Source organism: Coptis chinensis, chromosome 4 (assembly GCF_015680905.1).
Source record: "Coptis chinensis isolate HL-2020 chromosome 4, ASM1568090v1, whole genome shotgun sequence".
Classification (NCBI taxonomy): Eukaryota; Viridiplantae; Streptophyta; class Magnoliopsida; order Ranunculales; family Ranunculaceae; genus Coptis; species Coptis chinensis.
Window position 1 is genome coordinate 8,668,057 of NC_141459.1, and position 63,510 is coordinate 8,731,566.

The 63,510-nt window shown below is 38.5% G+C and overlaps 5 protein-coding genes, 1 long non-coding RNA gene and 1 pseudogene across 10 annotated transcripts in view; 6 read left to right on the top strand and 1 right to left on the bottom strand.

Annotated features, from left to right (window-relative positions):
- The window catches only part of LOC147501679 (uncharacterized), a 19,534-nt gene extending 19,275 nt beyond the window's left edge, over nt 1-259 (top strand). The window contains exon 2 of the long non-coding RNA XR_015221431.1: nt 84-259. This is a non-coding gene — a long non-coding RNA (uncharacterized LOC147501679). The remainder of the gene's footprint in view (nt 1-83) is intronic.
- Nucleotides 260-3,536: 3,277 nt separating this feature from the next.
- On the bottom strand, nt 3,537-4,363 carry LOC147501681 (5'-adenylylsulfate reductase 3, chloroplastic pseudogene; annotated as a pseudogene).
- Nucleotides 4,364-12,451: 8,088 nt separating this feature from the next.
- LOC147501682 (protein EXECUTER 1, chloroplastic-like) lies at nt 12,452-22,744 on the top strand. Its single transcript, XM_086606706.1, is given in 13 exon segments — nt 12,452-13,032; nt 13,098-13,163; nt 14,099-14,205; nt 14,439-14,520; nt 15,105-15,601; nt 15,603-15,828; nt 16,638-16,761; nt 16,880-17,049; nt 19,555-19,629; nt 19,730-19,822; nt 19,946-20,072; nt 21,313-22,252; nt 22,426-22,744. Coding segments are annotated over 11 exon segments (1,974 nt in total). The 5' UTR covers nt 12,452-12,582; the 3' UTR covers nt 20,030-20,072; nt 21,313-22,252; nt 22,426-22,744.
- Nucleotides 22,745-27,922: 5,178 nt separating this feature from the next.
- LOC147501683 (uncharacterized) lies at nt 27,923-28,351 on the top strand. Its single transcript, XM_086604370.1, has one exon. It carries the CDS (start codon nt 27,923-27,925, stop codon nt 28,349-28,351), a length of 429 nt encoding a protein of 142 aa, XP_086460496.1.
- A 1,449-nt stretch (nt 28,352-29,800) lies between these two features.
- LOC147501684 (uncharacterized) lies at nt 29,801-31,865 on the top strand. The gene is made up of 2 exons (XM_086604371.1): nt 29,801-30,836; nt 31,111-31,865. The coding sequence occupies exons 1-2, from the start codon at nt 29,801-29,803 to the stop codon at nt 31,863-31,865; spliced, it is 1,791 nt and encodes a 596-aa protein (XP_086460497.1).
- Nucleotides 31,866-41,233: 9,368 nt separating this feature from the next.
- On the top strand, nt 41,234-44,194 carry LOC147501685 (uncharacterized). 4 transcript variants are annotated; one of them, XR_015221432.1, is made up of 3 exons: nt 41,399-42,508; nt 43,009-43,121; nt 43,632-44,194. XR_015221432.1 is itself a non-coding variant. In XM_086606707.1 (2 exons), exons 1-2 carry the CDS (start codon nt 42,037-42,039, stop codon nt 43,679-43,681), a joined length of 522 nt encoding a protein of 173 aa, XP_086462833.1. In that variant the 5' UTR covers nt 41,234-42,036; the 3' UTR covers nt 43,682-44,194. The 4 variants fall into 4 exon arrangements, 2 of the variants coding, with proteins under 2 accessions (XP_086462833.1, XP_086462835.1); XR_015221433.1 differs by lacking the exon at nt 43,632-44,194 and adding an exon at nt 43,301-43,481 and having other exon boundaries at nt 41,891-42,508; XM_086606707.1 differs by lacking the exon at nt 43,009-43,121 and having other exon boundaries at nt 41,234-42,508.
- A 1,399-nt stretch (nt 44,195-45,593) lies between these two features.
- On the top strand, nt 45,594-51,683 carry NET2D (Kinase interacting (KIP1-like) family protein). 2 transcript variants are annotated; one of them, XM_086606711.1, is made up of 3 exons: nt 45,594-45,773; nt 47,515-47,639; nt 48,504-51,683. In XM_086606711.1, the coding sequence occupies exons 2-3, from the start codon at nt 47,546-47,548 to the stop codon at nt 51,503-51,505; spliced, it is 3,096 nt and encodes a 1,031-aa protein (XP_086462837.1). In that variant the 5' UTR covers nt 45,594-45,773; nt 47,515-47,545; the 3' UTR covers nt 51,506-51,683. The 2 variants fall into 2 exon arrangements, with proteins under 2 accessions (XP_086462837.1, XP_086462836.1); XM_086606710.1 differs by lacking the exon at nt 45,594-45,773 and having other exon boundaries at nt 46,119-47,639.
- The last annotated feature ends 11,827 nt before the right edge of the window (nt 51,684-63,510 follow it).

The window sequence follows — 63,510 nt, forward strand, 5'->3', positions numbered from 1 at the left end:
TTATTTTCCTTGCATGAGCAACTCTGGATTCCTTGCATGTAACAGGTGTAGAGTTCTATATGATTGCTTTTCGTCATGTGCAGTTCTCACAGACCTAGGAATTCATTTGGGACTGATCGGAAATCAATTTCGCGCTCGAATTGCAATAGGGACATTGTACATCACTTATTTTTTTGCTTTTTACGCTATTTAGTTGGTACTCGATTTCACTGATGATTTCATGATAATAAACAATTCCTTATGCTGTTTAGATTATTAACATTTGCTTTGTCTTTCTCTAAAGTTAACGATTTTAAAAAAATTCAGCAGATGGTTGGAAACACGCATCCAAGACTGATGGAGAAATTATTGCACTGACCTTAATTTAGGGGTGTAATACGGGGCGGGTCGGGTCAACTGCGGGTTAAATAGTGATGGGGCGGGCGGGTCTAGGGGATACAAATCCAGTGGTCTCCGACGGGACGGGGCAGGTTGAAGTGTCATGTCTTAGTACCATCACCCGGCCTGTTGGGTCAGCTTACGGGGCGGGTCATCCGAGTCGGGTGGAAATTATCATTTTATCCCAATTTCACCTAAAAAAAACTTTCAATTCTGCAAGTAATATATTTCCAATTCACAATATAGAGAAAAAAATGGAATCAATCAATAAAAAATAAACAAAAATAAAAAAAACTTGAACTTAAACCCAAAACCATATCTGCAAATTTGAAACTTCTTTCTCCTGATTTATTTGTAAATTGATTATTTTCAAAATGAAGATGAAAGCGAGGATCTATGGTACAAAACAATAAAATATAAACTGAAATAATTCGAAATTAATACAAGGATGAATGATTCATCTTCTCCAAAATTCGAAAGTTGAATTTGAACTTTTGATATTTGCCTAATGTTCAAACTTGAATATTTGAAATTGATGTTGAACTCATAAGTTTGTGTTCATATATCTCAAATTTCTACAAAAGTTAAAAGAAAATATAAACAAAATACAAAAATATTAGAGTTAGAGTTTTGAAATTATGCTGGTCAACGGGGTTGGGTCAAAGGCTTTTGACACGGTGCGGGTCGGGCGGCTTAACGGGTCGGGTTTGAGCATACAACCTACACTCATAGTCCGACCACGTAAAAACGGTGCCGGGGCGGGGCGGGTCTGTTTTTGGGTCGGTGCGGGTTTGGGTGGCAGGTGAAGACCAGGTACCCTACCGGATGATGGGTCAACGATTTTTTTTTACACTCCTACCTTAATTCTTTGCCAAAGCTCCCCATAACTTAAGAGCACTATGAAGGTTTTCTATTGCTGGTAGAACAAATGGAGCATAATTACTAGGAATTGCTTCATTTCCCACAACAATATAACGAAAATGGACATCAGGCCAGTAGCTACGAATGTTCTTTTCAACCCAATCATTTGCTACGGTGTAAGATTGTGCAAGTTGTTCTATATTTGCATCATTGACTCCTAATAATATTTGGATTCCTAACCCACGAAGAGCTTCAAACATGGAAGAGTGGTTCGTATAGTCTCATTCGTCCAATGTGATTAGATTGGTACAAGTACACAACTTCAGTAGGCGAAGGCAAGTTTTTAGGATCCATTTCGTTGTCGTCAAGCATTTCGTAGCATACTCCAATATCGTAAGCACCTATAGGAGAGAACACAATATAAGTGCATCTACTATAGTCCCTAAAAAGAATTAGTAGTCGATGAATAGTACCTAACCAAGCATACAAAATAATTTAATAATGAAATCTCCCCAATTTAAGCAAGTTATACTTTTCTTCATAAACTTACGTAGAAGTATATGAACATGTTAATTAGGGGCAGAGACTGCTCCCAATATGTTGGGATTGGGGGTGTGTATTAGAATGAAAATCAAGTTGGACTTGAGTTCACGCCTTCACGGCGACCTGATGGTTGTGACAAAGTTTCTCAACCATAGTACCATACAAGCCATAGACTTTAGTCCATTTTTTTCACTATAAGTAAATGATCAAAGGCCGTTCTTCTGACTTTCTGCCCATCTCCTCACCTGTTAATTTTATCCTAAGACTGAGAAGAACCATGCCTGAGATCAACATGTATATGCATGGGGATTCAGTCTAAGCCTCAATATCGAGTTGAACAAAGTTGCCGAAAGATGAGGATCTGAAAAGAAAAGACTATTATTCCATTTTTCTTCTCTATGAGCTCTGGGACTGCAGGAACAAACTAGGCTAGAATGGAGAACAAAGATATATCTCCAAAAGCCATTTTGCAGATCACTGATTTTAATAGAGCAAGATGTTACGATGTTTTAGTAAGGATCGAAAAAATGGAAGCTCAGATTTATAAACCTAGCCAGCTATGCATTCTTTTAGATACTTGGTCACCTCTTATCTCACCATGGGCTAAAGTAAATATTGATGCTAGATTTGACAGATTTGGTAGTAAAGCTGCAACAGGAGCAATATGTCGTACAACTGATGGAATTATATTAGGAGCAACCTTTGAAACTTGGTCATTTTGTTGTTTTTGAAGGCTTAAAGTGATACCATATAGATTATCATAAGATCATCCACGATTAATGTAGCAAGCCCGGCAATGCATCTAGTACTTCAAACTTGTATATCTGTTGTAGATAGTGTATGTCATTTCCTGCAGCAATATTTTATGAGTCGACTTTCTTGGTTTGATATGTTCCAAATGATGTTTGTATCATAGGATAATTTGGATCTTTATGGCATTCTCTTAGTATAGGCACATTGATTGCGACATCCGTTGCGTACTGATAGTTCTCAAATATTGAACTGTAAACTGGCCGGTTCTTCATAAATCTTTTCTTTTTTGAGAATTTTTGTAAGTGCACTCTTCAGTGAAACATTGTGTTTTGTTTCGTACTCCACGATCTTCTTGTTGTATATTTGATTCTCCATAACCTGCATTTTTTAATTATAGTAGTTTAATAAAAAACATATATTGGAGTGGACTAAATTGTGTTGAGCACGTATGTGTTTGGTATATATATATTTCATAGGGTGAAGAGTCCATTTTGTTTTGTAATTTGACTGTAATTAGAAGTCTTTTTAATTACATATGGAAAGTAGGACTATCAGATAATGATACTATCCTAAAATATATAGTTATATGAATCTTATACGATTTTATTGCAACTGAGGTTAAGACTCCTTTTTTTACCAGTTATTTGAGTGTAATTAGAAGTCTTTGTATTTTACATTACTTTTTCCACGCTGATTATTTTGGGTCCATATTGTTTGGACTTTCTCAATAACCATTTTAATCCCTTATTTGTTGTTTAAACCCATACATTGATATTGAATCTATTTCAAAAAAAATAGTTGAAGATTTTCAGAGGAACTCTCTCTACTTCACTATTAACACTTGTGACTCATCTACCGAAACTAAAAATGTATAAACGAACTAAGATACATTCTCCTCTTGCCTAGCCGATTCATAATAGCACCCCTTCATTTTCCTTTGCAATTTTTCTGTCCAAGCTGCGTCGCTAATCAGGATTATATGACAATGCTAGCAAATGCCCTCATCTAAGGGCATTCACAAAAGCCAAAAGGGAATCTACATCTCTCTTCTCTGATGGGTACTTGATGGCTTGGGAGGAATGTTTAGGGAAGAAGAGTATTGTTGGGAAGCTCCCTAGCTGCAGCTCCTGTTGAGCATAAACTTTTTGCCCACCGTCAGCCCTGAACTTGCCAACTTTTACACCTGACTCCTTGAGCTTATCTGCAAATTCAACAAATGAACCTTCCATTGCCTAGACAAACCAAACATAAAGTCAGAAAAACATCAAACCTACAATGAACATTTTATGATGAAATCAACAGAAAAGATGTTTACCTAGCAAAATTGGCACCATGGAGCATAAAGTACAACAATCCATGGTTCTTTCCTACTTCCCATCTTGGCCAAATTTTCAATCCCCATCCTGTTCAAAGTCACAATGCTTTTAGTATCAAAGATATCTACCTCAACAACATTCCCATTAGTTAAAGCAGCACCATTTGCTTGCTCAACATACTTCTGTTTAATATTCCCCCTATGAAGCCCACACTCTTTAACCTTTGCATAATATATGATTAAGTACTTGAATAAATAATATATGTATATTGATAGCTAATGATTCATTACTTATAATATATATATATATATATATATATATATATATATATATATTTTTTTTTTTTTTTTTTTTGTTTGAAGGGTTTATATTTTTCTAATTCTTTTTTAAATGGCTTTATTTCTAGTTTTGGGTTAGAGATGAAGGAGTATGGGACCTAACAACACCTTCTGCGAATGCTTGCGTCGTGGGTTTTCTCTAGACCTAAAGATTGGGAGTTGCACTGATCCCATCAATTTATTGTTCAAATGTTGCTGGTTCTAGCAACATGACATTCTGGCCAGAGCCTATTCCAAAAGATTCAGCGATAGATACATTTACCGAGTCCACATATTCACCAAGGTTTAAAGCATTAAGCTCAAAATCAGATGACCATCAAACAATGTGTAACATGGCTAAAAGATTGAGCTTCAACAACCAAGTTAAGCAAGCTACTCAGTAATCAGTAAATCATATTGAAAGAAAACCTATAGCAGAATATGAGACAATGGGTTGAACACAATCAATTTAAAGAATATAGGTAAAACAACACCATTGTAAGAATGTTTTTATAACCACTATGGAAATATAGTCAACATAGAAGATGATGATTCAGCATCCAACTCAGCACTCCAAATCATCTTCAGTCATAGCAAACTCCGACGTGACAACTATAAACAGATCTAACAGAAAGTTAGTCACAGTTTTCCATATAAATAGATGTATGAACATAAGAATGATAAGCAATGATGATGAGATCATAAATCTTATGCTTCCTCTTTTTCTTAAGTTCTCTCATTTCTTGTGTAGTATTCGCTATCCGGCTCACTCATAACTTATTTTTCGGAAGAGAAAAAGTGATATTTTGATTAGAAATAAATAACAAAAGTGTCTATCGATAGATTAGTCTTTTTATCGATCAAGTTTTGTATGGTGTTTTGAACAACCTTCACGGGTTTTCACCGGGGCTTTTCGAGGCTATGTTTTTTTGGCTGACCCGTAATTTTTTTGTTAAGCTGACAGTTATTTTTTCTTGATAATCAACCATCATATTAAAACTTAAACTTGGAACTAAAAAACTGACTGCACAGGAGTGGTGTGGTGTGGTGTGGTGCGGCACAAGGATATGGTTCCTAAACACTCATTTGTAACCAGGATAGCTGCAGGCAAATTAGCTACACAAGATAATATTGAGATTTCTTACAATTGATATTTTTCATAAAAAAGTCAAACGCAATCAATAGCATTGCATCCTCAAGGTTTGCTTATCTTATTGGTACTGATCAGGTTTTGGAATTCCAGTTGATTGGTTGCAGGATTCGGGTGTTGTGGCAAGGTACTATTCTCACTTAAAATTGTGTGATATGGGTTTTTGGTCCATGTGTGAGAAAGCCATTTATCCTTATTGCGCCTAGCAAGCTTTTTGAGAATAAGTTGCAAAGAAAAAATAGTTATTAGGGACTTGGAAGAGAACAATTTGAACCTGCAACGAAAGGTATAAAAAGGAAAGGGACCTTAAATTATATTGCTTAGTATATTGTACTTATCATTTATTTTATATATTTTGCTTTGGAATCTTATATTGTTTCTATGTAGGTTTTCTCATGTGTTTTCTCCATTGGATTGCTTTGCTAAATGGTTTGCAGTTGAAGTTTGAAGTTTGAAGTTTGAACACTTTTGATACTTCAAATGCTTATAGTCTTATACATACATTACCATGTTTCTTGGTTGTTTGCAGATTGAATTGATTAAACATACCTAAACCCAAAATTTAGCTAGCATATTATCAATACTAAGGTTGGTGCTCTTTAGATTTGGAAAAGCATCTCTACTCATTGTATGAAACTCGCATTTCTAGATTTAATCAATGTGAGTTCACAGTCATCACATTTTTTGTCCAATATCTTAATGCTTAAGAGCATTTGATTTTCTACAATGTGGAGCCAATTAATTATGGAATCAATGATCCCCGCCTTGCTATTGCTTCTGTAGAACAATTTCAAATCATAAGTAACTCCAAAGGTTTTTTTTTTTTTTTTTTTTTTTTTTTTTTTTTTTTTTTTTTTTTTGATTATTTGAGCTAGATGCTTAGTGAAGTGTATGACCAATCACGTCAAAGATGCATTTTTGGTGAATATATTTTCTTAGTTTTGGTGAATATACCCCCTGAAATAAAATTTTCAGACACAGAGATGGAGCATAAAGTCTCAGTGCAGAACGCCATAACTCTTCCTCTGACGAACAGCTTCCTGTGAGTAGTTGATTATGAACACCTTCAAATAATAGGCACAGTCTTGGCTTTCCTGATGTTTTGGTATTTATGATTCTTATAGCTCTTAGTCGAATTCTTAGGAAAAGGCAATAAGGATACATCGATTGTATTGTTGCGGCAACACAGTAGTCTCAAATATTTTTATACAAAGTCATCTTGGTTATTATTAAACCTCTGAAGAAATGTTTGATATAGATTGACACTTATGAAGGACCCTGATTATGTGGTGTGTTGTGTAGATGGTGAGGTTCTGCAAGATGTTTGGTTGAGGCTTTGTGGTGTTGAGTCTGGAGAGATTGAGTTGAAGCTAAAGTGGATCGACAATGCTTCTCCTTTCTATGCAGACCCTAAAATGTAGATGCTATCGAAGAATAGGATTTAGAAGTAGTGTAGATGGTGGGATACCGAGTTGCATGCACAATACATTGTCTATTTATGTAGTAAGTACAATACAAATTGGATATTCCTTAACTGTGCCACGACAGATAAACTTATCACATTCATTCCTAAATTATATTAGTGGAGCTAACGATGTAGTTATAAGAAGCAAATACAAGGATTACATTGATTCGGTTCACCATTTGTTGGACCTATCATGATTACTTTGAAGAATTTGGAGGAAAGCAACTAATCAATACCATGTTCTAGCCATAATGCAGAGCTGACACACCCTGCCGGTGGAAGTTGCAGTAGGTTGGTAATGTGAAATGATTGACCTTTTGATTGTTGTTTATGCCATTTGCAAGATCAACAGGTATATGCATGGGGATTCAGTCCAGGCCTTAACATCGAGTTGAACAAAGTTGCATAAAGATAAAAATCTGAAAAGAAGAGCCTATTTCTCCATTTCTCTTCTCTATGAGCTATGGGATTGCAGGAACAAGCTAGCCTAGAATGGAGAACAATGATATATCTCCAAAAGCCATTTTGTAGATCACTGGTTTTAATAGTGCAAGATGTTCGGATGCTTTTAATAAGGATCGTTGGAAGCTCAGATTTATAAACCTAGCCAGCTATGCATTCTTTTAGATGCTTGGTCACCTCCTATCTCACCATGGGCTAAAGTAAATATTGATCTTTGGAATTGAATTGACAGTTTGGTAGTAAAGCCGCAACAGCAATAATCGTCGTCTTAAACGATGGAATTATATTAGAAGCAGCATTTATGAGATTTCAAGAAGAAGCAACCTGAAGCTTTAAGTGTTGAAGTAGCTGCTTTGTTAGCTTTGAAATTTGGTCCTTTTGTTGTTTTTGAAGGCTTAAAGTGATACCATATATTATGCAATGTACTTAATCATAAGATCATCCACTATTAATGTAGCAAGCCCGGCAATGGCCGAGCCAATTAGCTAGTAAAAAAAAAAGACCAAGCTGCTTTATTATATAGATATATAGATAGAACTAGCTTTCGAACCCGTCCTACGAACGGGTGTCGTTATATTAAATTATTCTAAAAAATATTAGCAACTATTCATAGCTATAAGATATGGAAATTATATTAATCACTTGTTTAAATTTCTTGCACCACTCTCTATCGAACGAAAACACCAAATCTTGGTAAAACCCATCGATTTATTTTGGTTGTTATGTTTAATAATAGAAGTTTGATTGAAATTTTGTGAGAATGCTCAATGTGGCAAAGGTGATATTGAAGCTACTTAAATAGCAAGACATTTCCAATCATAATAAAATAATTATAATAAGCACTACTTAAAATGCAAAATTATACTTGTCGAGATATTATATTCTCCCTATATATAATACAACTATGTTTCGAGGTTAGTTCAATACATTTGCATCAAGTTTCCAATTTTACGTTAATTATTATTTGAGGCTAGTTCAATGTATGTAGTTGGATCTAGTTTCCGATTTCCCATTAATAATTTTTTGAGGTTAATTCAATGTAGTTGTATCAAGTTTTTGATTTCCCGTTAATTATTATTTGAAGTTAGTTTAGTGCAGTTGCACCAAGTTTACGATTTCCCGTTAGTTATTCATTAAAATTATTTCAGTGCAGTTCCATCTAGTTTTCAATGTTTCGTTAATTACTATTTGAGATTAGTTAATTGTATTTGCATTAAGGTTCCAATTTTCCGTTAATTACTCTTTGAGGTTAGTTTAATACATCTGCATCCAGTTTCTGATGTCCCATTAATTATTTTTCGAAGTTAGTTCGCATCTAGCTTCCAATCAATTTCCAGTTATTTATGCCGTTCGATGTAGTTACATCCGGTTTCCGATTTCTAGTTAACTATTCTTTAAGGTTATTTTAATGCATTTGCATCCAGTTTCTGATTTTCTGTTAAATATTCATCAAGGATATTGCATCCAATTCTGATTTCCCAGCCTGTTAGTTAATATATGATTTTAGTTTAATGCAGTTACATCCAGTTTTCGATTTTCCGTTAATTATTATTTGAGGTTAATTCAATGCAGTTGCATCCAATTTTTGATTTTCCATTAATTATTTTTCGAGATTAGTTTAATGCATTTGCAGCAAGTTTTCGATTTCCCGTTAATTATTTTTAGAGGTTTGTTCAATGCAGTTGCATCAAATTTATGATTTATTGTTAATTATTCATTGAGGTTAGTTCAGTGCATTTGCATCCATTTTTTTTATGTTTCTATATTCGTTAAGTAGTCTTTAGATTAGTTCATTACATTTGCATACAGTTTTCGATTTTTCATTAATAACTATTTGAGGTTAGTTCAATACATCTGCATCTAGTTTATGATTTATAATTATTTATGCTTTGAGGTTTTAATTAGTTCGACGCAATTTCATCCGGTTTCTGATTTCCCGTTAACTATTCTTTGAGGTTATTTTAATGCATTTGCATGTAGTTTCTGATTTCCCGTCAATTATTCTATGAGGTTAGTTCAATGCAGTTGCATTTGATTTTTGATTTACTGTTAATTATATTTTGAGGTTAGTTCAATACATTTGTATCCAGTTTCTGATTCATCGTTAATTATTATTTGAGGTTTGTTTGATGCATTTTTGCATACCGTTTTCGATTTACTGTTAAATATTTTTCAAGTATTTGCATCCAATTTCTAATTTCCCATTAGTTATTCTCTGACGTTAGTTTAATACAGTTGCATCTAGTTTTCGATTTCTAATTAATTACTTTTTGAGTTTAGTTTATTGCATTTGTATAAAGTTTTCGATTTCCCGTTAATTACTCTTTGAGCTCAGTTCAATGTATTTGAATCCAGTTATCGATTTTCTTTTAATTATCCAATGTGATGTGTAATACCAACTTTCTACTTATCCATCTGTAGTGTCCTTGCAAACATAACATAAAAATAAATTATGCTTGATTTACTATATTGGATCATCAAAGATTATCCAGTTCCCAATTTTTCGTTAATTATTATTTAAATTATATACTTGACTCACTATGTGGGATCTTCAAAGATTATCTACGAACGGGTCCTGTCATATTAATTATTCTAAAAAATATATTCAACTATATATGCATAACTATTATATACAGATATTATATTGCTCACTCATCCAAAATTCTTATAACATGAAAACCTCACGTACTCTCAATTAAAAAAAAAAAAACTCACCATTGATAAAACCCTTCAACTTCATTTGTTGTTTAATAATAGAAGTTTGATTTAAGTTTTGTGAAATCGTCTAATAAGATGAAGTCCATATTGAAGCTACGTGAATAGCAAGGTGTTCCCAATTATACGAAAAAAAGATATGATAAACACCGTTTTAAATGCAAAACTATACTTATCGAGACATTCTCACAACATATAACACAACTATATTTTGAGGTTAGTTCAATGCATTTGCATCCAGTTTCTGATTTTACATTATTTATTTTTTGAGGTTAGTTCAATGCAGTTACATCCAGTTCCTGATTTCTTGTTAATTATTCTTTGCTGTAGTTTAATGCATTTGTATCCAATTTCCAATTTCCTGCTAATTATTCTTCGAGCTCAGTTCAATGCATTTGCATCCAGTTTCCGATTTCCCGTTAATTATTTTTTTAGATTAGTTTAATACATTTGCATCCGGCCAGTTTCCGATTTCTCATTTATTATTCTATGAGGTTGTATTTGCATATAGTTTCTGATTTCCCGTTAATTATTGTTTGAGGTTAGTTCAATGAATTTGCATCCAATTTTCGATTTTCCGTTAATTATTTATTGAGGTTAGTTCAATGCATTTGCATTATTATTATTATTTTTTTAAATTAGTTCAGTGTAGTTGCATCCGATTTATGATTTCCCGTTAATTATTTGTAAAGATTAGTTTCACGCATTTGCATCCTGTTTCCAATTTATAGTTATTTTTTTAGGTTAGTTCAATATAGTTGCATCCAGTTTCCGATTTCCCGGTAATTTAATCTCAGAGGGTTAGTTTAATGCATTTGCATCCAGTTTCCGATTTCCCGACAATTATTTGTTGGTGTTAGTTTGATGTATTTGTATTCAAGTTTTGATTTCCCGATAACTATTCTTTGAGGTTAGTTTAATGCAATTGTATCAATATTCTGATTGTCCATTAATTAATTTTTAAGATTAGTTTAATGCTTGCATGTGCATCCAACCATATGTTATATATTTGATTTCCCATTAAATATTATTTTTGATTTAATAGGAAATTTTCGATTTTTCATTAAATATTATTTGAGGTTAGTTCGATGCATTTGTATATAATTTTCTGTTTATCGTTAATTGTTCTTTGACATTAGTTTCATGCAGTATTATATATATTTGAAAATATTTATTATTATTGTGGGGGTTCAGTTTCTTATTATATATTTTGTGATGTTATTTTTTGTATAATTTAATTTTCTATATGTAATTTGTTTTGGTTTGGTTTGGTATATAATTTATTTACGCCCAACATCTATTTTAACTAAATCAATAGTTATACAATTTATTTAAGTCAACGTCCATTTTAACTGAATCTCGTTATTCCGCTAAAATTGGAAATTATAAAATTTATAAATTTAATTAGAATATGTCATAATTATTGTGGCTTGTGGTTTTTGAAATCCTTAACTATGACTAAATTTTACACCTCTCAAATTGATTCAACTTTATTTGTTAGACCCATATATATACTACATACAATATAATTTTATTTGTTTTTGGTGTACACTATTACTTATTTTATGATTAATTTACTTTTTTTTTTTTCCTTTTTTTCCAGTCACATGTGTGGTTAACAAATGCATAAAGTAAATGTTCAAGCAACTCAATTCATCTTTTCCTTTGTTCTTTCATAGTTTCATTATCATTTTCTAGAAAGAAACTTTGTTATGTGAAACTTTGTCTGAGATTAGTGTGGAAACTATTCTTTGTAGCGTAATGGTTTTAGGAAAATCGTTTTTGGTTGAAAATATTGTTTTTTGCAAATTAATTTTTTTTCCCCGTAATTAGCTATATTATTTATGAAAAGTTGGACACTCTGTGAAACTCTAGATAATATTGTTTATTTATTTATATCATACTTTTTCATAATTAGTAATAGAGTTTAGAAAAAACTGGAGTCTCTCGAGTGCTCCAAAAAATAGATTGGTGAGGGTATAACTATAATATATATCTAAAAATTTGATTTTTTTTTCCCATAATTAGTATTAGAGTTTAGAAAAAGTTTAAGACTTTGTGAAGCTTTAAAAAATAGAGCCAAGAAGGTATATCTATAATATATATTTAAGGATGGGCAAAGTGTATTACAGAGTATGATGAAGGGGCACTAACAGACTTAGATCTATGATAACACATTGTGTAACCTATTCACACATTAACAATTTCTTGATCATAACACATATATGTCAAGTTGTTTTGGGTTCTAAGTAGCTGCCGCAAAACATGAACCCGAATTATCCGAATCCGACTTGAATTTAAATACGGAGAAATTGAACCGACATATTCGGGTTGGGTCGGGTTCAATTCCCACACAGTTTTTGTAGAGTTAAAACCATTCGTTTGTTTGATCTATCAAACCTTCCAAAACACTCGTCATGTACCTTTTGTTCTCTTCCTTTTCAACTCACTATCTCCGTATCGTAACAGTATCTGGGTCCACAAAGCTGACGTGTCTGTCTATAACAATCTTATCCTACACTCATTCGCATATAATCTCTTCTCCATCTCACACAACGACACACCTATCCATATTTTATCTGACTCACCATCATCACCTTCACCAAAAAAACTCATTCCCTTATGGCTTCAATTTCATCACCCCCTTCATTCCCCTCACTCCGCAAATTCTCATCAATTTCTCCTCCACTCATCTCTTTCTCTTCATCTCACCATCCTCTTTCTAATTCCATCATTCCATGTCGTTGTTTACCCCAAGATTCATTATTTCACCAAGCTATCAAAAATGTTACTGAAACTTTCCAAGATTTCGTCAAATTTTATCGAAAAGATAATAATAATAATAATAATAATAATGTCAAAGAGAGAAAAGACGTGGAGGAATGGGATTGGGACAAGTGGATGGAGTATATTACAAAACTTGAAGAGCAAGAAGAAATTGTAACCATTTTAAAAGTGAAGTTAGGGGAAGCGGTGTGTAGAGAGGATTTTGAGGAAGCTGCAAGGTTCAAAGTCGGGATTGCGGCGGCGGGTGCCAATGATATTGTGGGGAGAGTTATTTCTCAGCTCAATGTAAGTGTTTTTGTTGTTCAACTGTTTTTCGTTTTGTTGGGGTTTATTTTTTTTATATAATGTAGAGAGCTGTGGAGGAAGAGCGGTATGAGGATGCAGCGTTTTTTCGAGACAATGCTAGTGCTGGATTGGTGAGTGATCTTAATTTTTAAAGGTCTCGTCCAGAGCGTTTGAAAGTTTAAAACCAACTTGACGATAAGAAGTTTGAAATTTACTTTTTTTGTATCTGTAATTTTTCCATTCCAAGGCTATACATTTACACACCATTGCATCTTAATCCAGCATCAATCACTAATGCTCGGTTGAGAAAGCGTCCACCTCCTTTGAATCACCGGATAAGCTATTATAACAATTCAGGTTTTTTCACTCCTAAAAGTTTCTACGGTTTACATTGTATAAAATGGGCGAGTGCCTCAATAATAAAAAAGAAGAGAGAATGAGGAAAAATTGGATTTGATGATGGAAATTTGTAATTTCTAATAGAATGAGGTGTTTTGATGCTCCAAACACAACCTGATAGGGAGTTTTTAATCCTGAAAAGAAGTTATGAGACGCTAAGTAGTCAAAAAATTGAACAAAAAAGGGAAACAAACTCGGTATATAAACATGTGAGGATAAGCCTCAAGGCGCTAACTCATGTCAGTCTAATCACCTTAACAAGGGTTACTAGGTTATGTTCTTGGTGGTGTTAACTACTACCATTGGGTTAATCTACCGGATCCCACTGAAGATAAAACTCTGAGCATGATGGTTATAATAATCTAAGGCTTCTAGCATAATGGCTTTACCTTTACTAGAAATATTCCAAGGTGCTGAGGCGGAGCCGGTTGGCTATATGCCATTTGTATTGACTATCATATAATATCATATCTATCCACGTTTCTCGTACGAATAACAGAAAAAAAAAACCCTACACTGTTTTCCCATTTTACTGGATAAAGATATGGATTTTTTCTCTTTCAACATTTTTTCCTCTAGTTTCATGTCGTACATTGGAATGTTTTGATCATATGTGTGACAGAAGGCACTTGCTTCTTCTACCATGGTTAATTTAAGATGCTCGCAGGTAGGATGGTGGGCTGGAATTTCTGAAGGATCAGATGATCCATATGGTCGAATTATCCACATAAATGCAGAACACGGAAGATATGTGGCAAGAAGTTATAGTCCACGGTGGGATCATAAACATGTTTAAAATTTTATTTCCGACATGAGAAGCGAGAGCCTTTTTAAAGTGTAAAGTCACTTGTGCAACAAGTGGTGTACCTCCGGGTCCTTAATTTTTGCTGTTAACTTCTTTACCTTATTATGGGGTCACTTTTAGAATCTTTGTTTAACTGGTCATATTTCCTGTATATGATTCTGTGTTTATTATGTGAAGCAATTCTATCTATTGATATTCTCAGGCAGCTTGCTACAGCTAAACCTGGTGCTCCCCTGTTTGAAGTTTTTCTTACCACGGACGACAAAGGGGATTACAAACAGCTGGTATATTCAGACAATCCTTTCAGAAATACTTATTCTCTTTGGTTTATCCTTAAACTGCTCTACTAAACAATTCTGTACGTCATCTGCATGAGTACGAACCCCTGCATGTGAAATATAGAGTTCCATTGAACATAGTGTCTCTTTCTGTTCTGCTTGCCATTAATAATTTCTCGTGACTGGAGTCAAAAGGTTTTACTTTGAAACTGCCAGGAATTGATTTTTGGAAGGTATTGGATTTCGTAGGTACCTAGTGGGTAAGATGCCGGTACATGCAAAACATTATGAAGTCATGTATGCTGTATAGTGATAATTAGACTACTCTTAGGAAGATGGATGAAAACACCCTTCAGCTTGGCATCCTGTGGACCAGTCGGTCATCTCATGTCACAGTTGACCCGTTTACTTTCCAGAACATTAGATGATCCATTGTCTCATAATTTTATTTTGTCTGACATGAATATAAAAAAAGGTCTATAGACTAACATTTGTTTCATAGGCTCTCCTGTAGCTTTTAATTTCTCCATGTGGTCCAATATGGATTTTATTCCCTTAGTATCATCCTTCATCCCTTCTTTTGTTTTCAGGTGGTTTACTTGAAGGGAAGCAGGGGAAAATCTGAAGACAGTTTTACCAAATCCTCCTTGTTATCTGATCAGAGCAGCGATCTGAACCCCTTAATTGGTTTAGCTGAAGGCCAAAGTGGTTTATCTGCTCCTAACACCGAAGATATAGAGAATAGTGAAGAAGAGGATGATGATTCAGATTTGGCAGAGGGAATGACTGGTCTCCCAAATATGATGCCAGATGTGATTCCTGATGTCAAAGTCAAACTCTGGAGAGTGACTGGCACAGGGAAGGTGGATAAGGGCCCAATCTCGAAGGTCGATGAACAAGTTAGCGAAGAAGACGAAGAAGAAGATGTCTTTGGGGATTCAGATATGGTTAATGTTGAAGCTGAGAGTAACAATGATACAGATGAGATTCTAATTGATTCTGCCGGCGGAATTAGTGATAACTACGGAAATCGAAATGAAATAGTAGTGAAAATTGTATTTGGTGGTCTTCTACAGAAACTTACAAACCAAACCCCGTCAAGGACTTAATTCGAAAGTGCCAGCAAGGATAGAGAAGAAGGGGCGACTGTCCTTCTCATTCTCTATAGATACAATACCCAATCAAGTGGATAGTGGTGGGAAAGGACAGGCTTTACCTGATAAGAGTGCTAATATTTTAGGTCATCGCAGAATGGACCATATTATGTCTGATATGGCAAAGTTCATCAATAAGCAGGAGAAGATACCAACAAAGGTCTGTTTTATCTTCTCGATTGTCTTTTTACTTGTGTTCCTTTTGGATTGAAATAGGATCTACCAACTTGCTTTAAGTGTTTAAATAAAGTCTCATTTGTTTGTCGCTCTGATCTCCCTTTAAGCTTCTTGCTCTATATGTGTAGTACCCGGTCAGTCTCTGATAGTAATAAATAGCTCACGGCTTGAGTGACAAAACATTTTTGTCCTATTTGTGCCGAAAGCAAAGCAGGCCAAGAGAACTAGTGGGTGGAAGCAGTCCCATGTTTCACCACCAAACACTAGATCTAAGAGTTAGAGAAGCTACAGATGGAGCCAGTGCTACAGAGTTGATAGCTGAATTTGAGGAGGGAAGTCCGCATTGGCCTGAACGATATATTTTTTCCGACAATGCATTTTATAGGTTCACTAACTTAAGCCACTTCACAGTGGATAGGTAGCTAGTTTTGTTTGGTTTTTGGATGTTCAAGTGCTTTTTATAAAGCATTTCTTTTGGCTTCACAGCCACATTGTACATTACTCCCCCCTCCTCTTTATTCCTAGTCCTATTTGTGCCCAGAAAAACTGTGGCCTGTTTTCAACTTTTTATTAGTGGAAATGCTGTTGAAATAATTTTTCGCAAATATTTTTTTAGGATGGAAATAGCATTTGATTTTAAATTATCAAAGGCACCCTTACCATACACCTCCCACTTTTATTTGAATTCGATGGCAATATTAGTGAAAATCTCCGAAAGTCACGTTTGAAAGTCTGTTGCTGTAATGTGGACTTCGAAATATTTATTAACTATGTGTAATTTTCGTGATACAGGTACTTAAAGATGTGGGAGAGTTAATTAAGCTCTCCCTTAGCCAGGCTCGAAACCGCCAAACACTTTCTGGATCAACACTTTTTAATCGAATTGAGATACCCAAATCTTCAGATCCTCTTAGTGGTAACCTAACCTTACTTATCTAATTGCTCTTCATGATTTTTAATGCCATTTGTATTTTCCAGTACTGTTTCACTGTTCTCTTTTGTCCTTTTACTGATAAGTTCTTATTAAATTCTAGGCTTGTACATTGGCGCACATGGGATTCATCCCTCTGAAGTCATTCATTTGAGGCGCAACTTTGGTCAGTGGCAGGAGGATGGTGCAAGTCAGAAGCCTCCAAACCTTGAATTTTATGAATATGTGGAAGCTATAAAATTAACTGGAGATCCTTCTGTTCCAGCAGGCCAGGTATATTGTTTGTTTAGATGGATATGAAGCATCAGCAAATTGTTTAAACGTAGATGAATCTGATTAAGTGCTTATTAGTTGTCTTGTTTTATATAAGTTGCAATTCCTTCTACAGTTTTCCATTATACCCAATGAGCTCTCCACTAAAGCGGTAATCTTGGTTAGTTTGGGGATTCAGTAGAGGCTTTCTGTCGATGCACTTACGCATTCTTTCTGTCTATTGTAATTTAGATTAGCAGAATTTAGACAAAAAAACAACAACTATATATGCACTTACATTTTTTTTTCTACTACAAGTCTTTTAACTTGGAAGAAACTACAGATGTTGACGATATTAAATTGATAACAGTGTGCTGTGTCAGTGTGTTCTATCCTAAAAATTCAGCTAGTAGCAGTGTGCTGGCATTTTTTTGTTTAATTTCTTGCTCACAATTGTTTATTGATTGCGAAATGGAAGAATATACTGCACAAAAATGAGATAGCAGTCAAGATAACCAACAAGGGGACGTTATATAAACTCCACCTATATAAAATCCAAAGAAACTACACCATGAACAACAATGAATTAGAGGCTGATTTTTTTTTTTTTTTTGGATGGGTAAGCGGGGTTTTTTAATTAAGAGGTCCCCTACCCCTTCCTCAAAGAGGATTAAAAAGATTAAATTATTACAATTTTAAATACTCTTTCCCACTAGCATTTTCATACACAATTTTCTTTATATCTTCAGAAAATGAGCTAGGGGTGAGTTCAATGAAAGAAACAACTGGAATATTAGCTGCTAAACTATCAGTTAACTTATTACACTCTCTAAACACATGTATTATAGAAAAAAAATCTAAAATACTAGTTCTTTTCCTAATGTCTTCAAGTAGCTTCTTCACCCTCCATGGCTGGTTCTTTTCCTTTTTTTAGAAGCTAATCACGTTCATTGAGTCTGTTTGTGCTCTAATTTTCTTGATATTATACCTCTGCGCAAGTTCCAATCCTTTTTACATCCCTTCAAGTTCAATGAATGCTATAGAAGTAAATTGTGATTTACCTTTTGCTGCCGCAATAACCACTCCTTGTTCATCTCTAAGTGCTGCTGCCCATCCTCCTTCCAGTCCTTGTAATGTACCATCAATGTTTAAGTTTACAATATCTGGACCAGCTCGTTCCCATTTACACTTTCAAATCGTTGCTTGTACCAGTTCTACAAACAGATTCCACCTCTGCTGATTTTTGAATTAGAGGCTGATTTTCGGTGGAGATGTTCTCCACACAATAAAGATCTCCTTACAAAAAAATCAGCTCATTTGAAGATGTCTAACCTTATCCAAAGTTGTTTAGAATGTTATAAATTTATCCAACGACACAATTTTATTCAATCTTGAAACAACTTTTGGATAAGTTTAAGCATATTCAATTGAGCTGATTTTTTTGTGGGTAGGTTCTCCATCACGGGAAGACTATCATCACCAAAAATCAGCCCTCAATTCATTTTGCAAGTCCACTTTTGGTGGAGTTCATTTGGAGTCTATCTAAGGTGGAGTTCATATAACCATTCCCAACCAACAAATACAACAAAAGGCAGAACACAAGCCCTCAATAATAGATACCTTTCTCCTCATGACTTCAACAAACCTCACTTTCGCTTTCCAATCTCGCCCAAAGTCAAAGTGCTCAAACAAAGTCACACTTAATTCTTCAAACACCGTAGCACATAAAACAACAGGGATTTCATGGTAATGATGACCGCTCTAGTTTGATCATTGCCCTCGTTGCTATTGGTTGTCGAACCTAATCCATACGAAGTTTATTGTTATATCAACTTACAACCCCTGACATTCTAAAATGAATCCTGATGATTTTATGGAACAGCTAGTTGGAAAGGAACTGGCACATCTTCAAGACAAATCAGTTGTAATTTACAATGTAGGATTAGTTGTAACAATATTGTTTGTAGTATTAAGTTTTCAGTTGGGTAATGAGCATCTGTGGGCCCGTTGGTTAGAGGTCTAAGTTTTGACTTTTGACGAAATAATGTTTGGGCCTGGGAATGTTTAGGACACGTGACTTGGTACATGTTTGGGCCTGTTGGTTAGAGGTCTACGATTGCTGGATTTTCTTTTATATGAACTAATTGAAGTGTTCTAGTTAGCAGAAAAGAAAAAAATTAAGTGAAAACCAAGTGCCAAGAAGGAGTACCATCTGTTTTGTAGTTGTGGTCTATAATTTGTGTGTATTTTAAATGTTTGTTCTAATATACTTGAAGGCTTTGAAGCATGATTTGTTTGTCCTCTCTACTGTTCTATGCGTATATGCACATATTTCATTTGAAGCTCTTATTTTTCAGCTTATATAAAGTGAGCCTGTGACTGTAGTCCTGACAGTTCAGATTTTAGGGTACTTTGATCTTCAACTTTTTGTTGTTGATTCCAAAACTTTATATTTCATTGTGTGAAATAAACTCTCTTCTTTTTTAGCACTCTACAATTTAACCCAACTGATGTGGCTGTCCACAGGTAGCATTCAGAGCGAAGATTGGCAAACAATATCAAATGTCTCATAAAGGGATATTTCCAGAAGAACTTGGAGTGGTATTGTTCGCTTGTTTTTGATGAGGGAATTTTTATCATTCCAAATTTTCCTATTCTCTTTTGCTCCATTAGTGCTGATAATTTTCTTGCTGCAAATCAGGTTGCTCGATATAGAGGACAAGGCAGGCTTGCCGGATCTGGTTTCCATAATCCTCGATGGGTTGATGGTGAACTTGTAATAATTGATAGCAAGGTTATTAGTTTACTCTATTAACTAGTCCATTGATTTTACTGTATTCGTGTGTTTATGATAAAACGTAGTCTGTGCTTCCTTATACCTTAGTCTCATTCTGCTATAATAAACCGATTTTTGCAGTACATCAAAGGTGGGCCAGTAGTTGGATTTGTCTATTTTGCTCATTTCATGGTGTTCTACAATCGACTGAGGCTTCAGGGTTAGCTTATTGTACGCAACAAGTAGTTTTTCATTCAGCATCTGAAAGGTTAGACATTCTTTAACAGTCGCAGACATAATAGATAGCTGAAAAAAAAACAAAAGTCAAAACATGATTACAATTATTACAGTAACATTATGTTTTGGTTATTGAATGAGAGAAGAAGCATAAAGGATGGAGAAGAAGAGAGAAAATACTATACGACCTTAATTAGTTTTGGCCTCCCCTCACACATCTACATATAAGAAAAATACTAGTATAGTGTTTACATAATGGAAACATCCTAAATATCTGGGTTGGTGCTGCCCCAAAACCCCCAATGGACAATCTCCTCGGGTCCCTCAGAACTCCAACAGTTATAATTTTTTTTAAAAATATGCAATAATAATGTTATGGTTTTTTTGTGTGGTTGGTGATGGTTTTGGTTTTGGTTTTGGTTTTGTTTTTACCGAATTTAGTTGTTGCAGTCTTGCTTAGACTTGAACAGAAACTTAGTTGTCATACTGTTTTTAGGCTTTGTATTAAATCACAAAGGACTTCCAAGGAGATATCTAATTGGTGAATGTTGTTTGCTGGAAAATATAATACTACTGGATACATCTAAGGAAAGCTTAGAACTAACCTTAGGAATGTGGAGATTAAATCAAACTAATTGAATATTAGTAGGACTAAAAGATAAATATGGCATGTTAATTTAGGGTGTGTTTCATTTGACTTGAGGGAAGAACTCCCATGGGAAACTTCCTTATTAATAGGAATAATTGGATCAAACACTTGATCTTGTGGGAATTTTTCACAACTTAATAGTTCTAGTTGTGGGAAAGTTTTTATAAGTAGAGGGTAGTGGAAGTGGTTGAGATTAGAGCTCTTGAGTGGGAAGAGTTCCTACAGAAGTGAACTACTTAATAGGATTTTAGTCTATAAATGAGTGTGGGAAGTATTCTTACAAACCAAAAACACCCTTAGTAAAGAACTAGAAGTGGATGATGACCGCATTTTAAAATCAAAGGATTATTAAAATGGCCATTTTGATACTTGGGGTCGATAATGCAACAGGCCTGTGAGATAGATAGGGAAATTCCAAGTAGAATTGGAGGTGTGTGCAGCACTGGCAACAGACTGAGTAGACTGTTGGCAGCTAAAGAAGACACAAAATAATGCATGCATAATAACACATGAAAACATAGAAAAGCACAACCATAATTAAAACAAGAATTTGGATGGATTGGTTCAGGGCACTCTTAAAAGTCAATGTCTAATAGTGGTCTTGTTGTTGAATGGTTTGCAGAAGTGTAGTGACTCTTTGGAATGCTTCAACAAGCTCTTTAAAGGTTTCAGACACAGACTGGAGCTAGAGGATCCATTTGGAAATATTTATCAAGAATTTCAAACCTTGTTGTGAAAGATGTATGTCACCTTGCAGTACACAGTTCTTCTCCATCACTCTAGTTAGCCTTCCATAGCATATCATTGATAATGCCAATATAATGCATATACTTCACAACTTACTGGCTGTACCAAGTTTTGTTTAGATTTTAATTGTTTAGGTTTATTTTGTTTTTGTTTTTTTGATAAATATTTTAAGATATAACACTATAGTGCTACTGCTTATGTAAATATTATGCGTCAATTTGTCTCTCTGCTGACGCAACATGCAGATTAGAGAATCATCATAGCGTTCTGATTTCATCAATCCTAGATGTGAACATTTTTTGTACTTCCTCCTGTTGCCTCTGAGTGTTGGTATTCCTTACATTTCATCCCGTTTCTGTTATTCTGGATTGTAACTCGTTAAAAAATTTGTGGATACGGATAAGAAGAATATTGAGATTTTTACTCCTTTCAAAATGATGTGGGTTCTAGTTGGTTTCTGATATGTTGCCTCTCACTGTGATGGGACTCCGTTCATTTCATCCTTTCCTGTTATTCTTGGTTACACATCGGAAACTTCGGGTTTGGATATTGAGAATCTCCCCCTCTTTATATGATGTGGGTTCTTGGTTTCTCATTTGTGATTTGGGTAGCTCTTTTCTATTTGGTTTTTGCTTTTCCTGTTTTTCTGTGCTCTTGCAGATGGAGAAAAGGTTGAACCTGTCCAAGGCAATCCATGAAGCGTACTTGCAATGATGCCCTTGCCAGCGCAGTGGAGATCCGTAGTATTTCACATATGGTTGAAGTTCCATTTGGTTGAGGAAATGCTTGCGTCACTGGATGGTGAATAGCTTCAGGTAAGCGCCATCAGGCAGTGAATCTCCAGAATGAAGAGTTAAAAACAAAAATTCCATTATTTGAAGTTCATCTTCAGTATGATTCCATTGCCATCTTCACCACCATTCTCCTAGATAAGATGCTTAATTTAACTTCATGTTATGTCAATTATGCCGGATTTATGATTTGACAGGAATGGCCGGTTCAATGTACAATAAGGGACGAATCACTAATACGATGGTCATGAACCACATGTTCTTAGAGATAGATCTGTTTGGTAGAAAGGCAGGGTTAGGCAGGCTTGTTAATTCTGTTCGATAAAGCTGATACAACAGTCGAATTGCATTGTGTATGTTCATGTTCTCTTATTTTTCATTCTCGAAGGTTTTGTTCACTTTCTGTGTCTTATACACATATTATGAAAACAATATGTAATAGCCGGGTTTTTAGGAGGCACACTTCTCAACCGAACAATGTATTTCTAGTTTCTTTATTTTAAGATTTTAGAACCACCTCTTTTAATTATTCTAATCAGCTCTCTTTTTTTAAACAATTTACAAAAATCTCTTTCATTTTATTGAAATTAGAATTAGTTTAATATTATTTAAAATAATTTAGAAAATCTCTTTTACGATATTGAAATTATATTCAACTCTTAATGTTTTTATATTGTTTTTTAGATTAGAACTAGAATTCAAGGCGAGCCATATGTTTAAAGACTTAAAACAACACCGATGCATAGCACGGTTCACATACTTGTTAAAATGTTATAGTTTTTGAACAATTTACAAAAAAAAATTTCATTTTATTGAAATTAGAATTAGTTTTATATTATTTAAAATAATTTAGAAAATCTCTTTTACAATACTGAAATTATATTCAACTCTTAATATTTTTATATTGTTTTTTAGATTATAACTAGAATTTATAAATTCAGATCCTAGAGGAGAGCCACAGGTTTAAAGACTTAAAACAACACCGATGCGTATCACTTAAAATGTTATAGTAGAAAACCAAACATCAACAAACACACCTGTCATACATGTTTATGAGTAACAGATCTGTATTAAGTGTGAATCAACATGGAATCGTTGATTTATTAGTTGTCAACTTTGAAGTATATTAGATGATAAGTCGCCAGTGCAAGTTGCAAATTGATGTGGAAAGGTTTTCTTCCACGTTTCTTTGTTATCATTTTAAAAATTATGTTGGCTGAGTTTGGAATGCCAGGGGTTCCCAGGAGTATGGGTCACGATTCGCGAATTTGAACTTTGTTGAACACCCATGTTGTGTGGAAAATAAGAGAGACCGGCCATCAAATTACCACATGATATATATTTGCCTTGTCTTGAAGTTCATTAAAACCCATTACTTTAACCTCCTTAATCTTGCTGACCACTCAACAGCTTTGAATATGGCGTGTATTTTGGAATTTAGACTCTAAAAATTGATTCCCAAAATAAGCTTTCTCATCTGACATGTCATATCAGGTGGTCGATAGCTCATTGCTATTCTGTTAAAACCAATCCTATATATGAGAGTGAATATGTAGGACAATTTCACTTAAATGAGGTTGACATTATAACAGTTTGGTGATGGGTTGGAGGTTGATTTCTGTATATATAGCAGTTTGGCGGTGGATTGGAGTTAGTCTTATAGAAATAACAACAACAATTTAATGTGAATTTTGCCTCTCAAACTCGAAGTGAAGTTTAAGCACCATATAAGTTGCATATATATTGGAATTATAGGTTCTACTGTGAACGTCTCCTATTATTGTCCAATCATCATACAGTTATTTTACTTTTTTTGGTAATCATACAGTTATTTTACTTTACGGAAAGAGTTCAAGTGGCATGCAGCAATCACATGCCTCCAACTAACATGTTGCGTCAATCATTCTTATATTGTTTTCTTGCAATACACGCGTGCAGATCAACCCAATCACGTCCGCATAGAGCACATTCCCTGTCTTCTTGATTCAACTGTTTCTTTGTTATTAATAGACGTTTTTTAAAATGCTTGGTATCTACTTCGTATCAAATGTTATCTGAATTTTGTCTAAAGCCTGTAATGGTTTAAGGTTTCTATAATTCGATTACTATATGTATATATTATTGACAAGTCTGTTTTAAATGAGATCAATAACTTTTTGATGCTGGCAGAATTCGAGTCCCAGACTTCTCGTATCATCACCCAAAAATTTTACCGACTTTGCTAGTCGACACCTACTATAAGAGGATATCACTGTGTGTGATGTAAATAGATGAGATACTGAGATGAGACTCTTTATGATTCTTCGTTGGTAAAGAAGAAGGGGCGCCCGCTCGCCCGCGCCCAACTCACACCTGCCTATTGCCTTTTTTTCTCCAACTCTCGAAACAAAGTTATTGGAAGTTGAGAAAAAAGTAGGGGCGCCTGCCCGCGCACCTCCACACACAATATTCTGATTTTTTCAGTAAATTGAGATTTTGGTTTTTTACACTGAAATTTCGACCCACTATTAAAAGACAAGTTTGAGTTTTAACCCAACTAATTTTTTCTTTGTGAGAAACTAAGAGAACCTAACCTAGAACAAAAATAGAGATTTGAGAGAAAACATTCTTTGTGAGTGTGAGAGTTGATTCTTAGTGAAGAAGTGAGAGCTCCTCTTTGTAATCCTCTATCTTGTTTCATCTAGTAAATCATTGAACTTGCCGTGTGGATGTAAGCACATTGTCGAATCATGATATATCATCGTCTTGTGTGTGAGTGTTATTTACATATTCTCTACACTAGTTTATACTTGTTTATGCTTGTGTGGTGATTGAGTTGTTGCCTGAGTATTTGTTGGAACATTGTCTTGTATGAAAGATCACTCATTTGGTAGTTGATCTAGTTGTTGTTGTAGTTAGTTTTCGCATTTGTGCACAACATCTTTCTTTTAGTTTCTTTCAATATAGGGAGATCAAATAAAGTGTAGTGTATGAACTTGTAATTAGGGTTTTGGAGGGTACCTTGATAAACATGTAAGATATGTAAGATGTTTGTGTGGTTAAGGGTTAAGGGGGAAAAGTTGGAAAAAGAAAAGGTTTAAGAAGGTGTGGTGTTAGGAATCTACAATTTAATTGTACTTACTCTTTACCAATTACGTACTGTTTCAAGATAAATCTATTTTATCTCAATGTGGGATAACTTGGGAGACAAATTATTCATTCATATAAAATTCACAATATTTTATGTATACATATCCATATCCGATATCCGAGCATTTTGGAACTTTCTGATAGGATAGGTTGATAGGATTGTGTACAACTACTAGTATTATGCATGTGCAAACGCACGTGTGTGATATCGAGCCCACAATTTTGTTTGCAAGAAGCATGTAGTAGCCCTCTGTCTTTTTTCGATATAATTTTATACCTTTGCAACACAACACTTATTACCATATTTTGACAAAACAATTATTGAAATTTAATAATTTAAATAGAGATAAAACCGTTAAAAAAATATGGACCAAGAGTTACACATAAAATATTATAAACTACTGTTGTGGGATTGTAGGTCAAGATCAAGATTTTTAAAAGGGCTAACTAGTATTACCCCCACTAGATGGGCCAATTAGGATTTCCCTCTCCCCACTAGATGGCCAATTAGGGTCTCTCCTCTAAACATACGGTCAACTTGGATTGACCGTTAAATTTCAAGTCAAGCAACTGAAAATTATACAAATGCTCTCATTATTTTTCAAAAAACAAATGTTCAATTTTAATTTGGGGGGACAATTATGTCATTTTAAAAAAAATAATGTATCAGCCTAATATATGACTACTAAGACGACTGGTGTGTCCCGGTCTGGTCAAAACATAACGTATAGTCATGAATAATTATAAGGCATGCGGACTCGGAAGTTGAGAAGATCAGTGGAGGTATTATGAGTTGAGGGAGATGTTGGATAAGGAAAGAAAGAGCTGGAGTACATAAGCCAAGACACGATCTCTGAGGAGACAGGTGGACAGTTCCAGGACGTGGGGGCATGTAAGGAGATCATGGAAACAGAAGAGCGGTTAGAGAAGATGGGAGCGGTTAAAGAAAGAGGCAGTTAGGAAGTATATAAAGGAGGAGGAAGAGAAGAAAAAAGGAGGAAAAAGAAAAAAGAGAGAGAAGAGAGGGAGGAGTTTATAGGTTGTAATTTGGGACAACACATTTGGCGCCGTCTGTGGGGACCGAGAGGAAAGCATACGATCAAGTGAGTGCTAAGAAGAAGGTGTGAAGATGACAACCATAGCGAAGAAAACAAGAGGGAGACCAAAAAAAGTGAGGACTGAGGGGGCTGATGATGAAACCAGGAGTGTGGAAATGGAGGAGATGGAGGAGTTGGAAGAGGAAGTTCCCGAGAGTGCGGGGGAAGCAACCAGGTTGTTACAGGAAGAGATAGGAAGGTTGAGAAATGAGAATGAGAGTCTGAGGAAAGAAAGGGAATCCACACAGGAGGAAGAGACAAGGGAGCCAGAAAATAGTGAAGTAGAAGGCCAGCATGAGGAAGTGCGTCATAAACCACCAGGCGATACGGGGGAAGGCATTACCATGGAGATGGTCCAAGCGATGATCGAGAAAGACAGAGAAATGAATCGGGAGGCGGAGAGGGAAAGTCAAGTGGTGGTGAAGAAGGTGGTGGCTGGACTCAATCAGAATCCGCTGGCCGATGCAGTCTGGAACGCCGAGGTGCCCAAGCGATTCGCGTAACCAAGATTCGAGAGATATGACGGGAAGGGGGATCCTGCGGACCACTTGCACCATTTCAGCAAATGATGCCGCCAGGGCAAGAGGTTAAATATGATGGGCTCCGTTGATGATGTTTCCGCCAGCCAGAAGGGTGGAGCATCGACCGGTATTATAGGTTGGCATCGCGAGTATAACCAAGTTCAAAGAGTTGGAGCAAGCATTTATAGACCATTTTATCCATCGAAAACGAAGGGTAGTGGATATTATGGATCTATTTAACGTTAAAACGTAAGTCCGGAGACACTTTCGGGGAATTCTTGTGTAGATTCAAGGAGGAGACCTTAAGGGTAGAAAGTCTGGACGAGCACACCGCAGTCATTGCTTTCCAGCATGGACTGAAGCCGGGAACCAGAGTCCACGAATCTGTATCCAAAATTGAGGTTACAACGTTGCATGCGTTGTATCCGAAAGTGGAGAAATACATCCGCTATGAGGACATGCTGCAGAGAAATGCTAAGGAGCCGAGGAAGTCAGAGAAGTCAGTACAGAGTGTAGAACAGGAAGACCGAAAAGACAAAGGAAAGGCTGCGACGAGAGAAGGGGGAGCCTATAGAGAGGCGGCCCGCAAATCGGAGAGAGGCAGAGATCAAGTTAGGAGGGAGATTCGCGAACGAAAACCATATCGCGACGTAGAGTCTACACCGTTGAACAAACCACTGGACGAAATCTTGCCACTGATTAAAGGGATGCAGCATTATGAAGGTCCGCGAAGCATACCCAGGGAGATAGAAGATAAACCATTTTGTGCTTACCACCAGATCAGAAATCATACTACAAATGAGTGTTTCGCGCTGCGATGGTTGATAGAAAGAATGTTAGAGAAATGATTGTTAAGGGAATTTATCAAGGAGATACACCCAGTGGACAGAGCACCAGCCGTGGCCAGAATATTAGGAACAATCAATGTCATATATAGTGGGGAGACAATGGGGAGGAATGCACACAGAGATAAGGTGCGGAGGACTGCCAGCTTACAGCAGATAAATGAGGTTTCATGTGCTCCGCGACCAGTGCCAGGGAACGCCTTAGGCGATGGAAGGATAGAATTCACCCCGAAGGATCTGGAAGCAGTAACCGCGCCTCACACGGATGCTTTGGTGATTACGGTTGCAGTGGGTAATTATATGGTGAAGAGGGTTTTGATAGATTGTGGGAGTTCAGTAGATTTGCTATTTAAAGGCGCGATGGAGGAGATGTGCATCGAACAGAGGCAGATGAAGCCGCCAAGAACCAATTTGTTTGGATTCAATGGAAGCAGAACCGAGCCCATGGGGGAATTATTATTACCAGTAACGGCGGGACCGGTGACGGTATTCACTCGTTTCATGATAGTGGGCCGCCGCCTTCAAAGATAATGCAATTTTGGGGAGAAGATGGATCCACGAAATGAAAGCGATTCCATCCACATACTACCAGGTGATCCGCTTTCCGACTAATGGGGGAACGTATGAAATCAGAGGGGACCAGGTCGCCGCTCAAAATATTCACCAGGTGGTGGTTAAAGAATTGACCAGCCCCGGAAGGAAGGGAGTGGAAAAGCGAGTCCCCAAAGATAGCAATTCTGATCATCGCGATGGCTAAGGGGAGATGGGTCGGTGGGACAAAAGACCTTGACGAAAGATGCGACCGAATCTAATCTAGGGGGGGAAGAGGAGAAACTGGTGTCTGTTGGGGCCGAGTGGCCAGAGAGTTGGAAGGCAAAGTTAGTTGAGATGTTAGCAGAGAACAGCGATGTTTTCGCGTGGTCGATTGAGGACTTGATTGGCTTGGACCCCGAGTTTGCGTGTCACAAGTCAGCATTACGAGAGAGAAGGGCCAAACCCGTCCGACAAAAATGAGAGGAATAAGACCGCGAAGATGCGAAGGGATAAGAGAGGAAGTGCGAAGATTGAAAGTGCCGCAGAATCATCCGAGAGTGTCGGGCCACCGAATGGCTCTCAAACATCGCCGCGGTACCCAAGAAAATGGGAAAGTAAGAATGTGTGTTGATTTCACCGATGTCAACCAAAGAATGCCCGAAAAGATCAAGTATCCTATGCCACGGATAGACGAAACGGGTGGGACGAACGGCCGAAGTTCAAATTTTTCTCATTCATGGACGATCCATGGGTACAACCAAGTGGTAATGTATGGCCCACTGACGGTGAAGACCGCGTTCATTGTCGAGGGAGGAATGTATTGTTACACCGCAATGCCTTCGACTAAAGAATCACGGGGCAACATTTCAAAGGATAGGGGAGAAGATGTTTGAATGCAAAATCCGGAGGAGTATGGAAATATACATAGATGATATGGTAGAGAAGAGCATGACTGAGGAGGAACATCTGGGGGGTTTGAAAGAAACCTTCGCGATATTGCGAAAATATAAATTTGGTTGAACCCCGAGAAGTGCACATTTGGGGTGACTTCGAAAGTTTCGATATATATTGTCACATACCGCGGAATAGAAGCTAACCCGACCAGATCAGAGCGTTGGTGGAAATGCAATCGCCCCAAAATGTGAAGGAGGTTCAAATGCTTGCGGGAAGAATTGCGGCCCTCAACCGGTTCATTTCCAAGTCGTCAGACAAGTGTAGACCGTTGTACCGGCTCTTGCGAAAAACATCTGACTTTCAGTGGTCCGAGGCATGTGAACAAGCTTTCCAAGAGTTAAAGATTTATTTGGGAAAGGCTCCTATTTTGTCGCGGCGGGGCAAGGGGAAAAGCTGTATTTGTACTTGGGGGTGTCAGAATATGCTATTAGTTCTGTGTTAATAAGGGTGGTGAACAAGGCAGAGAGGCCGGTGTATTTCCAGAGCAAAACAATGTTAGATGCAGAGACCAGATACAGCAAAGTTGAGAAATTTGCATTGGCCTTGGTGTTTTCTGCGTTAAAATTGAAGCCTTACTTCGATGCTCATTCTGTGGTTGTGGTGACTAACTTACCTCTCAAACAAGCGTTAAAGGCGGACAAGTCAGGGAGAATGCTGAAATGGGCCGTGTTGTTGAGTGCATATGACATTGAATTCCAAATCCGGACAGCGGAAAAAGCACAAGCTATGGCAGAGTTTTTGGCAGAGTTCCCCGCCGAAGACCCAACTTGGGGGGACAATATGATCATGGAGCAGGAGGGAGAGACGAAGCAGGATGTGTTAGACCCATGGGACATGAGAAATGGATGGAGGGTATTCACAGATGGGTCCGCAACGGACACAGGAAACGGGATTGGAGTGGTGATAGTCACCCCGGAGAATAATCGACTTGAATTATCGATGAAGTTGGGCTTCGCGGCTTCAAACAATGAATCTGAGTATGAAGCGGTGATAGCTGGGCTAGATTTGGCCACGGATCTGGGAGTGAAGGAGCTGACAGTATATTCCGATTCCAACTTGGTAATTTGTCAGATGAATGGAGAATTTGCTGCCCGATGCCCCAGGATGGCAAAGTACCTGGAGGTATTACAGAGGAAAGCGAGTGAGTTTGGCAAAATCCGGTTCGCGCATTTAGGACGCGGTGAAAATAGACATGCTGACGCATTGGCATATGTAGCCGCGGTGCTTCCTGGGTCTGAGGGCAGATCAATTGAAGTCAGGGTGCTAAGCAAGCCGAGTACCTCCGTGATTGCCGAGGTAGGAATGACCATGAAGGAAGAGCCAGGGTGGATAGAACCCATAAAAAATTTCTTATTGGGGAGAGAAATTGATGATAGACAAGAGCGAAGGAGAATGGAGCAGGTATCACAAAGATACGTTTTAATGGAAGGAGACCTATACAGACGGAATGTCAGCGGACCGTTGTTGAGATGTTTAGCTTCGCGTCAGGCGAAAGAGATCTTAGCAGAAGTTCATGAGGGGGACTGCGGTAGCCATTCGGCAGGAAGAACGACGGCGCATCGGGTGTTGTCCTGGGGGTATTTTTGGCCACACCTGAGAGAAGCGACCGAATATGCTAAGAGGTCGCGAAAATGCCAGAGATTTGCACCACTGATACATGCACCCGCTGAACCTTTGCACAAGGTATATAGTCCTTGGCCGTTCGCGATGTGGGGACTGGATATTGTAGGACCGCTACCGATGGCCAGTGGTAAACGAAGGTATATGCTAGCAAATGATCGATTATTTTACCAAGTGGGTAGAGGGTGTGGCACTCCAACAGATCAAGGAGGAACAAGTGAAGAAATTCCTATGGGAAAATATAATATGCCGGTTCGGGTTGCCACACACCATAATTGCCGATAATGGAACACAATTTACAGGGGGGAAGGTGCGAGAATTCCTCCAGGCGTTCAAGGTAAAACAAGGATTCGCGGCTCCTTATAACCCAGAAGGGAATGGGCAAGCAGAATCCTCCAACAAGACAATCATGGATAATCTGAAGAAAAAACTGGAGGATAAAAAGGGTTCATGGGCGGACGAGTTAAATCATGTGCTGTGGGCATATCGAACTACACCACGAACGTCCACTCAGGAGTCGCCATTTGCCATGGCATATGGGGTAGAAGCAGTGATTCCAGTAGAGATGGTGGCGACAACCACCCGGACAAGAGCGGTGGAGGAGGGGATCAATGATATGGTACTGACCGCGGATTTGAATCTCAGGGAGGAGAGGAGAGACACAGCCCGCATCCGATTGGAGGAATATCATAGAAGATTACAAAGACAATATGCCAAGAGAGTGCGGCCTCGACAGTTTCAGGTAGGGGATCGCGTTTTGAGGAGAGTGACACCGTCGACTAGAAAGGAGGTGGACGGAAAGTTAGGGCCTAACTGGGAGGGACCCTATACCGTGGCAGAAAAGGGGAGCGCAGGAACATATCGGCTGCAGACACTTCAGGGAAAGGATATCGCGAGGCCTTGGAACATCAGAATGTTAAAGAGTTTCCTTGAGTGACAACATGTAATGGGTGGGAATCAATGGCCGAGGTAGCGGCCTCTAGTAATGTAGCGACATTTTATTATAATGTTTAGAGTATAAAAGTTATCAATGAATAGAGTATCATTTTGCCTATTTATTTGCTGCGTTGTTCATTGCAAGGGTGTAGAAAAATTGCCCATGAATGAGGAGGTCCCACTTTAACTGGGGGTGGAGCCCTTCGCGGACAAAGAGGTCCGAATCTAACTTGAGGGCAGATTGAGCTGCCCTCAATCAGGAGCCCATCTGAGATAGTGGAGGGGTGGAGCCCTTCACGGACAATGAGGTCCAAATCCGACTTGGGGGCAAATTGAGTTGCCCTCAGTCAGGAGCCCATCTGAGATAGTAGGGGGGGAGCCCTTCGCGGACAATGAGGTCCAATTCTGACTTGGGGGCAAATTGAGCTGCCCTCAGTCAGGAGCCCATCTGAGATAGTAGGGGGGGAGCCCTTCGCGGACAACGAGATTCGTGTCCAACATGGGGGCAAACTGAGCTGCCCCCAAGGATCTCCATGTAACAAGAGGTTAAGTTCGGGCAATTGAAGCAAGTGGTGAACACAGTGATATAGTATGGAGCAAACACAGGGCCAGGAAATAAAAAGAAGAAACTACCGCGAACGGGATGGTTAAAAGGAAAACATAAGTGTGAGCCCGCTGGGATCACCCAGAAATACGGGACATAACGTACATACAAAATGAGCAAGAACAAAATATGGATAGAGTAAGCAAACACAAAGAAACAGTTTCTAGTTCAATGTTCAGCAGCAGTGTCTGGTAAAGTGGGATTCCCAGCTATGTCTTTATGAGGAGAACCTTCAGAGATCACCACCACAGCGTCCTCAGCCGCGGATCCAGTGTTGATATCACCCCCAGGGGGCGGCGAAGAGGCCATTGAAGGACCAACCTCTGGAACTGGGGCCGAAGAGGGCGAGGGGAGGAGTTTCCCAGCAGCAGTGAGATCGTCGAGCTGGCGCTGCAATTCTCGGGCTATCTTCTTTTCAGCCAAAACCCGGAAACGATCTGACGCAACCTTCAGCGATTGCTCCAGTTTCTCTTGGGCCGCCGCCTCTTGGGCTGTCTTCTCGCCCTCCATTTTGGCACGCAGCTCAGACAGTTGCTGATTGAAGGCCTCCTCCGCGTTCTGCTGAAGCTTATGGGATTTAAGAGCGGCGAGGCGAGCATTATCGCGATCTTTCTCCAGACGCTCATATCGTATTTTCCAGCCTTCGGGCCCATGTATTTCCTGCTTCACAGCCTCCAGAGTTTCCAGGGTACTGGTGAGACCGCGGATGACGTAGCCTACATCCAGGCTCAGCTGTACACAAAGGAGACGTTAAGTGTCTTATCCACAAAAAATATCAAGATAATAGCGGACTAAGACATACCTTCTCCCAGCCTGTAGATGGCAGCGCGGTGGGCAGCGAAGGTCCCAGAGTCGCCATAGGCTTGGTCACGAGGTAGATGGGGGCTGAAGAACAGAGTGGCAGCGACTGCAGCGTTATCCAGAGCTGAGTCGCGCGTGGTGACTGCCCGATCCCTAGCTTTGAAGTCCGGGCGCCAAACCTCGTGGGGAATGCGGCGGGGCGCTTTCCTTGCACGACGACGAGTGGAAGATGAGTGCCGCGGCAATGCCGGGTACAGAGCAGCAAAGCGAAAGAGTTTCCGCCGCTCGCCCGGCAGGCTGGCGGCGCTCTTGGTCGCGAATCGACTTCGCCATCTTCTTCGTCACTGTCCCACAATTTCAACTTGGTGGCGTCCATAGCTGGGGCGGTGGGGGAAGTAGGATCAGCAGCTTGGAAATCGTCCTCCCAATCAGCGATGGAGGAGTAAAAAAAACGGGGGTTACTCCGTTGGAAAGGTTCCGCAGGGCGTTGAGGTTGTTGGCGGCCGCGGCCCCGTTTTGGCGGCGGTTCCTTTGAATGGGAAATCTTCTTGGTATATCCCCTCTTCTTGAATTTGGGGGGGGAAGCTTTGGGCAACCTTTCTTTGGGAGGAGGTAGACGGTAGAATGGGCCTTGGTACTTGCCGAAGTCTTTGAGAGACGGGTCCAGAAGAAGAGGAGTGCCTTTCTCCGGATCGATGCCTAGAACTTCACACTGATCACTTCCCAGGTCGCGAAGACTCTGGAAGATGGCGGAATTGACACCGAAATATAGCTGGGAGTGTGAGTCTGGTCTCCAACCTGTGCCCATGCAAAGAACATTGGGGTGAGCGATGGGAATACATAAAAAGAAAACATAGGCGGGCGGTCTATACTTACCGCTCGAGAGAAAATGTAAATGTCTCAGAGATACTTCAGGGAAGCGTCGGACGACGTGAAGCTCCCGACATATCTGGCGGATAGTGGTGCCACACTTTGTCGGAAGAGGTGATGTTGAGAACAAAGGACTTCTTTTCGATCTATCGACGCATCAGGGATTTGTAGCCTATACTTCCGAATTTGGTACTCTTCTTTAGGTAATAGTGGGAGATCATGTCGCGGAGTTGGATGGGTGGGGAGTTGGTTTTGTTATAGAAATTGGCGGCGTACATAACACGCCAGAAGTTTCCAATACCCTGACACGGGGGGATATTGAAATGGTTGCAAACTTCTACATCTAATAGGGACAGAGGAAACCGAAGACCGGCCATGATTTGTCCCACAGTAGCGACAAGAGCGCCTGGCCGAGGTGTGACCAAATGTGGGAAGTGGGTAACCCCGGGCACATGCTCCAAAATCACATCGTCTGGGATACCATAAGCCGCTTTGACCGCAGCCAAGTTAGGTCGGCGGTAGTGTGAAGGGGGCGGAGGGAGCTTGAACGATCTCCCAGACGTGGAAGGGATAGCGATTGGGGAGTCTGAATCTGAGGCCGCGGACTCTGATCTCACAACAACAGGGCTACTGGATCTGGAGGAAGGAGAACTAGATCTAACGGATTTGGCGGCGGAGGTGCTTGTCGACTCAGAAGCCGACATGATGCAAATTACACTAGACGTAGAATGGAAAAGATGAAAGGACTAAGCTACGCCCGTGGAAGAATCCACGAAACACTAGAGAACAACCAAACCAATGGTATAATAAAAGTTCGAGAGATAAAGGAAAGAAGAAACGAACCTGATTTGCGAGGCAGCAGCGAGCAAAGAGAGTAGTACAAATCGAATCGGGAGCAAGAACAGTGGAGATTCACCGGGAGGAAGAGGGAAGACAAGAAAGTCAGGCGATCCCAAAAGGAAAAACAGAGAGAGATGAAGTTGAAAGGTTTAAGTGAGAAGAAATAAAAGGGAGTGAGAGAAAAGAGGAAGGGTTTGAGAGAGAAAAGGAAGTGTTTGAACGAATTTCGAAGCGGCAGGGGTAGAGCAGTAATTTCCAGAATACAAAGACCGAAGAATCAGAAGAAAGGCCCGGTGGGGTGACACGTGGAGGGGGCTAAGAACGAGGGCTTAATGTTTCCGCGACGCTATCATAATTGCTAAAAAGGCGTGCAAGGCACGCCGGGGGTATGAGCTCTCAAATCAAAGTCGAGAACACGCGGGCCCTAGAGAAAGGACCCAACACCGGCCAGCCGGACCCTTTCATCCGGGCGAGGTGATGGGCTCTAGGGCCAGTACTAGAGATCCGCGGCTTGGGCGAGAAAGTATCTCGACCCAACCTTAGATCCGAGGACCGGAGAGGGGCATCCAGACGACCTAATATATGACTACTAAGACGATCGGGTGTGTCCCGGGTCAAGCAACATAACGTATAGTCCGCCGCTAATTATAAGGCCGCTGGACTCGAAGCGCGAAAGATCGGTGGAGGTATTATGAGTTGAGGAGATGTTGGATAAGGAAAGAAAGAGCTCGAGAAGAAGCCAAGACACGATCTCTCGAGGAGACAGTGGACGCCCCAGGGCGTGGGGGCATGTAAGGAGATCATGGAAACGTAAGAGCGGGTTAGAGAAGATGGGAGCGTTAAAGAAAAGAGGCGGTTAGGAAGTATATAAAGGAGGAGGAAGAGAAGAAAAAAGGAGGAGAAAAAGAAAAAGAGAGAGAAGAGAGGGGAGGAGTTTATAGGTTGTAATTTGGGACAACACAAATAACAATCAAACCAAATTGGTGTTTGTTGGGTTTGGGGGTGGGGGAGGGGAAAGACTCTAATTTCCCATCTAATAGGGGAAATCTTAATTGGCTCATCTAGTAGGGATAATACTACTTAACCCTTTTTAAAATAGTAAAAGATCCATACGGCTGAGAAATTGTTGGTATTTTTTTTTTAATACAGTACTCTTTCTTTATCATTCTTATCATTCTTGTTGATGAATTTTCAGAAATTCTGACAAAGCTAATGTCTATCGTTGTGAGACGTAGCTATAAATGCGGCTCTTCTAATCTCATCCAAATGTGACCATGGGAACCCCATCCACCGGATTTTGCAGACATGATATCTTCCTATATCAGAAGAATCCAACTATTAATCCAGGTTTAGAGGACTAAAACCAAATATTTTGGCATACGATGGCAATAAAATAGGATTAAGCAAAAGCACCATAACCAAGAAAGAACATCTACTGAGGACCCTCTTAAATCATGATTGTCACTATATTTGTTAGCTAGTGTTTAGTGTTTACGTTCATCAGGATCTCATGAAAGATTAGTATATATAATACTGAAGTTTATAGGTGAAAATGAAAGGCAACTTACATAGATGGTATGTATAATACTGAAGTTTATAGGTGAAAATGAAAGGCAACTTACATAGATGGTAGCATGTCACGATGGACCAGTTCAAGACATTGTCCAAGAAGCCAAATTCTTGGACGAATAATTGAGAAACAATATAGGACGCTTGTACCTATATATGGCCAAGTAGGCAACCGTTGCTCCTGTGTCCTGTTAAAATTTTCTATTTTTGACCCATTATAAGGGCCCAGTCCTCCTAACTTCTGCACCAGATCGAGAACCCCAATTTCTTGGAAAACAAGGAATGTGTAAGAGAAATTAAAAATTGATCAAATACAACTTGCCCGTTTGTCATTTGGTGTAGTCCACATACATGGTCACTGCACTAAGAGGATAGAGAAGCTCAAAGTTGTGAGACAACCACTGCCACACGCTGTAATGCAAGTTGGGGAGAAGTATTCCTTTCGGTAGAGTCTGGCTGCTCCTGAGAGTGAACAATAGTTTTTATTAATACAAGTGGGATCTTTGATTTTGACGTATATATTCTTTTGCTACTTATTAGCTTGTGCTTAACATACTAATGCCCAACTTCCAGTATGCTCCATACGTAAGTGATCTTATTTAATTTTCGTTAGTGTCATGACCGTAATTGTTAATAAAAAACCAGTCTTTCAAAATGTTAAACGTTAAGCCCTAAGACTGCGGTCAAGTCGATATTGCTAGAACATAACTTAGGGTGAGGTTTGTTCTTTCAGCTCTGACTAGCATCGAATTTTCAGCACTTAAATAATTAGCCGGTGCTGAATGATAAGTGCTTATTGTGACTCAAAACTAGTAGTGTTAATTTGTTAAACACTGAAAGTATGAAATGCTGTGAAGAAACAAACAAGAACAAAATTGCTGAACGGTAATCACTTATACTTAGCTGCTGAGTGCTGGAGAAAAAAAACGTACCTATATCTTTTCCTCTACCAGGGAACATTAAAAAAAAAAAAAAATATATATATATATATATATATATAAAGAGAGAAAAAACGATATATGTAATTGTCTCTCTTCTAATTTGTGCCCAAGAGCTCAAGAGACATCATCTACAAAGAGCTCTCGATCAACTGATCTTGATTCTCAATCTGGTATATGCACTAAAAACCTATCGTTGTGGAAGAACTCCATCAGCTTTTTCGTATTTTCTTGTCTAATGAAGTTCACTATCCACAAGATCGAGGACCTTTATTCCCATCAGATTATTTTCCTAGATGCCTTAATGTACGTACACAAAAGTCTATAGCTAGCTCAGAAATGGTTTTGGTATAGATGGTGTCATTGATAACAAAAGTTAGATTTGATTCCACATGGGTCCAAGGTCTACACCATTTCATGTTCTATGTAAAGGAGGACTAGGTTGGCAGCTTTCACAAGTTGAAACTAGAAACTTGAAACCAAAACAACGACATGGAAGTACGTATGCAACATAAACACAGTCTTTATTTTTAATAACAAAGGGAATAAAATAAAATAATTGGTCACCATCACATACTCTTGTTCTCTAACGTGTGTCCCTCATTCGAGCACTTTATTTCGTATTCTAATTTAATCATAAGAGCAATATAAACTTTAGTTCTTTTCATAAATGACGTGGTCCTCTTGAAAATATACATCCATACCTACAAACTCAATAAAATCCTAATGTGATAAACTCGAACAATACCCACATCATTATATGGCCGGCCTGGTATTCTCGATCTAACTATATCCACAAATCCCACAATTCCACATGCCTCGGGCCACATAGCTTGAGTAACAACTAACAACTGTGCAATTTCTAACAACAAACAACATTTCCCATCACTAAGGTACGTATTTAGACGACGATCGAAATTCATTATTATGCTCAGCTGGTGATCTCTAAGTTGGTTATTAGTTGGAGATACCTACTCGCGCGAACCAATTTTGTTCTTATGATATGATCATCCTAAACATTTAGGTGATTATGCTCAGATTTATTGGGCAATTCGCTTGACTTATTTCGTGCTAATTGATATGCATTATATATGCTAAAAATGGCCAATCAGCTTCTGATCGATCTGAAAAAAATGAGTCACTGCATGACTCTCTTCAACCATAAACAAGCAAATTAAAAGAAGTTAAAGAACCTACCATGTCCAGAAACTAAACTCAAAACAAGTTTTCTTTATAACATAATAATATCGCTATATTATTTTTTAATTATAGGGATTAAGAGCAATCTGATGTTTTGTTCGCTGATCAATGCGTCAGAATATACAGCACGAACATTGACCATGCGTTGCATGCATGTGGTGATGAGGATCATGCACTTAATCTCCAGATTATTTATTGCGAATTTGGGAAATATAGACATTAATTCCGTGGAAATGATGAAATGTTAAAGAAACTTTGTTTTTTTTTTGAAAAAAAATATATGCATCATTTTAGACAAATTCTTACCAAAAACGCAAAAAGTGTCAAAAGTTACAAAATTTCAGTAAACTTTCGGATCTTTGATTTGTCGATATTTCAAAATTCTTGACTATGATTGGAGAGGAAAATGACGTATTAAACACTAACAACCACTAATCAAAGACTAATTAAAGATGAGTAAAGTAAGCATCAAACGAAGAAAGAAAGATAAATTAAGCTTTTGTCTCATATATGACACCTGTTAACACTATACCTAAACAATACATTTTTTTTTTGATAACTCTGAAGTCTAAACAATACATTAAACTGAGGCGTTTATCAAATCAAAGCTTTCTAAATCATTCATTATGATTAAACTAATGGGCATCAATTAATTACATCATCGACCATATTATTTTGCCTCCTAAGATTGACACGTCGTGATAAGCTTGTCGTATTAATAAGTTATTTATATCCAATCATTTTGCACATGGCATGGATGTTCACGTTCCCATAGGATTGCCTTCTATGCAGGAGAAAATAATATCAAGTGAAGAATCCAAAGATTCAAAACAAAGCGTTTCGTGTGTGTTTTGGGTTGCACTATAAGCGTTTTCATGTTTATAGAAAAAAATATATATAAGAGTTTTCATTCTTTACCAGGAAAAAAAAACGAGTTTTCATTCAATGAAAGATTCGTTATTTCTAATCTTACCACCTTTAATAATAGTAGAAACTTTTGTTGGACTTGTGATTGAATATGATATATTTAGTGATCATGTTAAATAATTTTATTAAATTGAGTCATTGATGGTGTATTTGATAGTTTGACACCACGATTTATTTTTCCAACACGATTTATATATGGGTTAATTAGACTAAACCTATCAAAGTATGTACCTGTTTATATTAAAAATTTTATTGTTTAAATCATTAGACTTTTAGAAATATCCATTATGATTTATGTTTCACTTAATGTCAGAATTGTCTGTATTATTTTTTTTCTCGATCACTCTCCTACTCTATTTTTGCTAACATTACCACCATATCTATACAAAATTACAAAATAAGATAATATATATATGTATATTGATATAAACCTTTAAAACTATTAAGAAGACCAATTTTGCTATAAATGAGGGTTAAGAGTGAGAAATAATAATTGGTAGGGTGGGGTGGAATTCAAAATGTGTGATTATTGAGTTTAAGTATTTTGAATGGAGAATATTCAAAAAGTTGGTAGGAATGTTTTAATGAACAAATATAGAAATAAACTCTCTTGGAACGGAAAATTGTAATTTTTAATCAAAACTTACTCAATCCAATTTGTTTTGGACTGATGATAAGAGGAATTGAATATTTGGAGGTTGAAATTGAGTATCATTGGATTTACTTAAGGTTGGATATGTTATTGGCATTGGGGTTATGGGATTTGGGTTGTGATTGATTGTATTGTGGAATTAAGTTGGGGTTGGGCTGTTGGGGAGGATGAGTGATCGGGGAAGAAAATAAAAAGGTCAAATATAACATGGGTAGTTATGAAATTAAGTGAAATAACAACCAGAATAGATATTCAAGTCTAATAATTTAAACAATAGGTGGTTTAATCTAAATGGATACATATTTTGGAGGATTTAATCTAATTAATCCTTTATTTATTTAGATTTTGAATTCATTATTCAGGTAGACCCTATAAATTTTGTACTAACATTGTAACAGTAATCAATTCTGAAGATATACATTATCATTTTACTAATAAGTTGGCATGTTCTAGCCGGTGCTAAAATTCAATCTTGTGTGGGTACTATGTATTTGGATTTTGGAATATACAATCCATAATGCCTCTTTTCCATCTAAAAACGTTGGAATTCAATTTAGTGAGATATTAATACATACACGTAGAATTAAATGGGCATCCTATGGCCTGGCAACATGGAAACCCAATTTTCACCTAAACACTACTCGTTTTTCTTCTCGACAACAGCTGTTTTTAGGTAGGATCTATCCTTTAAGTTGTTGTCCTGTTGATTAGGGATAGATTTTCTTCAACTTTTGGACACACTTAAATTTAGCTATTACGACCAACAAATCACGGCAGTTTTCGGTAAACTTTTTTCTGATTTTAGACTTGGGCTATATATTATATATGCACTTGGAGACTTGGACTATTTTTTTTTTTTATAAAATTTGTATTTTCCCAAATTGAAATTGTACTTGGTTTCTATTGAGTGCTGCGCAAGATTAGTTTTATTTTTTTTATAAATTGTGAAATTTGAAAGGAAAGTATTTGACCAAGTACAGACGTACAGAAACTTGATACAATATTTGTCTTGATTCATTAGTTAATCTAGTCATGATCAAATAATAAAAACATCTCAACCGTTAGATTTTATTTCCTTCCCCTCAAAATACAAAAATCTATAAATTTACACAAAATTCCAACACACCTTCTCTGTTCAACTTCTGCTCTTAGCCAGAGCAGACAATTTTTTTGCCCCACTCTTTCGACTTGTCCATCTCTTTCCTTCAATCCCAACCTCTCTTTTAAACATCAAATTCTGTTGAAAACTTGGTTTAAATCATTAAATTTGGTTCAGAAATAGAGAATTGAACTTGTTAAAGACTTAATTTTGAAGTATGAAAGCTTGGGTAATTAGTTAAAAGTGAAAAAAGATTGGATTTTTATCATCTGAGTTGCTTTTTTTAAGGTAATTGAGAAAGTTAAGCAAATTTTTTGATTAATTTGTTTAGTTTAAGTGATGTATTATTAGGTGTTAACGTGTTTAATTAAAAAGTTTCCAATTGTGTTTGCTTTTAAGTAGCTTTATTTATTGTGTAAAAGTTATCATTTACTTGGTTTCTTTCTTTAACAACTTGTTGTCTGTGGTTTCATTTACATGTTTTGGTGTTTGGGGGTATCATCATCTATTTGTGGAAATTTCTTTATATCTTCATTTTTTTGTTGGTTGTTTCTTTATATCTGATTGATCATTTTTTGACCTTTCAACTTTTAAAGTATAAGTATACCCTTTTCATTCATTTCACCTCATTGTTGAGAATTTGAGGCATACTAGTACCTGCTATAAATCACAATGGCTGTTGCTTTTACCCGTTTGTCGTGGTGGTTGTGGGGTGGAAAGGATCATGAGTCTAGTGTTTCTAATGGCTCTTCACTGAATAACTCTACATCAGACTTTGGTTTGGGTTTGAGGGAACCTGAAACTGTGAAGTTTGCATCAGTGAAGAGGGGGAAGGTGCACTCTACATCGAAGAGGACTAAACGAAAATGGAATAGTCGAGAAGAGCGAAGAGTTGATAGGGAATATGATTTGGTATTGGTCCCGTCGGATGGGGGATGTATGTCGGGTTCGGAATCAGATGATTCTGATTGGTCTATTGGTTGGATGGAACCACATGCTCCTGATTTCCAAAGTGATGATGAAACTGAGAGCAGTTTTGCTGTGCTTGTTCCATGCTATGGCCGTGGTCGGAAGGAGATTGTGGAGAATTCAAACGACCACATATTGGGTGTGATTGGAGACATCACAAATGGATATTCTGCTGGTAAGAACCACCTTCTTTTGCAATAGTTTTTTTCCCCCTATGGTCATAATTTTATTTTGTGTTTTAATGTGGGGTTTTTTTTTTAATGATATACGTGAAGCAATTAGTTGTTTAGAAACATATTTTAAAGCTAAATCTGGAACTATTGGAAATGGCTATCCTTTGAACACCATAGCTTTGTGGCTTTTGGTGAATTGAATATCTGAACATGACTACCATATGGGAAGATTGAATTCTATGAGAATCTAGAGGTTCTTGTTTTATGGTTTAGGTTTTCTTGGTTCATCATTCTATCATAGAAAAGTTCAGGTACCAATTATGCAGACGATGTATTCTTTAGCCTTGCGTGTGCTGTGCATTTGTTTGTGTCTTATTAGATTGCACCTGTACAAAACATAGGCCATTGACCACCCTATTAAATGAGTTTTACATTTTCAAGTCGTGTTCTTTCCAAATGAAAACCATGCTTGTCTCTAATCTAAAAGGAGCAATAATTGTAGGAGAAACTGGAAAGCAACTGTTGCAATCCGAGGGCATTGGTTAAAAAAATTGGGTGATTTGTCTGTATTCGTTTCCTTTCACTAGTTTCCGTCAAACAGCTGACTCCTTTATTGTACGTTCTCTCCCTCTCCTCTACTACCTCCAATGCTGTGAATGCATGGTTTATGAGATTGAGCACGATATAATTGGTGCCTCTATAAGCGACCTTCTTTTGTTTGATATACATTTTATGATTGACATTCAGTTGTATATACTTCTCGTTTCTTTATTTTTTGCTAATGTTTTTTGTAGGTAATATTTTTACTGAGCACCATTTTCTATTTTGCTCATAAAGAATGAAAGAATATTGCATTAGATGTGAAATCAAGAAGCAAAAGAATGACTGTTAGCTAGAAATAGAAATTCCACTCTTGCCAATTTGTTGAATCGCTTGAAACATTGTACGCTTATTTCATACTTGGAAGAAAGAAAAGGTTGATGTATATTTTGTATACTTATTGACTGCGCTTGCGAGTTTCTGTTTTCACTGCACGGTGAAGGGAAAATTTGATGCTTCTTCATATTTGATTCTAATTTCTTGATCCACGCTTAGTCGTTTTCTTCTTCTTGGTTTGATGTGCAGAGGGCAAGAAGTATATGGAACAGTGGCTTTCTTCTCTCCAGAACAACTGATGGGCTGGATGACCTGATTGTTTCCGGTATCCTGCTGATGCTTCATTTTGGTTATGTTCGTAGAACACCTGTGAATGGCAAAAATAATAATAAAAAAAAAAAAGAAAAATGAAAAAGAAAAAAATATTCTTGCAGTTCTCAGTCATTGAAGATCAATATGAGGTTGACTATAGTCACTTCCCAGAGTAAAGAATGGGAGATGTGCAAGAGAAGCAGAAGAGGTGATTGTTTTGATCGTTCTAGTTTGAAGACCTGTTCACTTTACATAGTACTGTTACGGAGAAGCTGTGTGTTTATTGTTTATGTATTGTGCAGTTGCATCATTTTCTTGTTTTCCCTCCTGTGAGAATTAGAAACACGATGAGAGGTGAAGAAAGTGTTCTTAGGAAGCGTGGGGGTGTTACTATTATATGCAAATTCTTTAGTGTAAATAACGAGTTCTGTACATATTGGACGCATAACTATACCCCAACTTACAACTGATGTAAATAAATGGCTATATTTTGTCTATAATTTCAATGGCCTACTTGTTTTCTTTTTACTTCTCCTGTGCAAAGTATTACCTTCACTTGATATTTTGATTCTTCACGTCCCCTTTTGTTGATGTTAGTTATTGGTGAGTTTGTGCTCACTACTTCACTGATAGCTAGAGGTAAAGGATAAGAGATGAATGGCTGGTGTATGTGGTCGTGCCGTTTGGATATTACAATGAAGTTGCACACTTAGCAAAAAAAAATTATGCAATTATGTAGGACCATTTTTGAGTACGATAAGAACTATTGTTAAAAGGACTTGGGACCGTGGTCCACCTGTCAGTATTTTTTGATCTGGTTCTCACATGTTAAGCTGTTGGGCGTTTGTTGAACAGCATTGGTCCCTTGTTTTGGTAATTAACTAAACTGCTAGCTGTGGTGCCCAATTGAACTGCATAAAGGGTTGCTGCTCTTTCTAATTCTCGTTGTCTTAGCTTAGAAGGTTAGAAGTGATTCTCGAAGCGCATTCAATTATGTTTGAGTAGTTCCTTTGGATTTGAGATGGTCCTTTCTAGGCTTGAGTCAAATAAATCCGCCCTTTCACATTTGGTTGAAACTATATATTCCTTAGTAGTGAGCTCTCCTGAGGTGTAGTTGAGATAGTTTCTGTGTTACAATGATCAAGCTGAGCGAATCCCATCTCTCCCGTAGCGGTATCATGCCAATTGCGCCTTCTGCGGTCCATACTTAAGTAATGATGGATACTCTGCGGTCAGAACGAATTGACATTATCTCTGACCAAAACCTATCCTTATAGAATACATCTCTACCAAATGTCCATGTCTCTGATGAGTACATAGGCAAACCTGGGAATGACCAACCCATAGGCCATATAGCTAACCAATTCAGTCCACACTCCACAGCCGGCTGCTTCAAACATTCAAACCTATGTTCTTTGTTCATGGTGTTTTATATTCTTTGGATGTTACTTCTGAAGTGGAGTACGAATCACGTAACCCTAATATATGTACAAATAGTGTACGAAGTAGGTGATGGTACGCATTGTTTGGCTCCGCACCGTGAGGCAAACTTTTACCTAACTAAAAATCCAAATGAACGATCATACTTCTTCTCACTATGACCCAATGCACCCAGTGTAAATGTGCAATTTCCACGAACTTATTGTTATACTGAATCCCAAGACCCGCAACTGATACTCACGTTGAAGTTCAACGTTTAACTAATGAATTATGGGGGACTTCGAGGATTATGTTGTGACTTGTGAGCCTCTGGAATGATAAAAATCCATCGTGCCAAAGGGGCCAGACGTGGTCGTCAAGCAGTTGGGACCAAAAAAGAAGTTTGTCAGACCAGGCATGACTTTTAAGTAGAATCTGGTTGAAATATTTATAAAAGTGAGGCATCATTAACCCAAAAAAACAAATAGCCCCTAAGCATTGAAATCCGCTTTGCATCGTTTGCAACTTTCCAGTTTCCACAAATAAAACTGTTTTATACTCCTAAAAAACAAAGAGCTTATTTTCTTGTTTATAATTTATAGTTGATCAATTCAGCAGAAACCTTGAGCTTCAGTACCTTTAGGGGGACGCAATAATTGGGTAAGGCAATAAGATGGTACAATTTTTTCTTTCATTTTATTTATAGTTCAGTATAGTTCTCAAATTTTATTGGAAAAAAAGAACATGTACTTGGCAATTTGGCATTTCCATAGTATGGTTTAAAATTCAAAAAATAATAAAGAGAAAATATAAATTTAATAAGATTGAAATTTAAGCCAATGCCTCGTATGCTTGAACTTACACATTGTGGTTACTTAGAGGACCATCAAGTCATCAATAGTAGAGAAGGGTATTTTGAGGTGTCTCAATTATCTTTCCTAACTTCTTGTGGTTCTTAAAGTAGAGAAGGACCACAAGCAATGCAAATATATCATTGAGATTTTTTATTCTTTCGTTTTGGTAGACTAATAATTCAATGAAAATACTCTCAAAGCAATAAACAAAAGTGCCCAGTTTGGAACCGCGTTGTTCTTCCTCACAAGCATCTGTACCAGTGAACTCCTAAACATGGAGCATATCCCACGCTTTACACCTGTGCCGTTTTGCTTATTGATGAGATAATTTACATTTATTTACTAAATTGCGTAAACTTATCAATTTATCATCTGTTACGTGCGTATAAATCTGTTATTTCTCAGCTAGGGATCATTTTTATTCATACATGCATGCGTAAGTTTTTAGTTATTCAGTTCTAACTGATTTATCGTTTGCAGTTAGTATCTCTTAAATTATACCAAAACTAGGGGGAAAAGATAATAAATATCCGTACTAAGGAACCATTATAATTTGAGCATGTCTTCAGTTCAAAAAAACTCACGCCGAGATGTAAAAAAAAATACTTGTGCGTACATTAATGTGGGCCTTTGGATCAAAGTCAAAAAAAAACTTTTGCACATTACTATTGTCGCCGCACGATCCGCATCCAAACCTCCGTTTTGCGAACAAGAATGAGTGGCGGGTTATAATGATTTGATAGCAAATACCTTCAAATTTGAAGAATGCGACCCACGGATACGTCCACCTAGATTTAGGAACCATTATAATTTATATACATTTCCCACATAAACATTATATTTGACATGTTCATTTTCAAAATTTTGAAAAATGTAGTACCCTGCTAGAAACTAACTGTAATTGTGTAAGAGTAATACAAAATACCAAAATTACTAAAATGAACTTGTCAAATGTTTGTGTGCGAAATTAATTAATAACTTAAAAGCACAGCTTCCAGTTATGTATGGTTGGAAAATCATGGGTGAGAGTTTTGAGCAACAAATTAACAATGGCCATTTGAATGGATATCTTAATTAAAATGTTAATATTTTAATAAAGCAATGTTAGGGGTCTGTTTGACAATTTCATAAATGGATCAGTTATTTGAAGTTGGTCGTTATCATGATCAAAACACGTAAAGTACCAAAAAAAAAGATCTTGGGGTTGGTCTCTTTTTTATAAAAAACAGAAAAGGAAAAGCATGGTTGGATTCTGTATATTAAACTCGGAAGACATGGTACCCTTTATCTCAAAAATCCAAACTGGCAAAGCTATAGCATGCCACTTGGATACACTTCATTAATAGTTGCCTTGTGCTTTTCATATAAGGCTGTCCACTAATTCCGAACTATTTCTTCTCTTCTCCATTCAACTTGAAACCTTCCATTCTTAGAATTTTAGCTCAAACAAGCTAAGTCAATTGGTTGTGTTTCATGTTTTGTTTCAGACCCTTTTCTTCTTTCTACATTGTGGTTTCTCTAATGGACTACTTCTTTTGATCTGGTAGAGATAGAGTTTAGAAGTCAAGAAATAGAAAGATGTTGCATAGAGCTGCAAGCAATGCTTATTCATGGTGGTGGGCAAGTCACATTAGGACAAAACAATCTAAATGGCTCGATAATAATCTTCAAGGTGAGTTTTGGGATTTTTTTTTTGACAATTTGCATTGGTTGGAGGAGTTTAAATTATTCAGATTTGGTTAATAATGCAATGTACTTCTCTAAGTAATTTCGATTTACCTATATCAATAAGGCGATGTGATCGCATCAATACAGATAAAATGCATATGTTGTATTGTTGAACTGCACATTGCATTTCACCTCTGATTTCAAATGCAAGTTGGTTTAATGCAACCATTTAATCTTTTCGTAGTTCCTTTAATCTCGTTACTTCTATAAGCTTGTAATTTTATTTTCTCAAATTATCTATGTTGTTGGTTAACTCTCAATTAGTATTTACCTACGATGAGGGTATAGGAAGTGTAAAACTATGTGCCATGACTAGAGCCTAACAGAGAAACCAGAGGATTTTTTTTTTTACTGTTATAGATCATGCCTGTTTCCTTTTCATATTATTCTTTACAATTTGATTGTTTTTTTTTTGGGTGAAGTTAACAATCTGATTGTCAATTACAAATATAGAGTCTTCATTTGACCAGCTAATCATTTCTTCCTCTGTAATTAGAATACTTGTACCCGTAGTTGCAACTTTACAAGAACAAATCTGATTTAAAAATATCTGGAGTCTACGAAAATGCAGAAGTATTCGTTTTAATTTTCTAGGATATAAGACATGATGGTCTTTGTTCAAAACAACAAGCTTAATCACAAAGCTCAGTTTCTACTTGATATTTCTTAGGTTTTAAGTGCATATAGTTTCATCAAGATTTAGAGAAGAATAGTACTCAGGATGATCTTTGTTTCAATTTATTAACAAATATGAGTTGTGAATGTACAAGAAAATGTTATGTAATCGGATTAAATTGTGGCATTGCAGAAATGGATGAGAAGGTGAAATATATGCTTAAGCTCATTGATGAAGATGGAGACTCGTTTGCCAAGAGGGCTGAGATGTACTACAGAAAGAGACCTGAATTGATAAGCTTTGTTGAAGAATTTTATCGGGCCTACAGAAGCCTGGCTGAGCGGTATGACCACATCTCAGGGGAGCTCCAAAATGCCAACCACACCATTGCTACTGTTTTCCCTGAACAAGTCCAATTTGCCATGGATGAAGAAGACGATACTGGTTCTCCAAGAGCATCAACACGTCCGTCTGATCCTAGCAAGATCCCTAAAGAGTTGCCTCAAGTCCCAAAAGCAATCAACCCAAACTATCTGAAGAATTTACAGAAAGGGAAAGGTGGGTTTCCCAAAAAATCAACAAAGGAAGTACAGACAAAGACTAACACCACTACTGGTTCTAGTTCTAAAATGAGCAAAAAAGAAGCTGTTGAAGAGATCGATAAGCTTCAGAAAGGGATACTGGCCCTACAGACTGAGAAGGAGTTTGTGAAGAGCTCATACGAGAGTAGGCTTTCAAAGTACTGGGAAATTGAGAAGGTGATCACGGAGATGCAAGCAACAGTTAGCGGTTTGCAAGATGAATACAGTGCTGGTACTGTCATTGAAGATAACGAGGCTCGAACCTTGATGGCATCTACGGCACTGAAATCATGTCAAGAGACCTTGGTTGAGTTGCAGGAGAAACAAGAGAGATCTACCGAAGAGGCAAGGGTGGAATTTGCAAGGATGAAGACTGCCCAGGAGAAGTTGAAGGCCCTCAAGGATGAGTTCCAAAGTCCGATGGATAACTATCCATCTGAGAGAGAAGTCATCTTCGATGGTCCAACATCCATAGATTCTGAGAAAGAAGTTCCCAATGTGCAACAAGAAATACTTGATCCTCAGGTGATACGTGAGAAGATCAAAGACCATTTTAAGATGAACTCTGGGCCATCTGTCACTGTGTCCGAACTGGCAGAGAAAATTGATGAACTTGTAACAAAAGTCATCAGCTTAGAAACGGCGGTCTCGACTCAGACCGCTTTACTTAAGAGATTAAGAACTGAAAATGACGATTTTCAGGAGGACTTACAGAGTTTGGAAGAGGATAAGGCGACATTGCTCCAAGACTCCAATAAGTTGAACGAAAAGCTAAAACTACTGGAGGGGGAGTTGCATGCAGTGCAAGATCTTAACAGGAATGTTGAAAGTCAAAATAGTAACCTCGAAACACATTTCACAGAAGCACATTGCAACCTTGATCATCTTTCGGCAAAACTGAAGCACGTGATGCCTCTGGAAGAAGAGATTGAGATCACAGTTCCCCCACAAGCAGAAGCTGAAGTACTTCTCAATGTCAAACAACACAAAGAGCATGAAGAACCAGAAAACATAGCAGTTATTTCTGAAGATTCCGTTAATGAGAAAGAAGAAACAGCACGAGTAGAGGAGGAGAGAGAGGAGGTTCCCAAGGTTGAGGAACCCGGCTTGTGTGTCAACAATCAGGGAGAAGGTCTTTCAGAGCCCATTGGCAGAGATGACCTTGAAGAAGTTACTGAAGAAATTCAGGAATCAAAGCAGCCGGATGATGTTGCCAAACAGTGTCCTTCACAGCCTGTTAGCAGTGATAACCCAGAAGAAGTTGCTGAAGAAATTCGGGAACCAAAGCAGCCGGATGATATTGAAAGCCAAGATTCATCTCAAACAGATGATCGTGCACTCAACTCCGAACTACAGGAACAGACTGCAGACCAAGAAGAAGATTTACCAAACTGGCAGAAATTATTTTTAAGCGGGATAGATGACCGAGAACGTGTTCTCTTGACGGAGTACACTGCAATTCTCAGGAAGTACAAGGATGCAAGAAAGCAGCTCTCTGAAGTGCAGATGAAAAGCCAAGATAGTATCTATAGAGCAATGAGGCAGATAGCGGAGCTGAAGAGCGCCATGGCCATTAAGGATGAGGAGACACAATCATTGCACCAAAAACTGAAATTCTTCCAACTAACTTCTGATGGGAATTACCACCCGACAGAATCTGAAAACCCACAGCAAGCAAAGGTTCACAGTATGTTCGAGCTAGGATCAAATCTGCAATCTTCCAGTGAACCGACTCTGAGTTTTGATCACCAACAGGTCCCCAATATATTGCAAGATCGAAATGCTGAAGGAACAGAAAGACCAGATGCATCAGCCCCAGAGGTTTCTCCCACAGAAGAAGAGGATGCGGTCAAGGTGATATTCATTGATGAACATCTCACCGTTTCAACCATTGAAGAAAAATTCAGAAGAGACATTGACGAACTTCTAGAGGAAAATCTGGAGTTCTGGTTGAGGTTCAGTGGCTTGTTTCATCAGATACAGAAATTCCAAACTGCAATCGAGGATCTACAGGCCGAATACTTCAAACTGAAGGATAGCAAAAAGCAAGAAGACAGCACATCTTCTAAACACAACCAGTCAATAAAATCTGATGCTCGTCCACTATATAAACACCTGAGAGAGATACAGACTGAATTAACAGTTTGGTTGGAGCAGAACTTGTTACTGGAGGACGAACTGAAGTACAGGAAAGCATCACTCACCAATATACAAGATGAGATAGTAAATGTCTTAAATAGTAGTTCTGGTGTAGATGCAGAGTTCACCAGTTATCAGGCTGCAAAGTTCCAGGGGGAAGTCCTGAACATGCAACAGGAGAATAACAAGGTTGCAGAAGAATTGCAAGCGGGTCTAGAACATGTTAAGGGGCTCCAGGTTGAAATTGAGAAGACGCTTACGCAGATGAACGAGGAATTAAAGCTTTCAGGGTCAAGGAATAACAGTCCTCACCATGTGATCCACTCATTGAGTCGGACTCGGATCCCATTGCGATCATTCATCTTTGGTGCCAAATCCAAAAGGCAGCAGAAGCAATCACTCTTTTCATGCATGAGCCCAGCTTTGCAGAAACAATACAGTGATCTGCACGGCGGCCATAATGTTCATACTTAGATATATTGTTTTAATTTCATGGTTTTCTTTGTTTATATTTGACTACATGGATTGAGCTACTTTAGAAGCAGATAGAGTTTAGTGAGTTTGGGGGTTCTCCTTTTCTTTTGCATGTTTGAAATGATGTGTAGGTTCTTCCATAGGTTGAATTTAATGGTGACAACAATTTTCTTTTAAATTTCTGTCTTAAGTTTTCCAATCACAGCAGGTTATTTTAGTGGTTTTTTTTCCTAGTTTCGTCTCATTAATGTAAGCAAATATAACAGAAACAGGTTGTGAAGCTCAAAGATAACACTAAGTGGGTGTTTGGTTCTCATTTTTTCAAAAAATCATTTTTTTAAAAATATTTTTTTTGAAAAAATATTTATCTAAAAACAGTTTTTTCAATAAAATGTTTGGTTGTGATTTTTCTTAAAATCCAGACATATTTTTATTATGAAAACAGATTTTCACACTATGTTTTCATTATATATTTTTTGCATATCGCTCATTTGCTAATCACTAAAGTCTAAAACATCCATGAGTTCAATTTTATGTCTTTCCCAACTTATTCCTTGAAAAATAAAATAGTTTTTTATTGAAAAACAAGTTTTACCTAATTATCATAAAACAATTTTTTGGGATCAAAAAGTGTTTTTTGGATGAAAAACTATTTTTTTTTTTTTTAAATAGAAACCAAACACATTTATTTTTTCAAAAAATGTTTTTTCACTAATAAACACTTTTTGGCAATAAATAAATAGGATCTACACACCCCCTAAGCTTTCTTTCCCATTCTTCTTACTCCTTTCGTGTGAAATGTGAACTCCAATTAATTTAATTTTAAAAGTAATAGTCAGGAACAGCTTCCAAGCAAATGACAATATTTCAAAGTAACAGGAAATGATACTGGAAGGAGATGGATGGTATCTTATATATCTTTAAGAGAATGTGTCTGTAGTTATTATAGCATCTCCAATGGGGGTGTAAACTGTATAGAGTAGAAAATTTACACCCCAAGTGTCAAAAAAATTTATCCAATGGGGTGCTAAACAGTAAGTAATAGATTATTAGTTGATACTTGATAGAGGGGGTGTAGAATTCCCCATCTCGCTATTAGTTGATAAATAGCCCAGGCAACACTCAGACATCACTCCAAATGACTTCCCTACCTATTTGTAAAGTCTCAATTTGAAAATTTTAAATTCGGACGACACTTGAAGTCACAATTAAATAAAGAGGGACGTCACTTCAAGTGTCATCCGAGTTTAAAATCAAACTTTTTTACACTTCTCCATCTATATAATAAGCTAAGGTTTTTTTAGCACTACAGGACCAAAGGACGGTCCAGATCTATTTTAAGAAAATCTAACGGCTGTTGAGTTTGAACCCTTCATCATTTCTACTGACTTCTTCCCTCACTGCATTCTTTTCAACAACACCCAGTTGAAACACTACTCTTCCCCGCTGCAACAACTTTAACCATAATGACACCATTTCAAGAAACCCACCTTGAGTTAAGACACCAAGTTCAGCTCATTACCACTCATTTGATTCCAAAGAGACTCATGTTATAAAACTCCTTAACCGATCTTGCAAAGAAGGTAACTACACTGAAGCACTTTATTTATATTCTTGAGTCTAATGTGAGTAATGGCTACAAACCACATGTTATTTTTTGTACAAAACTCATGAAAGGCTTCTTTAATTCAAGAAATGTCTCAAAAGCTGTTCGGGTCATGGAGATTTTGGAGTTATACGGAGAGCCTGATGTGTTTGCGTTAATTAGCGGGCTATGTAAGGCGAATAGGATTGAGTTTGCAACCAAAGTTTTAGACCGAGGATGTTTGCCTGATGTGGTTACTTATAATATACTCATAGGTAGTCTTTGTAGTAGGGGGAAAAAGTAGTGGTTATGATAATGATAAGTACTGTGTCTCTTCGTTCTACATATTCTTCTGCAAGTGCTCACTAATGAAAACTGTAATGTGAGTGCTCACTAATGAAAACTGTAATGTGAGTACAAATCGGAAGTAGGTTTTATATCCTTCTCTTAGTTGGAATTGGTTAATATGAATTTTCCAAAGCAGAATGCCTTATTTTTCACATGATGTAGTTCATTGTATATCTTGGAATTTAGTGTGCAGATTGATCAAATAGTTTGATTGCTTTTAGGCTTTCTCTTTGCTCTTTCCATTTCTCACTCACATTTCAAGTAGGCCACTAGCATTGTTTTTCTCTTCTCTTTTCAACATGGCAAGCTTGGGCCTCTGCTTCACTTTGCTTCCTATCACCATTTTGCTTGGTCGGTTGCACTTTTTATTGCTATATAGAAATGCTATTACCTTCTAAGGATAGTAAGAAACAAGGATGTTGTAAATATCTATCCTTCGAAAACCGAAAAGTGAAATTTCTTATCTTGAAATCACAATAACCTCTGGTAGACTTAAATCTATTAATTCCCCGCTAACCGATAGGGGAACCATTTCTTGGTGAACATCGATAACTTCGCTCCCATGGTTTACAATTCGAATTAGGAGAAGGTTTTATACTTTTTGTCTAGGTTCGGTTTTGATGTCTTTAGGCTTAGAATTTAAAGTGGTATTGGAAATCGATGTTATTGATTATTGGTATAAATTATTTGGATTTGTCACTATGCTTATAACCACCATTAAGGAGGTACTTTCGATCTCACAGTGGACATGGGTCATGGGGAGTGTGTGTACCATACATTATATTTCCAGTCTAAAGTGTACTCGAACCATTGACCGGATATGGGCCCAGCAGCGGACCAGTCCAGTGGCTGTCCAAATAAACACTTTCGGATCATTCGGTCTTCGAATCCATCAAAGTTCAGAACAGGTCCAAGGCCCATCCGAGTGGCCCCGGATCCATGGATCAATCCGGCTCGGATGATTACGATCCATAATCCGATCCATCGGAAGCTAAAAATCCTAGTGCAATCCGATAAGATCTTGCGCAAGGATAAAATGAAATCTTGGGGAATGATCCTATTTTAGATAGGATCATACTAGGATTCATGAAGAACGGCAATCTCCGAGAATCCCTTTCTTGGCCGCCAAGGCAGGGGATTGCTATATATACGGAGGCTTCTGCATCCTCCGAACTACGTGAAAAGAGACTTGATCCCGTTCCTCATCGGGTGCGTAGGGCAACCGTAGCGTTGGTGCGATCTCTCTTCCTCAAAAATCCCAATCCCCCATCTCTTTCGAGCCTTCAGAAGCACCATCACATCGGGAGTGTCGTGTTAACGTTTTGCCCCGACATTCTTTGGCGCCGTCTGTGGGGATCAACCCACGACCACGTGGTATTTCATTGGAGTTTGATATCATCGGCCTTATTTTTCATACGTCCTTGTTACCATGGCTGAACAAATTGCGATGAGTAATACAGAAGATGCCAGTTGGCATGTAGCAACTCTGCAAAACATGGAGACTATTCCAGGCACCACTACGGAGGTGGGGCAATCGAGCCGTCATAGATCTTTCTCTCATAATGGAGGAAACAGACTGTCTGAAGTAGTTCCACACACTCTGGAGCCATTAGGGACTCGGGAATCTAATCCCCATGTCTCTCGCCGCAATGTTGTGCGGAGCACGAGAGCTGCCAGAATCCACGTCAAGGATGGTCCTGCTGAACCCACCCGTGATGCTACTGCGCGACGTCCAATAAGGGGCCGGGGAGGCTGACATGCTAACCCACGCGCCTCCATCCAGAACTTGCAATACCAATCGGATCCAGCTCTAATCTCTCTTTTGACAAGAGTAGTTGCGGAAAACAAAAATTTGAGAAATCAACTAGGCAAACGGCCTAGAGACCTGCGAGCACCAATCGGTCGAGTCCCCTTTGTCCGCATAGGCAAAGGCAATGGGCCGGGGCCGACAAATAAAGATCCTAATAATGGCCAAAACCTTATTCACAATAATGGTCAAGCTAGAGATCCAAGCCAAAGCCGGATCATCCACCCTATCGTGTTGCATCACACTCATTCCATATCAAACAATGTCCGATCGTTTGGGCACAAATCCTCGAACACGATCCACAACAATCTAGAACGCCAAAGAAATGCATTGAGTTCCGGTTCCGGAAACGCCGAAGATCCGTGGATGTGTCCGATCAAGATATGAATCCCAACACACAAATCGGAAGGGGAGTCCGCTACGCTAACAATGGCGGGGTAGAAGGCGGTAGAATCGAACATCGGCAACGACCGAATCCCCCGAATCTTAGCCCGCCCGATGAATGGATCTCGGAGAGAAGAGAATCAAGATGAGGACAGCTATGAGAATATGAATGAACAAAGGGTTAAGGAATTGATTAACCAAGCCGTGACCGTGGCAAACCATCCGAGACGATCCACTCTTTTGAAAGGGTCGGCGAGGTCCGAAATTTTCACCCTTTGTAAATGACATTGAGATCGTGCTCATCATCCGGCATTCAAACAGCCCCCTTCCGACTTACGATGGCGTGGATGGTGTCCGAACGAGCACGTCATGAGCTACCAAGCGGCTATGACCTTATGGGAATTTCATGAGTCGTTAATGTGTCGTATTTTTCCAGCGACGTTGAAAGGATACACACTATCCTCGTTCAACAAGTTGCCTCCGCGTTCAATTGATTCATTCACCAAGCTCAGCGATATGTTTGTTGAACGTTTTCAGTACAACATGAAGACGAAGAAGAGTCCGAGCACACTATTCAATCTCGCTATGGAGAAAGGCGAAACAATTAATAGTTTGGGACAACGGTTCAGGAAGCTTCACGCCGAAGTTCAGGATGTGAGTGATGCTTTCGCAATACAAGCATTCCATCAAGCGTTGCATTTCGACAGAGATGGACTTTACAACTCTCTCACTCGAAAGCCGCCTACCACCCCTTCTGATTTATTCACCCGAGTGGAAGGGTACGTTCGAGTGGAAGATGATCAAAAGTCTCGACAGAGAAAGGATGGCGCAGATCCCGCTTCCAAGGACTCCATAAAGGACAAGATTGCCAGTCAAGGTAACAAGAGGAGTACTCAGAATAATACAAAGGCCCCAAATATAGAGGAAAAGGTATTCACCCCTTTAACTCTTGGCCTTGCGACACTGCATCTGAAAAAATCGTAACTAAAAAATGTTATGCCCACCGGCCGCTACCGTAAGATCCTACGGTGGGGGATAAAAATCGAAAATGCAAATATCACGATGATATTGGGCATGAAACAGATCACTGCAGAGCTTTGAAGAAAGAAGTTCAACGCCTCGTTGACGAGGGACAACTTACTGAGTTTGTTCAAAACAAACCTCGGTCAGCCCATATCAACTTGGCTGAACACAACGTTATCGATGTATGCCACGCGCGTGTCGATAGCGTCTCACGCCGTCAGCGCAAGATAGAAACACGCTTGAAACTTCATCATATACAAGATCATTACCAGGTCAACAGTTTCAATTTTGACCAAGGTATCAATCAAAGCCTATGAAGGTCACGAGTTGAAGTTCACCGAGAATGACAAAAGGGGTGTATTACCCTCCAATGACACCTGTTGTCATTCTTTGCATGGATAGGAATATTTAGGGTGCGTAAGATTCTTATCGACCGGGAAGCTCGGCTAGCATGTGTTACTCACCGGGCTTACTCCAAAATGAAACTTTCGAGGGCGTAATCATAGAAGACCATAACCCAATCATTGGATTCAACGGCGAACCGCCCATGCCATTGGAAAGGTTCATCTCCCCTCACAGGTTGGGCATTGGGCATCAATCGTAGGGATAAATTTCCTTTTGATAGATTGTGGTTCTTGTTACAATGCAATTTTAGTAGGGATTGGATCCATGCAAATCGGTCGTTGTATCCACCTTCCACCAGGCGTTGAAATTCCCCACGCCTTCTGGGTATGTAAGATCTGCGGTGACGGATGATGTCACATCGGTGTCATGATTTGGCACTAGAAGATACACGGAACTGAAGTCCGGGCAACCACGATCCTCCAAGTTGATCACGCCAAATAGCAACGAAGAACCCAACAAATGGGAAAACTCGGTGAACCTGGGAGGGGCCTTTTATCATTGAAAGGCTCGCGATCCAAAGGTTCTTATTTTCTCAAGAACTTGGTTGGCGATGTCCTAACCAAACCATGGAACGCCGCACCATTTTAAGCTTATTTCACAAGTAATTTACTTATCATTAGTTCCACCAATAAATTTCACATACTTTGTACTTTCCTTCCATTTTTCATCAATAAAATTCTTTTCCATTTATGTTGTGTTTTAATTTCAAATTGGTAATTTAGTTTTACATTTTTTAAACCCAGGTGGCGAAGGCAATCCTGCACTTCAGTTTCGACTTGCGTGGTGCAGTGTGCCTACACCTGGCATCATGGTTCGACAATGAAAACCCAAGAACGATAATATCTCGCTTTTGGTTTGGGTGCGATTGTTTAGAATACATCAAGCGTATACCCTTGGTGGCGGAGTCTAAGCTACACTCTGATTTAAACCCAACTACTGAGGCACTTCTGGGTTGTCTGTTAGTCTCCTCAAGTATCGTCTATGGGAGAATCTTGGCAGTGTAACTATGCTTGTTCGTCAAGTGACTTAGTGGCATTGTTATCGTCGCGGCAACGGTAGACCACCGTATAATATTTTATAAAGATGGTTAGATATTGCACATATTCTATCCGTGTTACGTCCACAAGCGGGGCATCTTAGTTGATGACCTTTACGAAGTCAGCCATGTTGGCTAGATTTGCCGCATGGAGCATATATATAGTTTAAGGCTTGACTATCAAATAATTGATCAAGCCACAAGTCCAGTCGTTCAAGACATCCGAAATTCAACAAAGGCCCATCCAAAGGACGGTTACACATTCCAAATATTCAACTTATTGCTTGAGTGTTTATCTCTGCCGAGTTAACACAACCTACGTCATACATGAACTCCATACCTAAACTATGATATGAACAGTTCAACCACTGGTACGGTATCAGGCTAACTCCCCCTTCAGCGCATCAAGCTCCGTGTCTCGCGCGGCAATTTCTCTGGCTAAGCGAGCAGTCTCTTCCTGATGGCTCTCATAGCGTCGTGTGGCTAACACCCGTACCTGCAGTCCATATATAAATTCACGTGTTAATTAAACTTCTTTACTAATAAAGTTACAAGTTCGGTGTTGTTGTTTACCTTGTCTAAATCCCGTTATAACGCCAATCAATCGCTTTCCATAATATCTTCCGATGGCGATCGGCGATGACTCTCGGGAACGGGATCGATTTTGGACATTGCCTATAGGCAGATCGGCGGCCACGAGATCCAGATGATGCGGAATTAAGTACTTCCGTTCCTGTCTCAGATACATTAGGGGTTTGCTCTCTATGTGATGCCGAACGCCCATCCGATCCACGCGACCTATCTGCTACAAAGGTCGGTATCATACTACTGATAGGCACTATCTCTAAGGGTACTCTCGAAGGCCTACCACTCCTAACACGGAACCCAGAATCACTGGAACTAGTTGCAGCTGACCCAAAAGCCGGAATTGTATGGGGTGGGGTTTCTCCCAACTGCACACCCTTCCCTCGATCATTTCTGGGGGCATCTGGTTCCTCGTCGTCCTCTAAGCTACTGGGGGCATCTGGTTCCTCCTCATCCTCTGAACTACTGGCTATAAGATTCCTCCTTCGCGATGGACCGGGCAATCGCCTTCCTAGCAAGCGTAATTATAGTCGGTTTTATTTCGAAGTCGCAAAAGTAAAAGCCGTTCACGAAAATGCATTGCTTTCGTCAATATATGAGTTTTACCCGGTAAAATTATTTCCACGCCAGAGTTCGGCAAAGATTAGTCTCCGAAGTTCAAATGGGCACCGGATGTAACCCGAGAACTCACACTTTCGGTGTGCTCCCATGAGTAAACCGGTGGCACATATGATACATGACGGGTAGCTAGTCTCCGTCGAGGCCTTCCATGCATCTCTGGCGTTGCCTCCCTTGCCACATTTGGAATTCGAGGAAATTACGAGGAGGGTCACCGCTAAAGGTTAAGCTTCCGGTGCTCTTGGCACCCCACCAACACCATGACCGGTACCTCCGGCGTTGGCATTACATCACGATCCACCGACCACCTCGTGCGGATATGACAAGTCATACGCCATTGGCGGTAGGCTACATAGTACGTTCAGATTACTCCACATTTCCTCAGTCAATTCCCTTTCGGGCGCACGAATCTCATCTACACCTGATCCGGAATGATAAATTCGGTTAGTTATCAAACTTGAATGATTAATTCGAATTCATTTTGAGGGTCGGTTTACCTTTAAATGTACATGGGATGAATTCTTCATTCGTACGCCTCCGATTCTCGAGTATGTAACACGGTGTGTCCCATCCTTTATGGCTACGAAGAAATCCAGTAAACTCGAACCCCCCCACCTGTGATGTCACCCGAAGGCAAATACGGCCTCTGGAAGGAAATGTGTTCCGAACTAAGAGGTAGTAGATGGACTCGATTCGGATGTAAGTTGTACGCTAGGCAAATCGTTTCCAGCCGAGAGATGATCATATAAAATGTAACGTACATTTGACTGGTGAAGTCTCCCACATGGATAGCAAGTAGACCAATAGCTCGTTTAATGGAAACCGTGGACCGAGAGAAGTTGATAGTAGCTCACAATAATTTCACCCGTCTCATTGCATCCGTTAACGGCGTTCCCCATCATCGTGGTTTTCGAATCCCAATGTAATCCGGTATGTCGAATCTCTTCCGGACGTCTTGGTTGTTAATTTCGTCACCGTCCGATCCATTATCAAGTTATCTCCTGGCACCCATCGTTGAATTGGTGGTGCGTGAGTCGTCCTGCATTCACACGGCCAAGTCAGTACACAAGCTATAATGCATATGGACGTGCATTGCGTGTTCAATATAGTAATTAAAGATGGAGATAATGAATATGGAAATGCAATGTATGTTACGCTTACTTAACAGGCTATTAGACCGACGTCGTACTCTCGACAGGCGCACTCTTGAAGTCGCCCTCGTTTTCTTAGTTTGGTCGAGGTATGGGCTAGTGTGGTCGAGGCTTACCATGAGTCCTGACCTCAAATATTGCTAGGTGGTCCTGACCCAACCACTTCGTCTCCTTAGTTTGGTCGGATTTCATTTTAAAGCCCAATATTTAATTTCCAATATCCAAACACAATATCCAATGTTCACAAGCCCAAAACCAATATACAAAACACCCATTATTCAACAGCCCAAAATCCAAAATCCATAAAGCCCAAAACTCAAAATCCACAAACTTTGTTTGCTGATCCTATACCACCGGCACCGGCGACCGGCGACCAGCCGGTTCATGTGTTTCACCACCGGTTCAGCAGTTTCCCATCCGGTTCGGGCATATTCCAGCCGGTTCAGGCGTTCTTTCCACCGGTTCTACAATTTTTCAACCGGTTCCAGCATTTTTACCACCGGTTCTTGTATTTTTCAGCCGGTTTCAGCTGGTTTGGGAGTTTTTACAGCTGGGTCACATATTTTTCAGCTTGTCCACGCGTTTTCCTTGCTGATTCTGGCTTTTCCCTGCTGGGTCAGTGGTCTACAAGCTGGTTTAGGCGGTATTCAGGCCGATTCAGGCCTACTTATATATGGATATGGCAATTTTTATCTATTTTCGCACCGGGTCAGACTGTTTCCTTGCCGGGTCACTAGTTTTCAGGCTGGGTCAATATATTTTCTTGCCGGGTCAGCAGTTTGCTAGCCGGGTCAGTTCTATTTCAACTCATTTGGTTTGTTTTTAAGCCAAATTAGCATCTCCCATAACCATATCACTAAGTTGGTCACTCAATTTACTCACTAAAGTATTAAAGCTATGGGTTTTATATAATTCTTTAAACCTCATAAGCTAAACATGCAAAGTTTTACCTATTTCACATCTAGTGACAACTACACAAGTGAATTATGTGAAAATTTTAAACACACTTACATGGTAGGGTTTAGTTCTTCACTTCTCTCATTATTCTTCTTTATCTTCTTATCTCTTTTTTTTTATCCCCACCCACACAATTGTTATCTCATTCTTTTAACTTATCCAACCACCCATTTATTACAAACCTTTTTTTATTTAACCCTCAACCCCCTTTTACTTTTCTCACCTTTTGATTTTAGCCCCTCTTATGCTTCTTGTCATTTATTGAGTTACACCCACTTCTCTATTTTTAGATTACATCTCATTGTCATTTTTCTTTCTTTACTATTTACCTAAAACGGTCATTTCCGTTTATACCCTTCACTTTTTCTACTCTTGTTTCTTTTGATTATCTCACATTTTTTCGTCCATCTCTATAACATACATTATATTTTCCCGTTACACGTTCCCCTTTCCCTATTATATCATTTTGGTTTTTTCCATTTTTTTTTCTCTTTTTTCTTCAACATACCACCTTCATCTTCGTTTGCTCCTCTGTTGAAGAGGGGGAAATGTGTGTACCATACATTATATTTCTAGTCTAAAGTGTACTCGAACCATGGACCGGATATGGGCCCAGCAGCGGACCAGTCCAGTGGTTGTCCAAATAAACACTTTCGGATCGTTCGGTCTTCGAATCCATCAAAGTTCAGAACAGGTCCAGGGCCCATCCGAGTGGCCCAGATCCATGGATCCAATCCGTTCGGATGATTCTGATCCAATAATCCGATCCGCGGAAGCTAAAAATCTTAGTGCAATCCGATAAGATCTTGCGCAAGGATAGAATGAAATCTTGGGAATGATCCTATTTTAGATAGGATCATACTAGGATTCATGAAGAACGGCAATCTCCGAGAATCCCTTTCTTGGCCGCCAAGGCAGGGGATTGCTATATATACGGAGGCTTCTGCATCCTCCAGAACTACATGAAAAAGAGACTTGATCCCGGATTCCTCACTGGGTACGTAAGCAACCAGAACGTTGGTGCAGTCTCTCTTCCTAAAAAATCCCAATCCCCCATCTCTTTCGAGCCTTCGGAAGTACCATCACATTGGGAGTGTCGGGTTAACGTTTTGCCCCGACAGGGAGCAATTTGGACTGCTTTATATTGGTGCTGCTTTCATTAGATATTTGTCAATTATTTATCAAACCTGAATAGAAAACTGTTTTACTTCATGTTGTTAGTCAACACCATTTTTTAGGTAGTATTTGAATTTTATTTTTTACTTCCAAGTGAGAGGATTGTAGTGGTGTGGTTTTGTTTATGGTATTCATGGTTTTGTTTAGGAGGATATTCATGAGCTTCTCTTAAGTTTCACAGAAGTTGGTTAGAGTTCCCCTAAACCAATATTCCATGTATAATATTTCACCAGCTTTTGTTCTTAGAACTCTCCTTATTAAAGCATAATTTCAGTTATGATACTATTTAACTTTCTGCATGATTTCCTTCCTAGGCAATCATGGTGAAAGAGCTTAATTCAAGCCGCAAGAGCCGAATTGCAACAAAGATGAAATAATATTATGTGATTTCACTTTGTGTCATAACCACTTTTAAATATCACTTGAACATAGTCCCGAATAACGAAATTGTTTTTTTTTTCACATAGATTTACACACACCCACACACATATATATTTGTCCAGTTACATATCTATCAACATATTAATGGGCGTATCTTAGGTCGCGACTTCATTACCACAAACTGGAGAAATGAAAGAGAGGGGAAAGGAGTCGTTAATTCACACAAATCATTCCATAGCACGACATCCTGTTCGCCTCCCAATCCGATATATGTGCCTCCCCATCAAGATATATACTACCCGAATCTGGTATATGTGCCTCATAATCGAAGATCTACTCCTTCTCCATTTGATGTGCTTCATAATCGAAGATTTACTCCTTCTCCATCTGTTGTGGCTCATAATCGAAGATCTCCTCCTTCTCCATCTGTTGTGCCTCCTAATCGAAGATCTAATGCAGCTCCCAATAGGCTATCTGTTGTGCCTCATAATAAAAAATATACTGCAGCTCCCAATAGGCTATATGTTGTGCCTCCTAATCGAAGATCCA

Bases quoted from the DNA above. Each gene is read 5' to 3' on its own strand.
- LOC147501683 (XM_086604370.1), top strand. From the start codon at position 27,923: ATGGGGAGGAATGCACACAGAGATAAGGTGCGGAGGACTGCCAGCTTA.
- LOC147501684 (XM_086604371.1), top strand. From the start codon at position 29,801: ATGTTAGATGCAGAGACCAGATACAGCAAAGTTGAGAAATTTGCATTG. The intron at 30,837-31,110 runs GTAGCCATTCGG...CCAAGTGGGTAG, and splicing joins AGTTCATGAGGGGGACTGCG to AGGGTGTGGCACTCCAACAG.
- LOC147501685 (XM_086606707.1), top strand. From the start codon at position 42,037: ATGGCTGTTGCTTTTACCCGTTTGTCGTGGTGGTTGTGGGGTGGAAAG. The intron at 42,509-43,631 runs GTAAGAACCACC...TTTGATGTGCAG, and splicing joins CACAAATGGATATTCTGCTG to AGGGCAAGAAGTATATGGAA.
- NET2D (XM_086606711.1), top strand. From the start codon at position 47,546: ATGTTGCATAGAGCTGCAAGCAATGCTTATTCATGGTGGTGGGCAAGT. The intron at 47,640-48,503 runs GTGAGTTTTGGG...GTGGCATTGCAG, and splicing joins GCTCGATAATAATCTTCAAG to AAATGGATGAGAAGGTGAAA.